This window comes from Vidua chalybeata, chromosome 17 (genome assembly GCF_026979565.1).
Source record: "Vidua chalybeata isolate OUT-0048 chromosome 17, bVidCha1 merged haplotype, whole genome shotgun sequence".
In the NCBI taxonomy this organism is placed as follows: domain Eukaryota; kingdom Metazoa; phylum Chordata; class Aves; order Passeriformes; family Viduidae; genus Vidua; species Vidua chalybeata.
This window is the reverse complement of record NC_071546.1, coordinates 7777054-7843200: the sequence shown is the minus strand read 5'-3', so window position 1 is coordinate 7843200 and position 66147 is coordinate 7777054. Positions and strand designations below refer to the sequence as shown.

The 66147-nt window shown below is 60.9% G+C and overlaps 7 protein-coding genes across 13 annotated transcripts; 6 read left to right on the top strand and 1 right to left on the bottom strand.

The window, feature by feature from the left end:
- The first annotated feature begins 10498 nt into the window (after positions 1–10498).
- RSPO4 (R-spondin 4) lies at positions 10499–19736 on the top strand. 3 transcript variants are annotated; one of them, XM_053958902.1, is made up of 6 exons: positions 10499–10821; positions 11327–11662; positions 14512–14700; positions 14972–15115; positions 15206–15391; positions 18360–19736. In XM_053958902.1, the coding sequence occupies exons 2-6, from the start codon at positions 11584–11586 to the stop codon at positions 18431–18433; spliced, it is 672 nt and encodes a 223-aa protein (XP_053814877.1). In that variant the 5' UTR covers positions 10499–10821; positions 11327–11583; the 3' UTR covers positions 18434–19736. The 3 variants fall into 3 exon arrangements, with proteins under 3 accessions (XP_053814877.1, XP_053814876.1, XP_053814875.1); XM_053958901.1 differs by having other exon boundaries at positions 11294–11662; XM_053958900.1 differs by having other exon boundaries at positions 11270–11662.
- Positions 19737–20739: 1003 nt separating this feature from the next.
- On the top strand, positions 20740–29833 carry ANGPT4 (angiopoietin 4). 2 transcript variants are annotated; one of them, XM_053958924.1, is made up of 10 exons: positions 20740–21232; positions 25484–25639; positions 25860–25981; positions 26275–26507; positions 26998–27113; positions 27534–27635; positions 27717–27883; positions 28645–28775; positions 28862–29055; positions 29157–29833. In XM_053958924.1, the coding sequence occupies exons 1-9, from the start codon at positions 20915–20917 to the stop codon at positions 29020–29022; spliced, it is 1506 nt and encodes a 501-aa protein (XP_053814899.1). In that variant the 5' UTR covers positions 20740–20914; the 3' UTR covers positions 29023–29055; positions 29157–29833. The 2 variants fall into 2 exon arrangements, with proteins under 2 accessions (XP_053814899.1, XP_053814898.1); XM_053958923.1 differs by having other exon boundaries at positions 28862–29833.
- Positions 29834–31797: 1964 nt separating this feature from the next.
- FAM110A (family with sequence similarity 110 member A) lies at positions 31798–35870 on the bottom strand. The gene is made up of 2 exons (XM_053958513.1): positions 35850–35870; positions 31798–33586 (listed from the first exon to the last, which is right to left on the bottom strand). The coding sequence occupies exon 2, from the start codon at positions 33516–33518 to the stop codon at positions 32517–32519; it is 1002 nt and encodes a 333-aa protein (XP_053814488.1). The 5' UTR covers positions 33519–33586; positions 35850–35870; the 3' UTR covers positions 31798–32516.
- A 3607-nt stretch (positions 35871–39477) lies between these two features.
- On the top strand, positions 39478–42782 carry SLC52A3 (solute carrier family 52 member 3). 4 transcript variants are annotated; one of them, XM_053958265.1, is made up of 4 exons: positions 39478–39898; positions 40787–41857; positions 42112–42235; positions 42359–42782. In XM_053958265.1, the coding sequence occupies exons 2-4, from the start codon at positions 40830–40832 to the stop codon at positions 42569–42571; spliced, it is 1365 nt and encodes a 454-aa protein (XP_053814240.1). In that variant the 5' UTR covers positions 39478–39898; positions 40787–40829; the 3' UTR covers positions 42572–42782. The 4 variants fall into 4 exon arrangements, with proteins under 4 accessions (XP_053814240.1, XP_053814239.1, XP_053814238.1 ...); XM_053958264.1 differs by having other exon boundaries at positions 39478–40042; XM_053958263.1 differs by lacking the exon at positions 39478–39898 and adding an exon at positions 40227–40398.
- Positions 42783–46256: 3474 nt separating this feature from the next.
- SCRT2 (scratch family transcriptional repressor 2) lies at positions 46257–51404 on the top strand. The gene is made up of 2 exons (XM_053958266.1): positions 46257–46505; positions 48658–51404. The coding sequence occupies exons 1-2, from the start codon at positions 46382–46384 to the stop codon at positions 49362–49364; spliced, it is 831 nt and encodes a 276-aa protein (XP_053814241.1). The 5' UTR covers positions 46257–46381; the 3' UTR covers positions 49365–51404.
- A 1160-nt stretch (positions 51405–52564) lies between these two features.
- On the top strand, positions 52565–54146 carry SRXN1 (sulfiredoxin 1). Its single transcript, XM_053958267.1, has 2 exons — positions 52565–53052; positions 53222–54146. Exons 1-2 carry the CDS (start codon positions 52639–52641, stop codon positions 53423–53425), a joined length of 618 nt encoding a protein of 205 aa, XP_053814242.1. The 5' UTR covers positions 52565–52638; the 3' UTR covers positions 53426–54146.
- A 2871-nt stretch (positions 54147–57017) lies between these two features.
- TCF15 (transcription factor 15) lies at positions 57018–62684 on the top strand. The gene is made up of 2 exons (XM_053958268.1): positions 57018–60424; positions 62248–62684. The coding sequence occupies exons 1-2, from the start codon at positions 59948–59950 to the stop codon at positions 62320–62322; spliced, it is 552 nt and encodes a 183-aa protein (XP_053814243.1). The 5' UTR covers positions 57018–59947; the 3' UTR covers positions 62323–62684.
- Positions 62685–66147: the final 3463 nt, after the last annotated feature.

Genomic DNA, 66147 nt, shown 5'->3' with positions numbered 1-66147 from the left:
TACAGCTGGACAAGGAACATCTGGGAAGGATATACTTTTTGGGGGTGGATGGTGTTGGGTGTGTGTGTGGGATGGGGGTGTGAGGATGGGGGTGCAGTAACCACCCATGTCCCCTCACCACCAAGCCCCCGGGATGCTGAGTGGCCATGGGGAAGCCATGCTGTGGGCATTGCTGTGAGGCAGGAGGTTCCCAGCTCACCCTGTGGGACCCTGGCAGAGCTGATTCAGATCCTTTGAAGTTTTCCCCATTAACTGCCACAAACTGGTCAGGATCCAGGCTGATGAAGCAGGACATGCTGTCAGCATTGCCACCAGAGCTGGAGCTGCTGGGACACAAGAAATACATGCTCAGACAGGGCTCATAATGTGAAGTTTGGGGCAGCAAAACCCCCCCGGCTCCTTCAAGCTGCCCCCAGGAGTGCAGGGACTCCCAGCAGTGTTGGGGGGGGGGCAGAGCTGTGCCCCCCAGACCCACATGCCACCCACCTCCGCCAAGTGCCTGCACACAGGCTGGCATTTGCACTTCCATATGTGACACATTAGGATTTGTTTAGAAGCCCTTTATTGTCATATTTTGTTCTTTATTTCCTACAAATTCAATTTGCTGAGGGATGTGTGCAGATTGTGAAATTATTTTGAGAATAGTTCCTCTGGGTTTTTTAATTTCCTTTGTATTAAATTTTACAGTGTTTAAAAGGCTATGAAAAATTTTATGTTGAAAAAAAAACCAAACAAACAAACAAAAAAAGAAAAGAAAAAAAAAAAAAAAAAAAAAAAAAAAAAAAAAAAAACAGGAGGGCAAAATTCCAGGGAGGAAAGGAAAGGAGAAGAGTCCAAGAAGGGGTTGAGCTATGGGTTTGGTGCTGGGACCAGCCACTGCCACCTCTGTCATGGCAGGCGCCGGGGATAGTCTGGCACTGATGCCCCCTCCTGCTCCCACTTAATCCTGGCTGGAAAAGCAGACTGGGAGAGATGTGGCCAGTGCCTCAAAACGGGTGCTAGAGTGGGACCTGCCATTTGCTGAGGAGGCCTGGATGATTGTGGTTTTTCCCACCACTCAGCCTTTCCCTTTCCTTTGCTCTCCATATGGGAGCAGGACACGGATGCTTTGCACAAGGCCGTGGGGCTCCGCTGAGCCCCCGCCTGCCTTTCCAACGCCTCGTAGTCATTCGGTGCAGACATAAAAGCCCACAGCCACTCCCGTCAAGAAATTCCCGACAAGAAAATCTTTGAATTATTCCCAAGCTGTGACTGTGGAAAGCCAGGCTGCCTCCCATGAAGGGCTCCACAGCTTGGAGGCATTAGGGACCCCTTTCGCTGCCGGGGCAATGGCCAGTCAGGAGCCACCCTCCCGCCCTCTGTCCCCTATGCTGGATGTTTCCAGCTTCTTCAAATCACAGACACATTTTTCATCTCTTTATTTCTACCATTGTCATTGTCATTGTTCTAGCTGGTGCAAATTGGGAACTGGCCGTGCACTGACACTGCTGCTCCCTTCGCCCGCAGCCGCTCTTGTCCCCAGAACCAGCAGGAGGGCCCATCCCAGGGATGGAGATGGTCCTGCATCCTGCTGCCAGTCCCCCAGGGGCTTTTGCACCTTAGTCCATGTCCCTGTCTGGCACAGGACACCTGGCATGCTGCATCCTGCCCCTCTCCAATGTAATTTCCCCTTTGCAGCCTGCCCGAGGGGTGCTTGGAGGAGGGTGCAGGGGCTGTGCCGGTGTCTGGTGAAGGTCTGGCTGAGACCCCACAGTGTTTTGAAGGCTCCTGGGGCTTCAGCAGCGCTGAGGAGGGGGCTGGAGGCTTTGGGAATGATAGAATCATCCCGCTCAAACTCTCTTGCCATGGGCAGGAACACCTTTCACCAGACCATTCTACCTGGCCTCAAACACATCCAGGGACTGAGAAACTCAAACCCAGCAGCATCTCCAGCCTCAAGGGACCAGGGACAAGGACTCCCCTTTGCAGCGCCACGGTGCCCAACCCTTACCACAGCTATGCAGGGATCTGGAGGGTGGTTGGTGCCTCTCAGCACCGGGGAAGAGAGATGATGTGGAAAATAATTATGCAATAGGATTTATCCGTTATTAATATGGAAATGGAAGAATTCAGTGAATGCATAACTTCGATCGAGAGCAAGATGCCAGGGCTGCGGAGTTGTCCAGTGCAGTAGGATGTGCCAAACAACCAGCAGCACCAACCATCTGGGAAGAATGACAGGATGTTTGAATAAGCTGAAAACAGAACAGCCTTCCAGGGCTATGGGGAGGCAGGGATGCAGAGATATGAGAATAGAGGATGTATGGATGCAGGAATGTGGGGATTTGGGGGAAGGAGACATGCAGGGACCCAGAGATGAAGGGATGCAGAGATTCAGGGTTGTGGGGATGCAGGGATGCGAGTCCCGACCTGATGGTCCCTCTGCCCATCCCATCCCTCTGCCCATGCAGATCCTCTCCCTAAGCTCAGCGTGCCGAGGCCTTCTCAGATCAGCCTCACTCTGCTCCTCTGACCCCTCCAGGCAACTTGGCAAATTGATGGAGGAGGATTGCTGAGCAGATCCCAGCTTTTGATCTGGGAAAAGAGAGGCCACACCAAGCACTTTCTGAAATTCCTTCCTGAAGCCTTGGCTGGGCGCCGCTGCTGCTTTGCTGAGACATTCAGACCCTGGCAGCAGTGGAGCTTGAGCCTGGCCTGGCCACGCCATCCTGCCTCTTCCCAGCACCCGGGTTTAGGGAGCTGCAGCCTTGGCAAGAGCTCCCTGCTCTGGCCTATGTGCCCCTGTGCAGGTGTCTGGGTGTGTCTCCATGCCAGCCACCTCTTGGCTGCTCTGTGCCCCTAGAGTCATGGGGTGGTGACTTCTCCAGGCCACCAGCATTTCTTTCCCCGCCACATGCTGGCAAATTCCTTTCACACGAACAGGAAATATGAATTCTCCTCTTCTCTTTGTTTTTTAAAGGAAAAAAATGTTAAAAAAAAAGTAATCTAATCAAATGCTGTTTGTTTGTGGTCTCAGTGATCTCCAGTTGCTTGGTTGAGGCTCAATGAGATGCCATTGGGATGGCCAAGGACAGGGATACTCCAAACCTGCTGCAAACCTAGGTGCTCCCAGCCCTGCCATTGTCAGCAGAGCTGGGGCTCATCCCCATGGGGGGATAGACAGACGTCCCCATCCCAGTGGCTCTACTGGAACTGGGAGCACTGGAGGCAGACCTGGTTTGGCTGATGGAACCATTGCTGGCCTTGCTTGTCAGGCTGGCTGAGAGAGTGTAGGAGCACAGGGATTGTTGTGTGGTCTTCCAGGAGGGCTCAAATTAACAAACCAGCATTGTTAAACAGTTCAAAACATCAGTGGCCTTTGATTATCCCCTTTTCCTGAGGGAGGAGGCATTTTGCACCTGGGGAGGCCATGCCACACATCGCTCCTTCATGTCTGTAAGCAGCCCTGCTCCAGGCCCACAGTGGGAAAGCACTGCTATGCCAGGACCCTGGAAATCCCCATCCATGGGAAGCACCACTGTGATCCTCACAGGACCTCTGTTCCTGGGTATGCCCAGCATAGAAATATCTCTTCTCCAGCAGAGAACTGATGCAGATTTATTCCCTGTCTCCGGGGGAACTCTGAGCAGCATCAGTTCCCTTGGGACTGGAATCACTCTTTACACCCCAGAGCACCCTAGGCCAGGGCTGAGACCTCAGCAGGAGGGACCGTCTGCCTGCAGGAGGGCGCTGGAACTTCCCTACTGCAATGGATGGCCGGGTTGGTTCTGTTGGGAGCCTCCCAGACAGCCAGGGAAGAATGAGGATGGATGGAAAGAGATGAGGGCAACAGGTCATAATGTCTCTCCATGTTGTGGTTGCCTCAGAGCCGAGACAGAGCTCTCCTCTCTGGTGGGGAGCCATGACCCCCCAAAATGCTGTGGGAAGGAGAGGTGGCAGCTGAGAGGGCCTGGAGTGCGTGCAGGGTGCGGAGGAGGCTGGGGATATTTGGAAATGTTCTTTTTCTGCTTTCATAGTGTGACATGCATTTTTTACTTCATTTAATCTTTTTTTGCTCAAATTCCCAAGTGAAGAATTCTTTCCATGAGCCAGAGCCTCCTGCCACGTCTTTGTGCCTGGCCATGGCACTGGGGACCAGTTTGAGACCATGCCCCTGTATCCCTCCTCCAACTGCAGCAGCACGAATGCTCAGAAGTGGGCATGAGGCTCAGGGCACCCAACTGGCACCCTCTCCATCACTACTTCAGCTCTGCTGTCCCACTCCAACCCCCTTTTCTCTCCACTCCTGCAATTTGGTCCTTTTTGGGGTGATGAACCTTCTCTGTGTGCTTTGAGAGTGAGCTGCCCACAACCCATTTTAAACAGCTCAGGCTTTGTCTTCATTCCAGCTCCTGAAAATTGAATTTGTTAGTGGCATAAACAGGATATAAAAGACTGAAAAAAATAAAAAGGAGAGGGGAACATTTTTCTCCATGTCTTTTCCTTCAACCTCTGAGGACCATATCTGCTGACACTCCTGAGTGTTAGTCAAACTCCTGATGACAAACAGGCCCTGGGGACCTGCTCTGTCCAGCATCCCAGGATACTCCTGATCCTGGATTTTTTAATACAAAGGTCACCATTTCTGCTCTTTTCCTTTTTTTTCCCCTGGTGTTCTCCAAACTAACGGTGGTTTATGGTGCTCTTTGACGTCAGCCACAAATGGGGCTGCCAGGTGGTAATAATTTTCCTGAATGTTGGCTAAATACAATTATCACTCCATTTTCACTTCAGAAATATTAAAGTTTGTATTCCTCCTGTTATTAATTTTGAAAAAAGCCTTTATAAGTCACCGTGGCACACGGCCGCCAGCCCTGGGGTGCTGGCAGCCACAGCAGGGCTGGTGACCAAAGTCCGGGCTGGCCCTGCTGTGCCACGTTCCTGGATTGTTCTGGAGTGGAGGGATGGGAGGCAGTGCCCTAGAGACCCAGAGACAGAGCCAGGAGTTGGGATGTCAGCAGGACTAAGGATGGATCCTGAGGCTGGGAGGGTGAGGAGAGACCCATGTCCCTGTGAAGACCCAAATTCCAGTTCCTGTGGACCATGAACTTCAATCGGGTGTTTCCCAACCCCGTGCCAGCACAGCAGGGTCCATCAAAGGACAAGCTCCTAGACACGCCATTTCCTCCTGGCTTGGTGTCCAAAGCATGAGCACATCCCTGCAGCTTTGGCCAGGGCAGGCGGGAGCTGAGGAGCCGCTGGCTTTTGTCACGGAATGATCACATCCTGCTGCCAAGAAGGGTCCGTGAGGGTTGGGATGCTGCAAAAGTCCACGTTCAGCTACAACCAGAGGACCCAGGGCAGTTCCCAGAGCTGAGACACTGGGGGGTGGATTATCAGCAAAATGGCTTAAAAGTAAACTTTGAGACAGACACCATCACAGCCTTTGGTGGCCGAGTCCCAGCTAAGTGATGCCAGCACCAGCATCAGGCTCTCAGCCCTGGCACAAGCTGAGGTGAAGGTACAGCCACATATCCCAGGTTCTGCTTCCCTGAGGGCACACAGATAGGCACCTTTCTTGCCTTCCACTGCCTAGAGTCACCTCAGCCTTTCACCACGTCCCCTGACTGGGAGCACATCCACTGGGAGCTGCAGCTGTGGCATGGCATGGGCAGGGCAGGTCATGGGCAGGGTTGGCCATGGGCACCAGAGCCACAACTGCAGCAGCTGCTTCCCGAGCCCTCCCTGGGCTCTGTGGCTGCGGGGGGGGAATTTCCCCATCCCCAACCAGCAGCCTGCTCAAAGCCTTTGTCTTCTGCTGAATTCCAGCCAGTGAGAGTCATCCACCAGAGTCAGAGGATTTACCCTCCTGGGGAATGATGTGCAAGAGGGAACCATGTAGTCACATTAAAATTATTTGAAAAAGAATGGGACTTCTGAGTGCTGTCTCACGTGGAGCCAGGAACATCCATCTGACTGATGCTTCCATCTGTCTTTCTCAATACTTTCCTTAAATAGTCCAAATATTAAAAAAAAAAAAAATCTATTGGAATTTGGCATATATGGTTCTTAGGAGAATAGAAGAGGGCCAGATACTAAAATACCGCTGCCTCACTCCCCTCCAGTAACAAACACATGATTTTCATTGCAGGGAAGGCAGAGGCACATCTGGCCCAGAGGATGCTTCATGGTCACCGATGCTTTGGCTTTGCTGGGAGAACAGGCTTTGCCCAGGCTGAGGGGTCCTGTTGAGCCCAGTAGCAGCACCCAACTCATCTGGGGAATTCCAGCTCCCTACAGCAAAGGAATGTGCAGTCCAGCTGCCTCAAACCCCAGTCTCCCTGTCCTACACTGCAAGTCCCATCTCCTGCTTTTCCTTGGAGAAACCTTCCCTGAGCCCTCACTGTGCACAGCCAGGGGGAGTGGCTGCAATGACGGGAAGAGATTCTGGAGCACTTTTCACACCATGTCTCAGTTCCTCAAAGTCCTTGCTGCTGTTCTCTTACTGTCACCTCCTGCCAGCTTTTCCTTGGAACCCTGCGGTGCCCACAAATGGGAATTGGTTTATGGCCTGGTTCAATGTTGGTGACTCCTGACCACCGTGTTTGCTTGTTTCATCCATTCAGCTCTGCTCACAGAGCAATGACAGATTTTCAGTGACAGAGTTTCAGTGTCTCATGTGGGATGGAGATTGATGTCGGCTTCAAGGATGGTGCTTGATGCAAGTGCTTTCCCACAGGGATGCTGGGGCTGGGGGCCTTTCCCTGCCCCAATGTCACCTACTGCTGGGGCAGAGTTGGATAAAACCTTCAACAACCCCCAGCCCTCACGTTCACCTCCTCCTTTCACCTTCTCCAGTGAATACCGAGGTCCCAGTTCAACAGTTTATGCAGCGAGCAAGCACGCCCTCCACCCTCCCAAGCGTCTCCACATTCCACCATCCTCATCTCCTGGCTACCTGCGAGCACTGCCCCAACACCGCGTCCCCTTGGGAAATCCCAGCTCAGCCGTGACCACCAGCCGGGCAGAGCAGAGGATCCCAGCGTGGGGACGCCGTCCTTCCCCGCGCCCGTCGGTGCTGGCCGGCACTGAGCCCACCCCGCGCCAGCCGCCGGGTGTTCTCCCCGCTCTGACAGCTGTACGGAAATTGGAAAGCGACGCTGACATGTGTCAACAATAACCAGCGAACAAGCGCCAGCGGCGGCAGCGGCTGTCCCCAGCACCTCGAGGAGGCTGGCCACTCTTGGCTGAAATCACAGCACGTTGCGGCTGGAAGCAGGAGTATTGTTTCAATTATTTCCATTATATAAAGTCAGGCCATTTAATATATTCTGCCTCAAAGGGGCTCAACTAAAGAGATAAAATAAACACTGGAAATCTGCTGTGCTGACATGGACCAGGAATTCAGTTTCGACACCAAGCCTTCCCTCCCATCTCAGTGCTCATCTTCCCTTTCCTCCTGCCTCTCTCTCCTACTCTTCCTGCCCCTTGGCCTTCAGTGCCACTTGATGCCAGTTCCCTCTTTGGGCTTTGCTCCTGTTTTGGCAGCTGCAGCAATTGAAGGCTGTGCAGCCACGCTGGCGTCCAGGACTGGAGCAAGCCAGAGGAGCCAAGAAGAGAGATGGAGCTCCAGAGCTCACTCTGGGATGAAGGATGTGATTTATGGCAAATATTAAGCCTCTTGGGATGCCACATTCCCTGAGAACAGCAGGAATGGCAGATGGCACAAACCCAGGAATGGCTGGAGTGTGGCATGAGGAGGAGGAAGAGAAGAAGGAAAAGGAGGAAGAAGAGGAAGAGGAGGAGGAGGGGAGAGCAAATGTGCCATGAGCATGCTGTGGACTGCACTTGGCTATATCAGCACTAAAATCAGCCACCTTCACACCTTCCTTCTCATCTGGGAGAGCTGACGGCACCCCAGCACTGAGAGACCTCACTGGCTCTGTGCTGGTATGGGAGGTGGTGAGTTGGGCTGCCAAGAGGCTGGCGTTGCTCCCATCAGCTCTGACCAGACAGGAGCTGCTTCCCATTAATGCTTCCCACGGCATCATTCTCCCCACAGCACTCCTCCTTTGCAGGGCTGTGCTAGTCCAGGTATTCCCAACATGTTGGCATGTGGGAAGGAGCACCAGCCATGCCAGCAGTAAATCTGGTACTTGGTCTTTCCCAGCACATTTCCCTGCCCCAAGCTCTGCCTCTCCTGGAGCAGGGTCATGGGCAGTGCCACCCCCAGGGGCCCGGGTGATGGAGGGAGCCGTGTCACGGGATGCCAGTGAGGGCTGTGGTGCAGCGTGAGGTGGAGCTGGCTTTTCTTAAGAGCAGTGAAAGGGCCTCTGCTGAACTGGCGCGAGAGCAGCTGTGACTTTCCATTCCTGTGGGAAGTGGGCTGCCACCGTCCAAGCATCTGGGCTTGTTATGATGGGAGAGGAATGCCAAGTATTTTTCTTCCTTATCCACTACCATCCGCTCAAACCCTCCCCTGATCAAACCCACATTCATCGCCCGGGATGCACTGGGGAAGATCCCTCCCAGCCCTCGTAGCTGCTGGGACTTCATGGCACCTGTGGAGAAAACCCCGCCCTCATCCAGGGGTTCCCTCCATCCCCCTGCCCCTTCCTGTCTCCTGCTGCTAGCCAGCTCCAGACATTTAATTTTCACTTTACTACCTTTCCTAAGAACATCCCTGTGCCTGCATCCCTGTGCCACCACCTCTGTGACTGCATCCCTGCTGACCTGTGGGCCCGGCGGGACCACACTGTCCCCTCCAGAGCCCTGAGCATCCCGAAAGCAGCCACTGGGATGGTGCCACGGGCGTGTGCCCTGGGGCGCCTGCCGTGCCGGGAAGCAGGCGGTGCAGCTTTGGAAGGTCACCAAGATTTTTCCGAAGATGAAAGTGTGCTCAAGTGTCAAACAAACTTTCCAAATTATCTTTCTGGACACTTTCACCCTTCTGCTTTGGAAGACGGAGGAGGAACATTTCATTCCCTCTGTGCTGGCGTGGAGCGGGGTTGCGTGAGGAGCCGGGAGCTGCCAGCGGCACCCGCGGCTCAGCCTCGCTTCTCCCCGACATCATCCCTGAGTCACCGCGGGTGCTGCCATCATCAGCTGGGCTTCCCCCTCCCCGCAGCCCCCCAAACCCCTCCCAGCACAACAGAGGGCTGCCAAGTGCCCAGTTAAACAGCAGACACCACCTCTCCTCCCACCGACAGTAGGATTTGTCATAAATAGACAAATTAAGGGAAACGTGGGATTTTTCTGCTCTCTCAGGGATACCTGACACACAGCAGCAGGGGCAGGGGGACAGCGGCCATGCCGCCCTTGGCAAATCTCCCGTTATCCCAAACAGCTGGGGATGGGCTGAGCAATGGCCACGTGGTGCCCCCAGGATCCAGCATTAACGAGAGTTGTCTAATTAGCGCGTCCTCCTGTGACAGGTCACCCTGGCAAGGCTTGCTCCGACATCCGCTCACCCATGCCAGCAGCCAGAGAGCGTGACCTGGAATGAGGTGTTCCCCTGGCCCTTGCCCGGTGTTTGCCTTCCAGATCTGGACAAGGAAATTCCCTATGGGCCCTAGGGCAGCTGTGCTGGCACCCAACAGGACTTGTGGAAGCTCCTTGCCCTGCAGCACCCATATCTCATCCTGGTCATTGCCATCCACACCAATGCAGCTGCCTGCAGCCAGGGTTTGGAGACACTCAGAGATCCCCAATGCCATTGCCATATCCCTATTCTTCTGTGCTGGGATGGCAGCAGCATCCCTGTGTCCACACGGGCCCCAGCCCTTGTAAACTCTGATGGTGATGCCATGCTGCAGGTTTGGTTGTTAATGGAAATTTCATCTGAGCCAGATGCTGCAATTTATGCATTTTATGTGTAATTTTTCAATTTATTTCATAATTAAAAAAAAAAAAAAACCTAAAGTGATCCCAACCATTATTACTCCTGGTTTCTTCAGTTATTACTCCTGGTTTCCTACAGTGAGGCCAAAGGGGTCTGAAATAGCTCCTTTGTTGTCTGATCATTAACCCTTCAGGAATGAAATGCAGCAGTGCCGGATGGGAGAGGTGGGGAGAGAGGCTCGGGGGGCTGGGGGAGAGAAGAGAAACAGGAGGGAGAAATTTGAGGGGTAGAGAGAAGATTAACCCCAATGTACTGTCCCTGGGCATGGCTGGACACCCCAGGACACAGATGGACACGTCCACTGCAGCCCCATGGGTGGTTCACTCTGGTGCAATGAGTTTGGTGATTCTCAGCACCCCCAGTCCATTCATCCCTCCCAGGCAATGCAGACCCAGAACATCCCAGGTGGAAAGGAGCCCTGCAGCTCGTTGGCGTGTGGGATGAGCAGGTGGGTGATGATCTCCCCCAGGGTGCTCAGAGGGGTCCTGTGAGCCCAGAAAGTCTCTCTGTGCCCCCTCTGGGGGGAGGAGAGGGGCACCATGTGCTGGTTTGCACGTGGTGATGACAGGAGTGAATGCGCTCTCACTGGCGCTGTCGCTGGTGGCCAGTGGCCTTGGAGCCCTGGCTGGGAGGTCACCAGGCTGTCCAGGGTACGGCTCCTGGCACAGGGTTGGGACAACGGGACGAGCACGTGGGGGCCCCAGGATGGGGACCTGTGCCTGTAGGTCACCTCGGCTCACCTGGCTAGTGAGGTGTCCCCCTCCTGTCCTGCACCCCACTTCAAACACAGCCCCTAAGGTGGGTTTTGGGGAGCACAGCATGGGACAAGGGGTGTGGACAGCCGCATAGGAGCCCAGAACAGCGCAGTGAGCTCGTCTTGGCTTGGAACAGCTTGGCACAGCTCAGCTCGGCTCAGCTTCGCTCCCGCAGCTCGGAGGGAGGTGAGTTAAGAAGCGCTCGGAAAATCAGAGTCAGCTGCAATCCTGGGGACAGCCGGGGCAGACCGCAGCCGCCGCCGGAGCTGCCGGAGATCCACGATGGCTCCCGGCGACCGGGGGATTCAGCCCTGCCCGGGGGGCTCAGCCCTGCCCGGGGGCTGTCACTGGCCCCCCTGGCCCTGCGGGGACTCGGAGCGGGGGGCTGAGCCGGGGGGGGCTGAGCCGGGGGGGCCGGCGCAGGCAGCGTCACCCTCCTGGCTCCACCCCCCCAAAATCGCAGGGGGCTTCGCTGTGACCCCGGCGCTGGGATGGCAGCGGGACAGTCGGACCGCGGCGGGACGGCGGGACGGTTCCCAGCCGAGGTGGTGGCTGGAGTGCTCCGGGGGGATCCAGCCAGGGCGTTTGCCAGTCGCTTTGTTGCTGCTGGGGGATTTTTTTTTTTTTTTTTTAGGATTATTATTATTTTGAAAGGGAGGGTGAGGACAGGGGGCTGACACTGACTATAAAGGCAGAGCTCCCTGGAGCAGCCAGCACTTCCCCGCCACCATGAGCACTCCCCGGGCCTGACAGCCCCAGCCTGCCCCGCTGTCGCCGTCTCAAGCTGCCCTGAAGTGTGGCTGTGTGTCCGAAGCTCGTGTTGGGATGGTGTGAGCCCGGAGCCGCTCGTCGCCCTCCCAGCACCCCTCACCAGCTCTGGCAGGAGCAGAGCCCGCCAGCCGCTTGGATGATTTGATTTCTTCCCTGTCCGACATCACTCCTGCCCAGATGCAGTGGATAATATTCATGTTGCTGTTATTCATCAGCTCCATGGAAATGCTCACGCAGAACCGGTGGAAGAAGCAAGGTACAGTGTGCACAGTGGGCTTGTCCCGCTCGGGTCTCGCAGGGTGGCTTTGGGACACCAGGCTGCCTGTCCTGCCTGCACGGAGCAGGAAGGAGTTGTGAACCAGGGCTGGAGGTGCCAGGAACCAGCATAACCTCAACCCCTCGCCTTGAGCCCCCTTGGGGACCGTTTGTGTTCCCCTCTGGGCGTGTGGCTTGGGGCTGGCTTGGCGGTGCAGGAAGATGCAGAGTGCAGCCCCATAGCACCTCCTGCCCGGTGCCAGCCCTGCCTTTGGGGCTGGCAGGAGACAAGAGACACTGGCTGGCACTGGGACCAGCTCTGCAAACCCCAGCAGAGCCAGACACACTGGGGATAGCACTAAATGGGCTGATTTTCTGATATTTCCTTTCTCTGCATAGCACACTAACTGCCTTAGGAGTAAAACCTCCTGGAAGGATGCTCAGAGCCACGGCAGGCACTGCCTGTCCTCTGCCCCATCCTTTCCCCAGGAAGAGGCATCAGCTGAGCCACTGCTCAGTGCCTGGGCAAGGACAGGGTGTGCTTGGACTGTGCTGAGGCACATGCCCTCTCTGTTGGGCACTGGCTCATGTGCCCTCACTGGGCAGTGCCAGGCACTGCCAGCTGGCTGCGTGGAGTGGGTCCAGGGCTGGTTCTCGGCTCTGTGCCAGGAATGCCTTGGTTTTGGGGCCAACATGTGCCAGGGTAGGGGCAGGACGTCCCAGGACCAGGGCTCTCAGGGCTGGAGCCCGGAGAGCTTCCCTTGAAGTTGTTCCATGTTAAAGGCATGCAGAGGCAGTAGGTGTGTGTGATGATGTGGGTGGCCAGGCTGGTGGCCAAAACACCCCTGATGGGAAACAGCCAAGCACCAAGAGGGGCTCCAGCTACCACTGCTTGATGCTGGGTAGCACAATGTTCCAAAGGCCTCAGGTCTTGGCAGCCTGGGGATCTGGCTATGGCTTTCCACCCCATGGACATGTTATATACCCTGGGATAACCTGCACAGAAAAGCCAGCACGGGGTCCAGGAGCCACAAAAGATGCTGCATCACCCTACAGCCTCCCTACTGACCCTGGGAGCTCTGGTCTGGGCAGTCCAGTGCCCCAGGGACTCACGGTTCCCTGCAGGACTGGGCGTAGGGTGGGCAGAGATGGGGGATGTCACACCCATGTCCGGCAACTCAGGTGCCCACTGTTCCTCATGCCCCGTGCCCATCCCAGCTCAGCCCTACCCTCTGCCATCATCACTGGACAGGAGGAGATTAACCCATCTCTTGTTCCTAACCCCCAAGCCCATGGTTTCAGAGTGAGCCACATTCTGTTGTTCTCTGTGGTGGCTCCCAGTGTCACTCTTGGTGGCAGAGATGTGTGTGCCATGTCAGCAGCACTGTGGATGGAGGAGGATGACCCCACTTCTCCCAGCTCCATACCATGGAATTACTTCCAAAGCCAGTGAAAGGAAGGAGGCCCCAGAGCCCATCCAGGGCTCCCCACCTTCTTTGGTCTGGCTGGAAGTGGAAGGAGACCAGCAAAAAAAAAAAAAACCCTAAATATCAAAAAGAATTAGGGAAGGGAAAGAGGCTCGTAAATCCACGGGTCTCCAGGGAAGCCATTCCAGCTGCAGCCAGGAACACAAATGTTGTCAGCATTTGGTAAATATGTAACGGAGACCATAACAACTTAATGGATCCAAGGTGCTTCCTTAGCGCTCCCAGCAGACGCAGCTCTAATGAGGGCTCCTGGCAGTGCTGCTGTCCCAGACAGTGTGCCCCAGAGAAGGGACTGGGATGAGCCAGCTTGGGGACAACTGCATGGCACCACAGCACTGTGGACTGGTTTGTGCCAGGGACCAGCACACGGGGCTGTGAGGCATCGTCTGCCATGATCGTCTGACAGAATCCTCTGCCAGCATTCCCCCGGCTTCCCAGCACCTCTGCACCAGCCCCACAGCCGTGGGACCCTTCTGATGCAGCTTCTGGGGTCAGAGGGACCAGTGCCAGGCATTCCCCCCGGACCCACCAGCTGGCTCGGGCTTGTAGCAACCTTGTGTAGTGGAAGGTGTCCCTGCCCATGGCAGGGGGTTTGGGATGATCTTGAAGATCTCTTCCAACCCAAACCATTCTGTGATTCTGTGGTTCTATAGAGCCCAGGTCCTAAGCATGCTGTACCAGGGCTTCTGGCATGGTCACTTCTACTCAGGCTGTGGTGCCAGAGCCAAACAAACAGCTCCCAACAAAGGGGCATGGTGAAAGTATTGGATGCCTGCAGGCAGGAGTTCAGTGGCCACTTTTGTGGCTTTTCTGTGGGCTCAGAGAGCAGGAGCAGTTTGCCTAGTGGATGTTGGCACCCTGTCCTTGTCCCTGGGAACAGAGGTCACCCACCTCAGGGTCAGTCACCCTCCCACAGTCTGAGAGTACAGCACAGGCAGCCAGGCAGGCAGCAGAGGCTCTTGAGCAGAGAGATTATTTTCCCAGCTCCTCTTGAGTGCATCCAAAATGCCCTTTGTCCTCTGACACTTAAGAGGCATCAGGTCAGATCATATTTCTACCACTGACCCAGTGGTTGTTCCACTTCCCACGGGATGGGCAAGGCTGGCTTGGGGTGTGGCTCAGACTGTCACCCGTGGGCAGTGCTGGGCATAGGGCAAACCCTCAGTCTAGATCTTGGAGTGATGCAGGCCATCAATGCAGCGTGGGCAGAGGTGGGGATTTGAGGAGCAGAGAGAGGTGAGGTGGTGTTTGCAGGGAGACAGGACAGCGTTGTCACCCTGGTGTGTCAGAGAGGGGCTGCCACGGGGCTGGGATCCCTCTCAGCACCTGTGCCACAGCCCCTCTCCTCCATTTGTCCCCGCAGCGAGTGCTGGCCTGCTGGAAAACTGCACGGGCTGCGTCCTGTGCTCTGAGGACAACGGCTGCATCACCTGCCACCACCGGCTCTTCCTGCTTATCTGGAGGGACGGCATCCGCCAGTACGGGATGTGCGTCCACACTTGTCCCCCAGGCTACTTTGGTGTGCGGGGTCTGGAGGTCAACAGATGCACAAGTACGTCCCGCGCCAGCCGGGGTCCCCCTGCTCCTACTAGTGCCCCCTGCTCTCCTCGCCACCCTGCGGGTCCCAGTGCTGCGGGAAGGGCGATGGCTTCATTTCCCGCAGCATCCCTGGTGGCACTGGATCCAGGGGCGGCCGGGTTGGGAGGACTTCGTCCCCTTTTCCCTTGACAAGAGCCGCAGCCTAGACCCCGCAGGTTTTGGGTCCCCAGTGGGTGCCGGGGGTGTCCCGGGCTGTCCCGCTGACCAGCCGTCCCTCCCGGCAGAGTGCAGGTCGCCCAGCTGCGAGAGCTGCTTCAGCAGAGACTTCTGCATGAAGTGCAAGGACAAGTTTTACTTGTACAAGGGCCAGTGCTTTCGGCAGTGTCCCCCCGGCACTGCGGCACAGCCCGGCACCCGCGAGTGCCAAGGTAAGCAGCGCCCACACCCCGTGCCCGCCGTCCCTGGGGACGTGCCTGGCTCCGAGGAGTCACCAATCCGTTCTGTCCCTGTCCCTGCAGAGACGTGCGAGCCGGGCCCGTGGAGCGAGTGGAGCGCCTGTACCCACGAGAGTCGGACCTGCGGCTGCAAGTGGGGTGTGGAGACGCGGGTGCGGGAGGTGCCGGAGGCTGCCCGAGAGGAGGGGACTGCCTGCCCCGCGCTGCTGGAGACCAGGAGGTGCCGCATGAAGAAGCACTGCCCGGGAGGTAAGCGCTGCGCCACCGGGGCTGAGGACAGCTTCGCGTCCCTCCAAAGTGAGCCCGAGGGGCTCTGCAGGAGGATGATGGCAGCAGGGGTCTGGCAGTGGCCGGCGAACCATGCTGTCATCTCCCAAGCATTTTGAAATTCTGGGTAAAGCCGTCATCTCAGGCACATGTGCTGAGCAGCCCTAGGGCTGGCTGCTCCCACCTGGCAGTTCCCGAGACTGCCTGGGATGAGCCAGTGTCCCCTTCCATGCTGGACTGGGCTGGGCTGGGCACTGGCAAGAACCGCCGTGGTGGGATGAGGCTGCCGAGCTCCAGCTCCCATTCTGCCACGACGCAAAGGGAGGCTTTCTGTACTCCAGCTGTGGGTAAAGAGGGTTGAGACATACAGGGGAGGTTCCTGCAAAAACCTCTGAGCTCCCTAAAAACTGAAACGCTCGTGGAGCAGGAGGACGTCACCCAGGGGATTTCTGATGGCCAAAGTTTTGGGAGACACCCCAGGGCACAGTGCCCCTCCATGGCTTATCTGGCCAGATGTTCACTCATGCTCCTGCACTTCCCCCCACTTCATTCCCAGGCTGGGGGCTCCCTGGCTGAGGGATCTCCCCACCTTTCACACACCAGACCCGCTGCAGGGTCTGTCCGGGCGGTGCGTGCACGGGTGCAGGGCTGGCGACAGGAACCAGGACGTGGCTGATGTCATTTTTGGATGCAGGCGTCTGGACTGAAGCTACCCTAATAAATCTCCACTTAATAACTGGCAGCAAGGGGGATGCATGAGATACCGATCTGAAGTGCCTGGCAGCAGATCTGAGCCACCGAGGGTTGCGGTTCGGAGCTGCGGGGTCACTGCGCCGTGGGATGAGCTGTCCGGCACCGCCAGCGTGGCGGGGATCAGGGAGGACAGGACTGTGAGGGTGGAGAGAAAAAGGATGAAGAAGGGGGGCAGCAGCAGAGGACGTGCGTGCTGGGCGAGGGCCACAGAGCCAGGAGAGAGGTTTCATCCCAGCAACATCAATCATAAGTAATATTTTCCTGCTGACAGTGCAAAGGAGCTGATTCCCTTCCCCACCCAGATCTCAACTCACGTCTTTGGGGTGCCAGGTGGCTTCGATTTTGAGGATGTTCTCCTCCCTGCTGGTGTGTGGCAGCTCCAGACCCGCAGAGCTGGTGACAGTTTGATGCAAGAAATTTAATGTGGGAGGACAGGCTGCTCTGGAGCACTGTGTTCTGGAGCACTGTGCCCATGCCCTGTCCTGCCTGGCACACAGCAGGTCCCACTGGCAGGGACTGCTGTGCCAGTGTTTCAGGGGTATCTCATCTTGTGAAGTTACTGAGAAGGCACTGGCACCCCAGAAAAGTGCTTGGCCTCCTGTCTCTGCCTGTGCTCCTGCAAGCTGGAAGCTGTGGGGCTACGGTGGTGGGCTTAGGGACTGGCAGGACTCTACTCTTGAGGCTCCTATCTGGGATCAGCTTTAGAGACAGGCCTGTCCCCTGCCCAGCAGAAGGAATCCATGAATGCCCCCCAAGTAACCCACTCAGGAGAGAGCAGCCCTTCCATGTCTCCCACTCCTGGGCAGGCTGTTCAGAGTCCCTGCCACAGCAGAGCTTGTGTCTGCCCTCACTCCCAGGCTTCTGCCCGCCTGGCCAAGTGCTGGGTTATAGGATCCAGATGCTGGAGGAGGACGAGGAGTTCACTTGATGCATCTGAGACACCCCCAGCCCAGGCGAGCCAGAGCAGGCAGCCGAACCCGACCGTGTGATGAGAGATTTGTGCCACCACTTCTGAGCCATCCAGGCGGCTGGAAGGGAAAAGCTGCCACGCTTGGCCGTGGCACAAACCCCTCGCACTGCTGTAAATCTGCCTTGGGTGTCTGTCCCGCTCTCCAGACTCTTGGCGTGCGTGCCGTGCCCTCTCCTTTGTGGGTGGCAACTGTCTGGAGATCAGAGCTGAGAAAAAGGGTTTCAGAGCCAGGCAGGACAAGAACTGGAGCCTTCAGAAGGGACTGGGGACAACAGTGCTGGCGCACGCAGCACCAGGGACAGTCATGGTCCCTTGTGCCCCTCACATCACTAAACCCCCCCACACAAGTGACTCTAACTGGAGCGGGCTCAGGGGGGCAAGGACCGACAAAGCTGCCCAGTTTTTGGGGCAACCATTCTGATCTGTAGCATGGACTCCCCCTCCCAGTGGAGCCCATAGCACAGCAGGGTTTATCTTGAATCCCTGTTTCTTTGGTGTCTCAGCACCAACACTTTGGCCAGCTGGAGGGTCTGTGGCAGCTTCTCGGGGTGAGCAAAGGTTTGGGTCCCAACAGCCTGACCCTGGAAAGCTGGCAGTGGGTTGACCTGGGTTGCAGCCAGGCTCCACCAGCACGTTGTTTGTGCCACTGGGATGGGGATCATCCACACGTGGAGGGCATCCACAGGGAGAGAGAATTAGCACCTATGCAAGGATGCGCTCCAAAGTCACCTTGCTGCCCACCACGCCCAAATCCTCCCAGGGGCTGTCTGGGTCCCCTGGTGGTAGACAGGTTCCCACATCATGGCAGAGCTGAGCACAGCTGTGCCATGGCTTTGGGGTGTTGGTGCAGCCACTGCCCCTCTCCAACACCCACAGTCCTTGCTCAGAGAGGATCTGGGGTTTCTCCAGGCAGCTTCTGCTTCAGTTGAGCTGTCCCACCCCATTCCTAGGGATTTTGGGGTACCAGGACTGAGAGTCCAGCCATGGGAGATGTGGGGACAACACGCCAGTGTCCCTCTGCCCGTGCCATCAGCACACCCAACCCCCCCACAGACCCACACTGCTGTTTCATGACCGGGAGAGGGGTCTGGGGTCCCCAAAATCAGAAACTGGGTCGAGCACTAACACACTGAGGATATGGGATCAGCGTCCCATGGATGGGGCTCAGGTCAGATCATGTTGCCTGGCCAATGGGCGAGCACTCATTTTCTTCTTTTTCTGTTGCAGAGAAAACCGAACCCAAAAATAAAGGCAAAAAGCGACAGAAGAAGCCGAAGACAGAAAGGCACACGGGCACCTAGCGGGCACCAGCATGGGAGCTGGGGCACCATGGCAGGAATGGCAAAAGTTCCCAGCCAACTCCTGCCACGATGCTCCAGCCACATCACCCCTGGTTTTCCATAAAAAAAAAAAAAAAAAAAAAAAAAAAAAAAAAAAAAAAAAAAAAAAAAAAAAAAATTGCACAATTTTCTCTGCCCCCCCCATCCCCCTTTCCTTTTGAGACAATTTATGGCCTGTAAAACATTTCCTTTTCAGAAAATCTAATTTGCAATGTCCAAAGCAAAGCCCTAGGGCTTGGGGAGGGGGTGGCTCCTTTATTCCTCTGGTCTTCCCTCTCCCCTAGCCTGCTCCATCCCTTCCTCCAGACGGGTGGGATGGGGTTAGACTGGGGTTGGACCCTGCTAATGAAGCTGATGCCTGCCTGAATAGTGTTCCCCAGGGCTGGGAGGTGCCCTGGCTCCACAGGGTCCTGGTTTTATGGGAGTGCTGAGGGGCACAGTGCACCACTGAGCTGCTCCAGGTGCTGGATAGTGTCCCCCATCCTCAGCCACAGGCACAGGAAGCAGCAGGACTCCCGGGGTGACCCCACTGGGGACCGTGCCATTGCCCACAGCAGGCTAGCCGGGTGCTCAGCATCCCCAATAGCACAGCCAAGGGCCAAATCCTGCTCTCCTGGGGCTCGGAGGGCAGCTGGACCTCCAGGCTGATAACCCTTCTTGGGATCATGCCAGCCCAGCACACAGCACCCTCATGGGCCACATCGTGTCTTCCTCAGGCTCACAGAGAGGCTCACAGAGCTTCTCTCCCAGCTGGATGTGGGCTTTGGAATTTGGGGTGACTGTCTGTCTAGGACAGGGACATGCACAATGCAAATGCAAACCCAGGCAGGGGATGCTGCTGCATCCTGCGTCCCCAAACTGGGATGTGTTGGAAGCAGCTCTGCAACCCCTCCCAGCCATCACCAGGGCGTGACCGTGGGGTGCTGAGCCCAGGCGTGCCAGTCTATCCCTCCCTGCCGCGCTGCGTGCCCCAGGAGCAGAGGGTTCCATCGGGATATATACCACGTGTGTGCTTAAATCGCTGTCCAGCCGCAGGCAGCTCTGCGTTTGGGGATTGCCGAGGTGTGAACTCCCCGTCCCCGCCCTGAGCGTGAGCAGGGGGAGGCCGGGGCTGGCCGCGGGGTGTCGAGGCCGCGGGGGCTGCACAGACCCTTCAGGACGGGAGCGCTGGGTGTCAGCACCGAGCCAGCCCCAGAGCTGGCACAAAGCTGCCGGAGCATCTCCTCCGATCGCTTCATGACAAATAAATGGATTAAACCCCCGGCATCGCTCCTGCTTCCCTGTTTTCCCCATTCCCACGAGTTGCTGCCAGAGGGCGTCTGGGATGCTGGCCGTGGCCACGGTGCAATCCCGTATTCCACAGCTCTGCAGCTTGGGTCCCCGCGGGGGGACACCCTGCCCTGGCCCCCCAGAATTGGGTTACTGGGGAAAGATTTTATTTCAAGTTTTTGCTTAAAGTACCACCAGCATCGCTCGTTGTCTGAGCCAGCACTGGGACAAACGGCCAGTGTGACACTGGGACTGCCATTCCACAGGATTGGGAACCACCAGGGTTTTTTTTTTCCGGGCGTTGGAGAAAATCCCCTTCTGCTAAGATGCTTGGACATCCCCTTGGCAGCCTGTTCCCACCACCGGGATTGTCTCCTCCTAGGGGACACAGCCCAGATCCTGTCCCAGTCCATGGGCTGCCAGACATGGTGACCCCCAGTTCTGGTCAGAGCCATCAGCCCTTGACAAGCCCTCGGCCTGGGCTCTGGGCACGCACAGTCTGGCTGCGTCCTGCCAAACTGCCTGGGACAGAGCCCTCCCTCCTCCTGGTCCCCACGGGCTCATCCCATGGCCAGAGCAGCGAAATCCAGGCCTGGCTCCCGCTGGCATTATAAATAGCCGGGACATGGGGAGGGAGCTGTGCTGCCTGGGATGGGGGTGCCTGGGTGTGGTGCATCCCAGCGGGTGCTGATCGGGGGGACTCGCGGGGTGTAGGGCTGGGGCGTGGGAGGGCTCGGTGCTGCCGTGGCGCTGTCCACGCCCGGGGGAGGGACGGGGCTGCGTGTGCGCCTGTGAGTGTGTGAGTGAGTGTGAGTGTGTGTGTGTGTGTGTGTGTGTGTGACAGAGAGAGACATTTATAGATCACGTGTGAAACTTGATCTCCCCGCAGTGGACTCAGAGGAAAGAAAAAAGATAGAAGTATTGTTTTTAAACAGATTTTTTCCTTTGTTTTTCTTTGTTTTTTTTTTTTTTTTTTTTTTTTTTTCTCCCCTCTCCCCCTGCGAGGGCTGGTGATAAAAGGCCGGGGCGGCCAGCGCCGGCTCAGAGGGAGGAAATGCCGAAATCGCCGCGGTCGGACGCGGCGGCGAGCGCCCACTGACCCATCCCGGCACGGAGCAAGCTGCCGGCGCATCCCCCGCCGTGGCACCCCGGCCCCGCGGGGACCCCCGCGCCATGCGGGCGCTCAGCCTCGGCCTCGTGGCCCTGACCTGTGCCACGACGGCTCTGTGCGCTGCTGGAGCCCAGCGCCGGGCTCTGGAGGGCGGCGGCCGCCGGCGCTACCACCGCGTGCAGCACGGCCACTGCAGCTACACCTTCGTGCTGCCCGAGGCCGACCCTCTGCCCTGCCCAGCCGCCCCCGGCCCCGTCCCCGGCCCGGCCAACGTGCTGCTCCAGCGGGACTCGCCGGCCGGCACCGCCGGGCACGGGGCTGCACAGCGCCTGCGGCACCTCGAGAGGATCCTGGAGAACAGCACCCAGTGGCTGCTCAAGGTAGGGTGTAGGATGTGGAGGTGTGGGGCGCGACCAGCAGCGGGGTGGTGTGGGCAGGGATCTGTGTCCAACACTCACTCATGCAGCATCCCTGTGGCACAGCTGTGGCCACTGGGGCCTGTGCCCACCTGAGCATCCAGGTCAGCTTTTCTCTGCAGGTGTGCAGCTGGAATCAAGCACTGTCTGCATGGAGAGCATGCGTGCTGCAGGTTCTGCGGGTGCTGCAGCTCATGGGTGCTGCAGATCACTCACCCAGAGCACTTCCCATTGAGGCTGTATTCCCTGTCCATCCTTGCCATAGGGTTCCTCATGGTCCTTGCTGGGTTAGCCATGCCAAGCATCCCTTGGGGATCAGCATTCCAAGTTCTGGGCGAGGAGACTGGGAAGGGGTTTGGCCAGTGGTAGGGAGAGGGTCCCAAGGGCAGGGGCCACTGAAATCTCTCCAGCTTAATAATTTTCCCTCCTATAGGCTTTACAAAAGCTCCCAGAACTTGATGAGACTTTGTGTGGGACCCAATGGCTCCTGGGTGGCCTGTGGGTGGTGCATGGTGGGAGCAGTAGGATGCCACACCAGAGGGGTTGTGTACCCACAGATTTGCCACCCCCAGCTCCCACTGGCTCGCCCTGTCCCCAATGCCTGAGGCAGGAAGCAGCATTTCCTTCCTGGAGCCCCCAGCAGCTGAGTGCGACTGCCTGCGTCAGACCCAGGAATAGCTCATCCCAAGGGACACGTCCCAGGGGGGCCCTGAACCCACAGCCCGTGCCAGGAACACTGGGTACCTGCACTGATAGGAGGGGAAGAGGCTTGTCCCCAGCTGTCACTGACCCAGCAGAGCCACATGTGTGTCCTGTGGTGTCCCACCAGGCTGTAATGGGACCCGTGTGCCTCTGCAGTCCCATTTCCTGGGTGATGTCCCCGTGCCGAGCCCCTGCAGCACTCAGGGATCAGGATGGGGCCAACACACTGAGTGGGGGTCCCGGGGATGGTCTGTGCCAGCCATGCTGCTTGGGTAGCCACCCTGGCTGTGGGGGACAGTGCAGGCAGCAGGGACGTGCAGGACGTTGTTCCTTGTCCCCTCAGCCATCTTTAGAGAACAAATTCCTCAAGAGCTGGGAAAACGCTGAACCGTGGCTCTGCAGGAAGCCAGCCCAGAGTGTTGCAGAGGGGTCAGCAGGGCCAGTGACAACCTGGCTGGTGGCACCAAATCTCTGTCACTGTGGAACCTGCTGGGTCTGCTGGGTGCACAGAAGTCCTGGGGTCCCTGTGCCCTGGGGTCCCTGTGCCCTCAGCTCTCTGCCTTGGTGTCCCTGTGCTCTGGTGTCTTTGTGCCCTGTGTGCCCAGGCCAGCTCTTGGGATGAGGGCAGCCTTTGTATGGCCAAGCAAGGCAGGGGACCAGGGTCCCACCACAGGTGCACATGGCCCTGTCCAGAGCAGACAGCCACAGGCAAGGTGGGACTGCACATCTGGGCAGCAGTGGGCAGCAATGCCCCTCACCACAGCCCCAAGGAGCACAAGGCAGTGGAGCACTGGGCAGCCAGTGCCCCATTCCTTCCCCATCCCCATCCCCATCCCCATCCTGTTCTACCCATCCATCCCATCACAACAATCCCACCCCACCCTATCCCATCCAGCTCCATCCTGCAGCATGGCTCTCTCCTTTTAGAGGCAGCTTGCAGCTATGTTTTTTGCTGTTGTTCCTCAGCTTCCCAAATTTCAGCAGAGCTGCCCAAGAACGCTTGTTTTGGTCAGACTCCAGCCCTGAACAAACAAACGAGGGCTCAAAAGAGGCATTGGGTTCAGGGACAGATCGTAAACAGTGTTGCATCCCCATCTGCTCTGCCCTGGCCTGGGGAGCCCTGCAGGATGCTGAGAAATTGTGAGCTCTCCTGGCACCCAACAGGTTCTCCAGGTCCCCTCAGGCATCTCCAGAACTGGCCTCCCCCAGGACCCCCATCCATGGTACTGGGGGCTGGCCCACCCTCCCCACTCAGCACCCCTTGGTGGGGACATGGCCAGGACCCAGCACACAAGGACACATCGGCTGCTTCTGTCTCAGGAGGAATTAATTTTAGTTCAAACACAAACATTTGATGGTGCCGCTGGGTCTGGGGGGGAGCTTGGGGTGGGATGGGGTCTCCAGCAAGGCAGTGGCATTTTGGCAGCTCTGAGGTGCCTGAGGCACAGGGGCTGATGCTGCTCACCCTGGGATGTGTGCAGCGGTGTGGGGAGCAGGTGAAGGGTTTTCCACCCACCTGTGCCTCAAGGATTCCTGAGCCAGTGCTTGTGAAATGCATAGAAATGCCAGGGCAGGGTAAGAACTGGGGCACAGGGGAGGGATGTGGCTGCAAGAAGGCAGCACAGGATGATCCAGCTGTGGGCAATGGGATCCCAGCATGTGGCAATAGGATCCCAGCATGTCCAGCGAGTGGCTGAGTTTCTTCCTGCTCCACGGTGATGTTTTGGGGTGACCAAAACAGCACCACAGCTTTTACCGCAGCGGCTCTGCCCTTATGGTAGAGAAATGAGTCCCTGAGACCAGGAGAGCCCAGCTCACATCAGCACCCATGAGATGAAGGAGGGGGCATCCCGGATTCCCTGTCCTTGGCTCAGAGCCTGCCCCACTTATGTCCTCTATGCCAGACATGCCTGGGGACACTGTGCCCCACTCCAGCTCCCAGGGAACTGCTGGGGCCAGGATCCAGGGCTCCATCTCCAGAGCTCTCAGCCTTCCCCGTGCCAGCTTGACCTTTTCTGTGGGTATGTTCTGCCCTCAGCTCACAGATGTTTATTTAAAAAAAAAAAAAAAAAAAAAAAAAAAAAAAAAGCAGCAAGATTGAGAGGGAGAAAAGGCCTCCCCAAGCCCCGTGAAGCAACAAGATTAACGACGTGGTTAAAGGGAAACTCTCCAGCAATCCCTCAGCTCAGGGAAATGTTTTCCAGACGCGGCTTTCCGACCTTTCCCTGCTTCCTCCCTGAGAGCACGTTCCTGCGAGGGAAAATCCCCAGGGAAACGGGTGCAGGCAATGCTGGCTGGGATGGTCAGCCCTGGGACCTTCCTGCCCCGAGACCCTCCTGCCCCACATGGGCGCTCACAGTGGGGTGATGGTTTTGCCACTGCCTGGTGCAGAGGAGGAAGGAACAGTGAGATTTCGTCATGCCAAACAAGTGCAGAGCCCTGTGCCCTGGCCCACTGCCGGCCCCACTCCCACGCTGAGTATCCCAACACTGCTGCCTGCCATGCTGCTGAACATCCTGGTATTCCATGATGCCAAACATCCCAGCACTGCTGCCTGCCTGCCACCGTGCCAAGCATCCCAGCACCACTGCATTCCCACCATGGTGCAGAACATCCCGGCACCACTGCCTGCTTTCCACCCTGCCCAGAGAGCAGCATCCCAACCCTGCTGATTCTGGTCCACAACCCCACAAGATGCAGGGGGATGTGGGGCTCTGCCTGCACCACTGGGGAGCTCAGGACCTGGGCATTGCAGGGAAGCAGCATCTGTGGGATGCAGGGAGCTGGGCAGCCCCCGTCCCTGCTGCTCTCAGGGGCTGCTTTCCCAGCGTGGGCGGCAGCGCGGCCCCTTCCGCTCCCTGTGGCCCCCGCTGAGGGACCGTGCCCCCACCGAGGCCATCGCCCTGGGGAGGGGCTGAATGGGAACCTCATGGCGGGGCTGCCAGAAATAGCAAAGCCTTTGGGAAAGGCGGCTCCCCCGCGGGCTGGGAAAGCGGAAGCGTCATCTCAGCTGTGTCCGAGCTGTGTTCGCAGCCAGCTTCTTCCCAGCCCCGAGCACTTCCACGTGGTGGAGCAGCACCGGGTGCCGGACACCCACCTTCCCTGGCTGACGGTGTCCCCTCACCCTCCAAATCCCCGGTGGCTGGGGGCTGGCAGCTGATGCTGATGCCAGTGCCAGTCACTCCCTGCCTGGCTGCTTGGCACAGGCAACCCTGGCTGGGCATCAGCCCCAGCTCGCCAGCACACCTGGGCACACAGAAGCCCATGCCAGGCCCCAGCTGGTACCACAGCCCAGGAATCTTGGCAGACGATGCCTGAGGAGACTCCCCTGCAGCAGCTCAGCTCACTCTGTCCTCTGATAAGATTCTAAGGGCCCTGAGGTGGGTCAAGCCTTGTGTAGACACAAGGCTGTGCCTGGGGCTGTGCCCAGCGGTGCCAGGCTCAGCTGGGATGCTGAGACAGGACCTGAAGAGGTGCCCAGATGACCTCCTGCATCCTCACTTCCCTGCACAGCTGGAGAGCTACATCCAGAGCAGCGTGAAGCCAGAGATGGCGGAGCTGCAGCAGACGGCAGTGCAGAACCAGACCGCCACCATGCTGGAGATCGGCAGCTCCCTCCTCAACCGCAGCGCCGAGCAGAGCCGCAAGCTCACCGACGTGGAGGCCCAGGTACAGCACATGTGTCCCCATGTCCCCGCCACCCTGAGACTGTGGGGGGTGGCACGGTTTGTCTGCAGATAAACGCGATGCCCTGAGGTGACACGGGGTTTAATGCACCAGTGGTGGAGGTACCAGGGCTGTGTGCCAGAGACCCGCCAGCCCAGCGACACCACGGGTGTGGTGTGGCCCTGCCTGCTGATGCCAAGACTCCCCTCTGCTCCCGAGGCAGGTGCTGAATCAGACGTGGCGCATCGAGATGCAGCTCCAGGAGAATTCCCTGTCCACCATCAAGCTGGAGAAGCAGCTGCTGCTGCAGACCAATGAGATCCACAAGCTGCAGAACAGAAACAAGTAGGGGCTGGGGTGGCTCAGGGACCCCCACAGCCCTTGGACCAGCCCAGGGAGGCTGGTCCCTCCCACCTCACACTGCACATTGAGGGGGCTTGAACCCCTGCAGGTGCTGGCTGTGGTCCCTAGGGGGTTGCACAGCCCCAGCACGGCCGCTGGGCTTTGGGCTCCCCTGGCTGGGCACATCCCAGAGGGTACAATTCAGGGGGTGTAGCAGGGGATGGGGACAGCAATGGGTCCCTGCAGACACGCTGGGACCGCTCTGCCACCCCATCACCGCTGCATCCCACTCCCAGCATCCTGGAGGTGCGGGTGCTGGAGATGGAAACGAAGCAGCAGGCGGAGCTGGCGGGGGCCCACTTAGAGAAGGAGAAGCTGCAGCGGCTGCTGAGCCGGCAGAGCGGCACCATCGAGGAGATGGAAAAGACGCTGCTGGCTGCCAGTGCCAACACCAGCCTGCTCCAGCGCCAGCAGCTCCAGCTCCTCCAGTCTGTCCAGAGCCTGATGCGCCTCGTCTCCCAGGGCAGAGGTGAGCGGGGTGTGCGGGCAGAGTGGAGGCAGTGGGAAAGCTCCTTGTCCTCCCAGGAGCGTGCCAGGGTGCCCCCTGTGGTCTGCTCAGCTTGAGTGACCTCACCTCAAAAATCATAGAATCATTCAATCGTAGAATGGTTTGGGTTGGAAGGGATCTTAAAGCTCATCTCATTCCAACACCCTGCCATGGGCAGGAACACCTTCCACTAGAAAATTATCCACTCATTGCAACCAAGGAGCAGCTTGGAGCTCCAAGGGGTGGGTGCATAGCCTGATGCCATTCCCAGCCATGGCAAACCCCCAGGGGTTAGGCTGGCAGCAGGCCTGGTGGCACAGCTGCCTTGCTCAGCCCTCAGGAGATGGCACAGAAGATAAAAAAAATAATCCGTGAGCACAAAGGCATCCAAAGAGAGAGAGAAGAGCAGCAAAACAGGCAGGGCTGCAGGGCCATTACAGTTTCTGCCTTCTCACTGTCCCCTCTGCCACAGCCATGTCACCTGGGCAGGAGCAGCAATTCCAGGACTGTGCCGAGGTGCGCCGGGCGGGCATCCATGCCAGTGGCATCTACACCCTGCACATTGCCAACCTCAGCGAGCCCAAAAAGGTGAGCACAGTCCAGAGAGGGCTTCCTTGCTGCACCCTGGAGTGTTGCCCACCCAGTGCACACCAGTCCCACACCAGATCCCTGTTGCTTGGCACATCCCAGGGCAGTTTCCCCACCCCATCCAGCCTTGGGTGAAGGCAGCCTCCACGGGATGAAAGCAGGGCTGACACAGCCTTCCAAGTGGGGGCATAAAAGTGATTTTAGGCACCCTGGCCTATAAGCACCAGACCCCAGGCCCTGTCCACAGCCATGGAGGGAGGAGAGACTCCTCAGCCAGGCACTGGGCACAGCACACCCTCGTCAGCCCCTCAGGCAGCTCTAGCACACACAGAGCACCCACGCCGAGCTGCCCAGCTTGGCAGGGATGCACCTGGCTGCCCCCTCCAAGCCACCCCCAGCCTGTCCCTCACTTCCTTGCAGGCATACTGTGACATGGAGACGGATCGAGGGGGCTGGACCATCATCCAGCTTCGTGCCAACGGCAGCCTCAGCTTCCAGAGGAGCTGGAGGGAGTACAAGCAGGTGTGTGCCTGACCGGGGAGGGGAACAACACCCTGGGGGCCCCCCAGGCACCCTGAACTCACCCACCCTGCTGCTCCACAGGGCTTCGGGGATGCGTCGGGGGAGTACTGGCTGGGGAATGAGGCCGTGCACCTGCTGACCAGCCGGGTGCCCTACGCCCTGCGGGTCGAGCTGCAGGACTGGGAGGGTGGCCAGGTGTATGCCCACTACGGGAAATTCCAGCTGGGGAGTGAGCGGCAGTTTTACAGGTAGGGGAGAGGCACTGTGGGAAGAGCCACGCAGCACTTCCCATCTCTGACTGCCCCCAAGCCCTGTGGGCAGCAGTGGCCAGGGGGAAGGGCTGGGTGTGGTGCCCCAGGGAGGTGCAGGATCACCTGGGGCTTCACTGGGTTGTCCTGGTGTAGTTATGGTGCCAGGTGCCAGGCACATTGCTGTGACAGTTTCATCTCTCCCTGGGCTTCTGAGAAGTACATTTTTAATGCATAAAATTGCATCAGGGCAGTGGGATTTGCCATCCCAGTGGGAGCAACTTGCACTGAGGCTCTTTTTTTTGGGCAAGGGAGGTGACAGAGGTGTGGACACCAGGCATTCCCAGGGGTGTTGGGCATCCCCAGGCTGTCCATGTCCACAAAGGGATGCTGTGCTCCTAATGCTCAGCTTGCCATGATCATGTGCTCCTGGCCATGGGCAGGAGGGTGAAAAGCAGCTGGGGGCCTTCACTGCTGGGCTGGAGGTGGAACCAGACCCCAGACATCCCCTGCACCATCCATCCCATGCATGCACCAAGCTGACCCCCAGCAAGAGGACTGGAGGAGACTTGGGGGTCCTCTCTGCCCCAGAGTACCACAACCCTCACTCTTGGAGGTCAAGGATGGGAGGCCAAGCTGGAACTGCAGGATCTCTGCCCACATCCCTCTGTGCTGTGTTCAGCTCATGGCAGCCCCTGAGCAGTGCTGGGGGCTCTGTGACGCCCCGGCAGTGACAGTGGCTGTGTTCCTGCTGGGCACAGGCTGTCGCTGCAGGACTACAGTGGCACTGCTGGGCAGCAGAGTGGCCTGGCCCTGCAGGGCACCCAATTCAGCACCCGTGACGCCGACAATGACAACTGCCTTTGCAAGTGTGCCCAGATGCTCTCAGGAGGTGAGTGGAGCAGGGGGACAGCCCCATGTGGCACCCGTGGGTGCCAGCCTGCGATGCCACCTTCCCACCCTTCTCCCTTCCCACAGGATGGTGGTTCGATGCCTGTGGCCTCTCCAACCTGAATGGCATCTACTACCCGGCCCGGAACAACATCCGCAAGCTCAACGGCATCCGCTGGCACCACTTCCAGGGGCCCAGCTACTCCCTGAAGGGCACCCGCATGATGATCCGGCCCACCAGCTTCTAACGTGCCTGCGGCAGTGCCAGCACTGAGAGACAAGTCCGGGACAAGGGATGGTTGGGGGCGGCTAAGATGCCCCACCTGCTGCGGGAATCTTTACCATGAGTATATTTTTTATTCTCGTTTATCCCATTTTTCAGAAGTCTGCAATGTCACCACGGCCATGCTGGAGGAGCCATGGGCAGGGCTAAAGGGCGCTGAGGAGCTGGAGTTGCAGGAGCTGGAGTGGGACAAAGCCAGACCTGCCAAAGTGGACTCCAGCATATGGAAACCCTCTGACCTCACCTCAGCTTCTCTCCCCAGATTTCTGCTGGGCCTCAGGGTTTTGTCTTGGGGACAGGGCTCCAAGACCCCCCTCAGTGATGGGGCTCTGAGAACCCCTGGGACCACGTGCAGTCAGAGGGACCCCAGACATGATGGGGACTTTGCCTTTTCACTGGTTTTGGATATTGTAAATCCCCCACCGTCCCACTTTCCTGCAGGATTAGAGGAGCTGGATGGGACAGGAATCCTGATAAGCATGGGGGCTGGTGGTGTCCCTCCTTCACCTTTTGTTCAGACACAGCCATGCAGAGGGCCACCGGCTGTCCCCTTCTAAGCATGGCCCGATCCACTGTCCCCATGTATGGCCGGACAGGCACTGCTCCTCACGGAATGGAGCTGGGTTTCTCCAGGACAGGAAGAGCAGAGGGTATCCTTGGGGACCTTTTTTGGGACCAGTCCTGGGATGGCCAGTGGCCCAGTTCTGGAAGGAGCTTGCTGGGAGCAGACACTGCAGTGGCAGGGGCTGGCAGGGCCCCAGGATTAGCAGGAAGGGGCTGGGGGGTCATGGGTGGGGAGGGGGCTGTGGGTTAAAGGGGCTGGGAGGCGGGAGGTGCTGGGTGCTGGCACCGACACCGGCTGTGCACGCAGCAGCGGGGGGGCTCCTGCTGCCTGCCCTCATCACTGTCCTGAGGCACCCGCTAATTAACGCTGATTAAAGCACGTGACGTTGTTGGCGCTTCCAGAAGATGCTCATCAGTGGGGAATAATTAAAAAATGGAAAACACGGGGGGCGGTGCTGCCGGTTTTCCTTCTGTCCTGGCTGCCTGCCTGCACCTCCTGCCTGCACATGGGGCACCCATGGGGGATCTCAGCACAGAGGGTGAGCGTGATGGACATTTCCCCGGCTGTCCCTCCTCCCTGGAAATAACTGATGGCCTCAGCTGCGCTCCCCACGAAACCGGAGCCACTGGGAAGCAGCTGCCAGGGAAAGCGATAGGGAGTGTGGGGCTGTCCTGCTGTCCCCAGCAGGGACATGCAGCGGGGGGGCATTCTGGGGTGTCTGAACGTGTCTGTGCCAGGGTTTCATGCTGGCAGTCCCATGGGTGGGGGTCAGATGGAGACTCCTGGTTCGGGAACAAGGCTTCTGTGTGTGCACATCGAAATACTGCTCACAAACACGTGTGCACATGGACACACAGACACACAGACATCCTTCATGCATAGGATCATGCACACATGAGCACACAGGGCTTTGGATGGCCATGTCAGGTCCCATTCATGCAGGGCATGGGACACCAGAGCCACACCAAGGACTGGCAGCACCTGAGGGAGATGTGGCTGCTCAGCCCTTGCCTGGATGGGGACTGGTGCCCCCCCGCTTCTCCTTAGCAATAGCAACAAATTTAGACCAAGCCCTGGGACACACCACGCTGAGGAATCCAGCAGCACAGCCGGTCCCAGCCACCAGCGAGGATCTGGTTCCCTCAGAGATTTCCCCAAGGGCAAAGCCTGTCCCCAGGCGAGTGCCCGGGGTCCCTGTCCTGTCACCCTCTGGTTTCCGGGGTGTCTTCCTTGGGGCGGCACCCAGTGCCCCATGTGCCATCATTAAGGATCCCCTGGGTGTGCGTGTCCTCTCCAGAGCACTTCATCAGCCTGACTCACAGCCAGATGCCATCCCCGTGTCCTGTCACCATGTCCTGACACCACATCCTGCCCTCCACATTCCTGGCAGCTGGACCTGACAATAACCCAGCAGGAGTCACGTGGATCCTGCACCCTAAGCAGGGGATCTGTGTGGACACACAACAAGGCAGAAATCAAGCTGGGATGGTAAATTCTTCTTTATGACAGCTTTTCTGGGGACCCCAGGTGCTGGATGGAAGCCCCAGTCAAGGGGCCCATGGTGCTGCCTTGGCCAGCAGCTGCTGGGGGGTTGCCACTGAAGGGAGGCAGCGGCAGACCCAGGTTCAGGTGGGATCCCTGGGTGCAGCTTGCTGGTGGCTTTGATGTCACCTTCCCCAGCAGACACCTGCCTGCATGGGACACATCAGGAGCATGGAGATCACAGGGCACAAGTGGCACCTGAGGTGCCGGGAGAGCTGTGGTGCCATGTGAGGCTGCCCTGGGAGAACACACGGGCACTTTTCATCTTCAAAGCACTCCCTGCGCCAGCTTTTATCCCAGCCCACCTGGGAGGTCTCTGCTATTGCCGCCCCCATCTCCCGGTTCTTGGAGAGCTGGGACCTGGCCAAGCTTTGCAGGAGGGAGGGAAGGAGGCAGGGGAGGGTGCATGGCACAGAGGGGAATCCCAACAGCTGGGGCTCTGCCGGGACCTGCCTGACCCAACCGCCGCCCGGCTGTGCCTGCCGGGCCCCGCGCTGGCACGCTGCAGCATGGAACCCATGATTCCCTTCCAGCACCCATCCACTCAGCACCCACAGCCCTGCAGAGCTACCGGCACCCCAAGAGTCCCTGTCCCATCCCAACCTCCACCGCCCCAAGAGACAACACACAGCCTCCAAAACACAGGCATTTAATAAAACTGGTTGCATTATAATTATTATTATTTACAGATCAAACATAAGGAAAACAGTAGAAAAGAGGAACTGTTGTCTTCATAAATACCAGGCCCAGCATGCTGGGGGCTTCTTGCCCACTGGCAGCCGGGAAGGGGAACACAGGCACCCGCAGACAGACAGACACACAGCCCTGGGCAGCTTGAAGCAGGGGGTCAGGTTTCCCCCTCATGCCTCAAAGCACCAGGCTTTTCTTCAGCAATAAGATGGGACCACCAGGATGTGGCCACCACCCCAGGCAGTGGGACCCTTTCTGTGGAGGCTGCAAGGAGGCAGCTCCTTCACTGGTGCAGTGTCCCTGCTCCATGCAGGGGGAACCAGCCCCTTGCACCCCACCCAGGGTGCTGGTGAAGAGCAGGACAGGCAGGGGCTGCCAGCAGTGCAGGCAGGGCAGCCACACATGAGGCCCTGTGGGTGTTGAGGACCAGCCACACACCCAGGGACACATGTCTTCTGCCTTCCCACAGGCTTGCAGGAACCTGACACAGGGGTCTGACAATGGATCCCTGGCCACATCAGGCCAGTGATGCTGCAGCACAGCAGGGCTGAGTTCAAGGGTCCTGTCACCACCAAGAGGTCCCAGGGCACAGCCAGTGCTTTGTCCCCATCCAGCGTTGCCCACTTATGAGCGGCCCATCCCCAGCGCCCACCACGGCACTGCTACACATCGGAGACCTGCTGGGGCTCCCTGGCCTGGCGCAGCCCGTAGAGCCACTTGATGACACGGGCGTTGCGCTCGATGATGGAGATGCCGTAGGGCACGCGCTCCGCCGGCCGTCCCTCCGGCGTGGCGGCGCTGGGTGGCGAGTGGCCGCCCTCCGAGCTGGCCGTGCTCACGCTGTGGAACTTGAGGGACACGATGTCAGAGCTGGCGCGGGCGAAGCGCTCAGCCGCCATGTCCTGCATCTCCTCGGGGTCAAGGCCACAGTAGTTGAAGAAGCGCTCCAGGTCGGCGGTGGCCCGCGAGAGCCGATCGCTCAGGTCCGACTTGGAGCGGTGCAGCAGCGGCTGCCGGCGGGCGCTCTCCGGGCGGGCGGGTGAGCTGCGGGACGGGGTCACAGGCAGCCCACCTGGGATGGGGGATGCAGGCAGAGGTGTCACTGGGCTGCGCGGAGCTCCACAGGGACGGACGTCCACCCTCCGCACGGCCACACTGCCAGGGGGTTTGGTGGTGGCCGGGCTCTCCGCTGGCTTGACAGCCCCTTCCACCTCTGGCGTTTCCGCTCGCCACCTGCACTCCCTGCCCAGCGGGCTCTCCGCCTTAGGGAAGGGGCTGTCACAGAGGTTGATGAGGTTGTTGAGGATCTCCAGGTCAAGGGAGGTCTTCGGGCTGGCAGCATCGGCGCGGCGCGGCCCCGGGGGTGCCCTGCGGCTGGGGGTGAGCACAGCCCGGCGCACTCCAGGGGTGAAGAGGGGCTGCTTGAGCACCAGTGGCTTCACAGGCTCCTGCTTGGTGCTGGCGACCTTCTGGCTCTTCACGTACTTGGCCTTGTCGGCCTCCAGCCTCTCCACTGCGCTGGGCTTCCCGGCCCCCGGCTCGGCGTGCCGGCGGAAATACGCGGGCCCTTTGCGGAGAATACGGACCGGCATGGCCGAGGTGAAAGGCGCCGTCACCGCCACCCCCTTCATGGTGTCACCGGCTTGCAGCGCCTCGACGGGCATCCTCCGTGCCGGCACCGGGACACGGGTGAGCGGCCGCCACGGGCAGCGAGGGGCTCAGGTGCCGTCGGCTGCGGAGAGGAGCCGGAGTGAGAGCGGGGCCGGAGTGAGAGCGGCGGCGATGCTGCCCCTGCCCGCGCCCCGGCCCCACGGCAGACAAAGACAGCCCAGGCTGTGCGGTACCGCACTCGCTGCGCCCCCGGCTCCGGGCTGCCTATTTGAAGGCGGTCACCACGCCTCCGCCGCTGCCGAGCCTCCCCGACAAGTCCCCCGGCCAATCCGCGCCGCACGCCTGCTTCAAACCGCACCGGGGCCAATGGCGCCGGCGGGGAGGGCGCCCCGGTGCCGGCGAGGGGCGCCCTGGAGAGAGAGTGGGGGCGGAGAGAGCCAAGCGCCCCTCACTGATGCTCTGCCCAAGTCGCAGGTGCCGGGGGTGCATCGCCCACAACAAGGGGTGCGTTGCGTGTGCCCATCGCCCATGCTCAGGGGTGCACTGCTCACATCCAGAGGGGCAGGTCCTTCTCCCAGGCGTGCATCACCCACTCCCAGGGGAGCACTGATTGCTCCCAGGGGTGCCTTATCTACATCCTTGCATCACCCATGCCCAGGGGTGCATTGCCTGCTCCCAGGCGTGCATCCCCCATGCCCAGGGTTCCATCACCCACCACCCTGCCGGGCTGGTGGATTCGGTGCTCCACTCCCTCTGCTGTTCCCTCAGCTCTCGCAAGCTCCGGGGCTGTTCCCAGGCTCCCTGCTCTCATCCTGGAGCTCCTTGGAAAGTAAGTGGAGTACACGGGGGTTTCCACTCGTGCTTCCCCGGCCGCGGTGTGCTCGGGGCAGCGTGAGGCCCTGTGCACCCCGTGTCCTTGGGTCCCTGCCAACCCCAACGAGCGCAGCCGCCACAACGGTCGCGCAGAGGCACCAGCCCGCCCACAGCGAAAAGGGGGGGGAGAGCACCCAAACCAGCCCTACACCCTTCTGCAGCCCCCTGACCAGAGGTGGACACACCAAGAGTAGCCCCAATACCCAGAGGGGCTCAGCAGTGGCAGGGCACACAGGACCATATGTGGGTCAGACCCCCTCCCCCAACCCCTTTCCCAAGCTGCTCTGAGATTCCTCCTGAGGGTCCCGATTTGGGGCACCGATGAGCCCGAGGATGTGACAGCAAGCCCCAGCACTCACCAGGTGCAGTGGTGGGCAGGGCGGAGCCGGTGTGCTGTGGCCTCACTCTCTCCCGTGGCAGCCGAGCAGGCAGCTGCCACCGTCACCCGCTCACCTGCGTGCACAAACTTCCTGGGAGCAGCCCAGCGCCTGTCCCAGCGGCACCCACAGCCCCGCCGAGCCGTGGCTGAGCCACAGCTGAGCCATGTCTGCACCCCCTACCAGGCCACGGATGCCAGATTCCCCAGAATCAGCACCCCAGCAAGATCTGTGCACAGCACACATCCCCGTGACACGCTGTGACAGACGAGTGGCCATGGGGGAGGCTGGCTGCCCCTCTCCCCATTCTCGTCCCCTGCCTGGGGGGACATGCTGCCTCCTGACCTGGAAAATGTCTGCAGGGGGGCGGCCAGGCGTGCGACAGCTGGGAACGGTCCCAGCACCGGCACAGATCCTCCTGCCTCCTCCCCGGGGCAGCTTTCTGCACCCCTCTGCCCGACCCCTCAGGTCCAGTGCTGCCCCACCCCTGTGCCAATGGCCAGCTTCACTGCCCTTGTACCTGTGCCCAGCACAGGGAGGGCTCCTCGGTTCAGCACAGGGGTGCAAAAGTGTCCCCCAGGCAAAGCAAAGAGGGAAAGTGTCCCTACATCAGGCACTGGAGCTCAGCCTTGCACCAGACACTCAGCCAAGCCACAGAGGAGACGGCTGCGAAGTGCAGGGACAAGGACACGGGAGCCCCAGCACAGCCACCAGTGGCCAGCGTGGGGACCCCTCCCCAGCACGGACAGCCCGGCCGGGCACAACCTGCTGCTCCACATTCCTGTGGTGCTGAGCCACTGCGCTGGCACGGCCACACCGAGCTGGGCTGCACCGAGCCAAGCTGAGCTGAGCGGAGCCGCCCTCCAAACAGCCCCAGAAACTCGACAACAAAATCCCATGCCCCAAACCCAGCTGGAGTTCAGGGATCTGAGCTCTGGGCATTGCCCAGTGTGGCCCCAGCTCCTCTCCCTCCTGGGGTGGGCAGTCCAGCCAGGCTCACATGGCACGCCAGGTCACCTCCTGCCTGAAAGAGCTGCTCCAGAGGTACACGGTTGTGACCCCTTCACCAGCTCACCCAGCCCCACTCTGCTGGCACTGGACCAGCACGGGACCAGCACCACCTCTGCCACCCACCTGGATTGGCCCTGCAGCGTGGGAGCCTCGTTGGCACAGATCAGCTGCCACACTTCTTCTCCCTGATTTCTTTCCGAGGATGTCCTGATGGTGTCCTGATGTCCCCACCCTCCTGCTCCCCAGCCACGTCCTCCCCGTCTCCCTGTGTGATGGCGGCTGCAGGGTGCTGGAGCGGTTCTGCATGCAGCGGCTGCCGCTGAGTCAGCGCCGGGCGAGGACGCCCTCCGAGGCAACTCAGCGCTCATATGGGATGGAAACCACAGGGCATTCCTCCATGCCAGGCTGCGCCACGCAGCGTGCCGGAGCCCGGTGACGCCCCGGGTGCCGGTTCAGCCCGCGGTGCTGGTTGGGCAGCCTGGATGCACATACAGCCTGAGGTGCTCACAGTGACAAATCCAAAACGCTTCTGGATGTCACTGCTCGCTGTGGGCAGAGGGTCCTTGTGCTGGGTTAGGGCTTCAGGGACACAGGGGAAAATCCCAGCCTTCCTATGGGCACCTAGATTCCCTCATATCACTGGTATGGTCAGTTGGCAGGGCCTGCTCTGATTTGGAAATCTCATTTTGTTTCCCCACTCACCTAGCAGCAATGAACTCCAAAACATAGGAAAATAAACTGGATAGCAGGAACAGAGGTCACAGATTGGAACAGGGTCACCAAGCCTGCAGCCACCTGGACCTGCTGGCCTGAACCCAGCCCCAGGGTGGCTCCTGCACCACGGTACAGGCATCTCCGTTCAGCTCTGCACAGAGGGATCAAGCTTTTGGCTCGTGCTATGGAGCTCAGTTACAGCCCTGCATTGTTCAAATGGTTCCTGGAGCAAGACAAGGAGCTGGTGGAGGGAGAAGGGCCAAGGGAAGCACAGAGTCTGCCCTGAGCCCAGATTCACACAACGGGCTCAGCTAGAAAATCCCAGTTGGTAGGCAAGGGCAGAGCCTGCAGGCTGCGTCCCCCCACAGGTGCTGAGGCTGTGCGGGTGCAGGCAGGAGGCTGCAGGAGCTGCTCGGGCACGTCTGGCCCGTTGGAGTGGGGCGTTGGATCCAGGCAGCGCCCCAAGCCTCGCCCTCCCCGGGAGCATCCCGGGACATGCCCCGGGAAGACAGCGTCCTGCAGGAATGCTCCTCCAGCACCCAGTGCAGCATCCCCACTACTGCTCCAGGAACACGTGGACAGTGTTTGTGAACAGAGGGACAATGAGGCACTGGCAGTGCCTTTGCTCTCACCTTCTACAGACACCCTCGTGCCACTGCCGGGACCTCTTGGATGATAAATTAAGCTGCCAACGAGCAGAAAACACAGTCAGCAGCCAATTCCCCCCTGGAAGTGCTGGGTGGAGGCAGCTACGGGTGCCTGGCAACACCTGCCAAGCCGCAGGGTTGGGGCTCAGCAGTGTGGGCACCCCCATGTAGAGGCATCCCCAGAGCTGAGAGGTCCCCAACCCCTTCATCTTGGATGTTAACTCCCAAGTGTTTTATTGCAGCCCATTGCCATGCCCTGACCCAGGATAAGCCACCACTTGCTCTTACCTCAGTTTCCCCAGCAAGAGCTCTACAGAACTGCTCCAGAAGGAACATGGAGACAGAATGGGGAGGCACCCACTGCACCCAGCATCACCCCATTCCCTGTGGGCAGAGGGAATGATGCTGCCTGCACCCGGATGTTCACACTCCGTCTCTGCTCAGGGATCCGGGAGCCAGGGAGGTGACAGATGGGGACATGCTGGGCACGAGGCCTTTGTCTGGCCGGTGGTGGCGGCGGCACAGACCCGCAGATGGCGGCTGCCGTGGGGCCGTGGCCGCAGCCCATGGCCAGGCAAGCACTGGGCCCTGGGGATCCGGCCCTTTTGTTGGGGTCTCACCTCCGGCAGCGGCCCCTTCCCTGCTGCCCCCACCAGCCTTTCCACTTTCAACTTGACCTGCTCCTTTCACATGGAAATGGAATGCAAATAGGGCTGAGGCTGCCAGCGTCCAGGCTGAGACTTGCCAGCAGATCCCCAAGTCTGGGGGGTCATACCCTCTCAAATAGGGTGGCCAGTAGTCCCTGGAGTGAGGGGGTCCCCTTGTCCCCCAGTGGAGTAGCAGCCACCCTCTGCCCAGGCAGACCATCCCCACTGCTCACACATGGAAGAAGATATTAGGGGATGGGTCTCACTAGGGCTGAGCTCAAGGACAGACCTCTGCTTTTCTGGGCTGCCAATCTTCCCATGCCCTCCTGCCACCCTGTTACCCCCATGGCAAGGGCAGTGTGCCCACCCTGGGGATCCCCTCTGCACCCCCTGGCATGCGCTGGCTTGCAGTTGGGATGGGCTCCCCAGCCCTGGCTGGATGAGGAGGGGGCTTCCTGGAGGAATGGTCATCACAGACCAGCAAAGTCCCGCAGGCAGGGACCACTCGGCTACCAAATGTTGCCATCTGCTCCGGGGCCTTCGCTCGCATCTGCCGGGGGTGCGGAGGGGCGAGGGGCCGGGGGGCCGGGAGTTCAGCTGCGGGGCGGGCAGGGGGCGGAGAAGGCACAGGCAGGGCAGGCAGCACGCGTCGCGTGGATTTGGGTGAGTAGCGTGAAGGGGCAACACGGAGGTCCCACACCCAGCACCCCGTCGAACTGCCCCTGCCCTGTAGCCATTCGCCCTCGGGAAGGGTCTCACTGCCGGCTGAGCCGTCTCTTTGTGCCGACAAATTAAACACAGGACAATTGCCGTCCCCTCCCTGTCCCCATGCCCATGGACACACCGTGGCCTCAGCTGTCCTGCACCCACCCCAAGCTCCCTGCGCCTGGTTTCCCCAGCACCTTGCACCTGTTCCCCACCTTCCAGGTCCCCTGGGGTTCTGTACTGGTTTAACTGGGATAGAGTCATTTTGCCCATAGGAGCCAGTGTGGGACTGTTTTGGAGTTGTGCTGAAAGCAGTGCTGATAACCCAGCAGTGTCTGATCTTGGCTGAGCGATGCCCACAGAGCCCCAAGGACTTCTCTGCTCCTCCCACTGCCCCACCAGTGAGTGAGAGCGCTGGGGCTGCATAGAAACTGGGAGGGGACGTGGATGGAACAGTTCTGCCACTCCCCCTCCCCCCCCTGCCCTGGGATACCTTGGACTTACAGGACATCCTTGCTTTTCCTATTAAGCTGACCGTCAGTTTAATCTATTTTACCATTTTATCTTTCCCCATTTTGTACCCCATCCCACCGGGGGGATGTGTGTGAGCGAGCAGCTGAGGGGGTCTAACCTGCCTGCTGGGATTAAAGCACAGCAGTACCTCAAACTGTGACCATCCCCCTCCACTGTCACCCAGGATCCCTGCAGCCCCGGGGACAAGACTTGTCCCCACTACACCCAACGGCTGCCATGGGTGCTCCCACAGGCACAGGGCAGGGTGGAGGAGCAAACTGTAGTCCCCCGGAGGGACAGGGACAGGTACGGGCACTGCAGATAGGTGGGGCAGGGAAGCAGGCAGGGAAGCAGACGGGAGAAGGCAGCCCCAGGTTTTGCAGGGCTGCAGCCCGCTCTCCCAGCGACACCCGGTGGGTGCTGGGGGAAGAGCCGCCATGAGGCAATCCTGGGGCGGTGGGTCCTGGGTTGGGAGAGGGGGGATGGCTGCTGGGGGTGACCAGGGGTCTGTCTCCTCACCCGCGTCACCTCCCGGTCGGTGCAAGTGGCTCATCCGCTGGCTCGCGGCTTGGTCCCCGCAGTGTCCCGAGGTGGGAAAACTGCCACATTCTGAGGTTCCCCCAGAGCCCCACGCCAACCCGTGACCCCCGCAGAGATCCTGATGGGGACAGGAACCGTCATCGGGTGACACTTGCACCTGCAAGAAGAGTCTGTGATAGGTGGGACGCAGTTCAGGCGGGGACAAGGACAAAGTCCAGGACACCGCCAAGAATAATAACCCCCCTGAGCTGAGGACTCTGCCAGCTGGGACCAAGACGAAGAGCAGAGCAGGGCCAGGCTGTCACCGGTCCGCATCCGGAGGTGGTGACGCGCCCGCCTCACGTCACTGCTCCGGCAGCCAGGACTGGCTCCCGCCCGCGTGGTGCTGCCGGTTCCCTAAAGCGCAGTGAGTTACCCTTGGGAGATTGCCGAGGGACCGGTCAGACCGGAGCCCGTTTCCTTCCTGGCTCCTGCTCCAAGCCCGGTGCCTCCCCGCGGGGCCGGGGCCATGGCTGGGTCGTTGCGCCCGCCGGGCTCAGCCCCGTGAGACGTGAGTTTCCTCTGGCGGCCTCAGCGCGCCGGGGAAGGGCTGGAAACGGCTCTGCGGGACCGGGGCGGGCACGGAACGTGGGGACATGGGACGTGAGAGTTCCTCCCAGGAGCGGGATGGGAGTGGGCAAGGGATGTGTCCGGAGCCCGTCTGACTCAGCTGATTGGTGCGAGCAGAGGCTGGGCTGCAGGTTGGGCTGCTGGGGCCTGTCGCCCGCGGTCACCGGAGCGTGCCGGGATCGCGCGGATCCTGACTGGAAGGGGACGGGCGCTGCGTCGTCCTGCCCTGCAGATGCAGTGGGAGGTACGAGGCGTCCATTCCCAGCAGAGCAGCTGCCCAGGCCACTCAGCCCCCAGGTGAGAGCCCTCTTCCCCCTGCACCCGGCTGTGCCGAGCCCTTCCAGGCTTCACGGAACTGCAACGTGAGCTGGCACAGGTTCAATGCCCTCCTGGGTACCGCACCTGGTGCTGCCAAGCCCCAGCTCTCCGGGATGAGACCAGGCAAAGCTCATCAGGATCCACACCCAGGGCAGGAGGGCACCATATCATCACTTGAAGGGGGCAGAGGGGTCCACAGGGCCTGCAGAGGGCAAAGTGGGGCTGGGCTGGGCTGTGCGTCCCACACCCTCGTGGCATGTAGGAGGGAAGCTGTTCTGCCAACACAGGCAGTGGTCATGGGAGGACAGGGCCAGGATCTGGAAGGGTCAGATCTCATCTCACCATTCATCAAAGTTTCTCCCCCCAGCACAGCAGCATCACTCGCAGGCCCAGACACCCAGCCTCGAGCCATGGCACTGCTCACCCACCTTCTGGCCTCTGCCTTCGGCATGGGCTCCTGGGTGGCCATCAACGGGCTGTGGGTGGAGCTGCCACTGCTGGTGACAGTGCTGCCAGAGCAGTGGTACCTCCCCTCCTACATCACCATCATCATCCAGATGGCCAACGTGGGACCACTCTTTGTCACCCTCTTGAATCGCTTTCGGCCTGGTTTGCTGAAGGAGACGGCTGTTATCTATGCAATTGTGTCCATGGGTGTCATTGCCTGCTTGCTCCTGGCTTTCCTCTGGAGCCACACGTCCCTCATTGCCGGAACATCCCACAGCATCCCTTTCCTAATCCTTACCTTCTTCCTGGCCCTGGTGGACTGCACCTCCTCTGTCACTTTCCTGCCCTTCATGATGCAGCTGCAGCCCCAGTACACAAACACCTTCTTCATAGGCGAAGGGCTAAGTGGGCTGATCCCTTCTCTCATTGCCCTGGGCCAGGGCTCTGGTATCTCCAGCTGCACCAACGTAAGCTACAAGGTCAACATCACCACCAGCAATGAGACCGTGGAGAGCACCATCTTCCATCTGGAGACCCGCTACCTCCCACCCAACTTCTCCACCCTCATCTTTTTCCTGCTCATGACTGCAATGATGCTGACCTGTTTGCTGGCCTTCTTCTTCCTCACCCGGCAGCCCAAGGTGTGGGAGCTCTCTCAGCAGCACCTCTTTCCCAGCAGCATTGTGCTGAACTCATTTGACCAGATCCTTGATGAGGGAGCTGACTCGCACCTGAGCAGAGGCTGCTCATGCCCAAAGGATCCCAAGGAACCTGGGGACATCGTGCCACAGAAGATCTCCTACTCCCTAACCCAGCTCACCCTCATCTACCTCCTCATCGCCTGGGTGAGCGCCCTAACAAACGGGGTCCTGCCATCGGTGCAGTCCTACTCCTGCCTGCCCTACGGACACACCACGTACCACCTGGCAGCCACGCTCAGCTCCATGTCCAATCCCCTGGCCTGCATCATGGCCATGTTCCTGCCCAGCAGGTGAGTTGCAGGGCCCTGGGGGTGGCAGCGGGGTGCACACCAGAGGCTTCTGCCCCAAGAGCGGCCCCTACTTTGCAAGGGTTGGGGTTGTGGGCAGCGGGTGGGAGAGGGCCTGTGGGGTGTCCATGTCCTGGCAGCACAGACACCCCAGGAAAGGAGGATGGAGCCAGCAAGGAGCTGGAATGTGCTGCATGTCTGTGCTGCTCACCAGGGAATGTTAGTGTTCTCCAGTGACGCTCACATGTCCCTTGCAGGTCCCTGACCCTGATGGTCATCCTCACAATGGCAGGGACAGGCTTTGGTGCCTACAACATGGCCATTGCAGTGATGAGTCCCTGCCCACTCCTCCAGCAGTCCCAGTGGGGCGATGTCATCATTGTAAGTCACGGTGTCCCTCTCACTCAGGGAGGTCTTTGATGCCACACCTGGACCTGACCTCACCACAATGTCCCCACAGTAGGGAAACCCTGGCCCTGACCACTTTTCCACCTGTGCCAGCAGGTCCTCTCCTGGGTGCTGTTCACCGGGACGCTCTCCTACATGAAGGTGATGGCCGGGGTGATCCTGCGGAGCCGCAGCCGCAGCGCGCTGGTGTGGTACGGGGCGCTGGAGCAGCTGGGCTCCCTCCTCGGGGCACTGATCATGTTCCCCCTTGTCAACGTCTATGGCCTTTTCAAATCTGCTGACTACTGCAGCCTGCAGTGCCCAGCATGAGTGGGGTGGATGCCCCAAAACCGCTGCTCTTGCCAGCATGAACTCCCAAAATCAGTGAGGCTGGCTGGCTGGGAAGCAGCGCTGGGACCAGGACGGCTGCAGACACGGCTCCCTGATGGGCTCTGCCAGGGCGCAGCATCTCCAGGGCTTTGTCCCCAGCTTGGGCACGGGATGTTCCATCCTGTGAAAGTAATAGAAGGTGTTTTACTCAGCCCTCTGCCTCCCTGCTGCCTGCACCCCCCATGTTGAGGGGGCTGTCTGTGCCAGTGCCCCCCACCTGGGTACCTCTCAACTGGGCCATGCCCAGTCCCTTCCCCTGGGGGATCCGGCACAGTTTGGCATCGTGCCCTAAAGCCCCCCTGGACTCTGTGGGTGGGCACAGCCCCAGCTGCGCCCGGCAGCACCGGTGGCGTTCCTGGCCCTGTGCTATGGCAGCTGCCCCCAGACAGGGGGTTTGCAGCCGGCTGTGGGAAGTGGGGACAAAGGCGGCCGTGGGGAGGGGGGTGGTGGGGGAACACGGAACATTCACAAGGCCCCCAATAGCAGCTGGGGAAACTGAGGCACAGTGGGACTGGAGTGACATGTGTGATGTTTGCCACCCTCTGCTGTGGTCCCATCCATGCTTTCTGCTCCCTCCCCATAGCCCTGTGCCCCCCTGCACCCCATTTCAGCCCCGCTGCACCTTGAGGTGGGCAGAGCTGAATGGGGGGGGCCGCAGCAGAGCTTCGCACCAGAGCAGTGCAGGCAGAGGGCCCGTGGCAGCGGTGGCACAGCGCCAGTGCCAGGGTTGGCCCACCTGGTACCTAACTGTGCCCCAGCCATGCCAGCCAGGGCAGGGGCTGAATGGACACTGGGACATGGCAGGCACGGGAGGTCAGGGCAGTAGCAGCCCCGGGATGGGACAGCACAGGTGCCCTGCACGCGCCTGCGCCCCTTCCCTGGGGCACGAGGCAGCCGGGCCTTTGTCCCCGGCCCTTTGTCTGGCATCTGCTCCCTGCGCCGGCGGCAGCACCAGACCACGGATTGGAGCCACTTCGGGGCTCCGGCTGCGACCCGGACGCCTCTGGGAAGAACGAGATTGGAATACCTAATGGCCAGCAGCCCCCCAAGCTGGCAGTGGTGGGGGTCCTGCAGCTGAGGCAGCAGAGAGGGAAGGAGTGGGGGCTCTGCCTCCTGGCACTAGTGGGCATCCTCTGGCAGATCCTGGCTGACCCCACAGCCCTTGTCCAGGATCCATGGAGGATGAGGGAGCTGAGGACTGGTGGGAGATGTGGGGGCACCGCCGGACAGTTTGTCTCATTCCAGTAGCAGGATATGTCCCTTGTGGGTAGACTGGGAGCTGGAGTAGGGATCTGACCTCTCTTCTCCTGCCCCCCAAGAGGATGATCCTGCCCTTGGGAGCCCCCAAAACCCCTCACCCACAGTACCCCTGCAGACCCCTCCCTCTTGTCGAGGAAACAATTGCCTCCGATGGGAATTATTTCCATACAGCTGCTCAGGAAGGCACAAACCCGGTGGAGGAAGGCTGAGCCTTTTTTCTGGCGCTGCTCCCCCTCCCCACAGTGGCGGGGGCAGGTTTGGGGGGGCCCAGGCGCTGCCGTCAGCGCTATCAGCTCGGCAGGGCTGGCTGCGGTTATTACCATACATTATCGCAGTCCCCTGCCTCCGAAAGGAGCCGGGGCTGCTCCCCCCTCCCATCCCTCCCTCCTCCTGCCTTTTACACTTAATTACCTCCCTTATTACACCGCAGCCTGGAGAGAGACAAAATCCCAGGGCAGCGGGCAGGCAGGCAGCAGGCAGCGGGCGGGCGGGCAGCGGGCAGCGGGCAGGCAGTGGCAGGCAGCGGGCAGGCAGGCCCAACTAGGGCGTAAGTAATCGCCCGTTCTGCCAGCGTGCCTTCCAGGAGAGAACAGGCACACGCACGGATAAATAAATCAGGGAGCGGAGGCCAGGAGCCCAGAGTGTGTGTGGGATGCCGCGAGCAGCCCGGCAGGCGATGTCCCCTCGGGGCCGCAGCCCTGCGGGAGAGGTGACCTTGAACTTGGCAGAGCCTTGACGTCAGGGCAGCGCTGCAGGGACAGATGGGACTCGTGGTGCTGCCGGCAATCCCTGGCCAAGCGCTGCGGGAGCAAGTGGAGAGACCCCAGCCCACATGGGGAGCAGCCCTGGGATCCTGTAGGATGTGGAGTGCTGTGGATATGGGATGCTCTGGGATGGGGGATGCTGTGAGCTATGGGATGCACTTAGCTGTGGAATGCTGTGAGATGCTGTGGGATACTGTGGGATATCAGATGCTGTGAGATGCTGTGGGATGCTGTGGAATGATGTGGGCTGTGAGATGCCCTGGGTTATAGGATACTGTGGGATGCCATGGGATGCCCTGGGCTGTGGAGTACCACACAAAGCAGTGAGCAGGGGCACTGCGATGCAGAGCTGGCTCCAGATGTGGCTCTGGGCATGACTGAAGTAGCAGACATGGCTGCAAGCAGGCAGGCCCATGGTGCTGCCTGTGGGAATGCTGCTTTTGGTTCCCAGACCCAGTGCCACATCCCTGGCCAAAGGGACTGGTGTGCCCAGGGCTGCCCCGTGCCAGCACTCTGCCTGTGGTGACAGCAGAGGGACCGTCCTTATTAAGTGCTGCAACACTCTGGGCATTGCACAAGGCTCAGGGAAAGCACGGCCAGCTGCCAGTCAGGTCCCCGTGTCACCCAGTGGCCCTCAGATGGCACAACTCCGGCCTTCAGATGGCACAACTGCAGGGAAAGGCAGCCCCGGACCAGCAGCTGCCTGCAGCGGAGCGCAGAGAGGAGGGGGGGAGTGGGAGTGGGGGCTCCAGTGAGAGGAGGGGGGAGTAAGAGTGGGGGCTCTGGCCGGGAACAATGAGCTGCCACGAGCCTGGCTATTGTTGTGGCTCCGAAGGTCACAGTGCTTCCTGGGGACTGAAAGTGGGACAGGGACATGGGAAGGGGAGAGAAGGTGGGAAAAGAGGGATGGGATCAGTGAGCAGGGATGGGGACAAGAGAGAGGTGGGACAGAGATGAGAGCAGGGAAGAGGGGAAAGGGTTGAGGACAGAGAAAAAGGTACAGCGGAAGGGAGAAGGGAAAGAGTCAGTGGAAAGGGTCTGTGGACAGAGATGAGAGCAGGGAAGATGGATGGGAATGAGAACTGGGAACAGGGATAGGAACAAGGACAAGGAAAGGAGAAAGGGACAAGAAGCAGGAACAGGACAGGGATGGAGACAGGGACAGGGGACAGGAATGGGGCAGGGGACATGGATGGGGACAGGGATGGGGATGAGGACTCCCGCCCGGCAGACCCGTCCTTCCCTGGCCCTGGGGACTGGCGGCAGGGAGACAAAGGCGGTGGGAGGCAGAGGCATGTGCCCCCCCTCCCGTCTCCCCCCCGTCCCCCTGTGTCCCCATTGTCCGTGGCCGGGGTGGGGGGAGGAACCAGGGGGAGGGACCAGGGACCCCACAGTGTCGTGATGCCCGGGGCACCCCGCGCTACCGGCGGCTCGGGGGGCTCTGGGGGGGCTCCGGGCGCGGCCGGGCGAAGCAGCCCCCTCCCCCCCCGACCGCCTGCCTTCCTCCTCCTCCCCCTCTTCCCCACCTCCTTCTCTTCCTCCTCCTCCTCCTCCTCCTCGCCGCCCTGCCGCCTCCCCGCCCCTCGCACTCGCCTCCCCGCGCCTCTCCGTGCGCACCGCCGGGGCCGAGCGCCGGGGCCGGGGAGGGGGGGGCCGGGGCCGGTGTGGGGGCCGGGGCCGGTGGCGGTGCCGGTACCGGAGGTGTCCAGCGCTGCCCGGCCCCGCCATGCCCCGCTCCTTCCTGGTGAAGAAGCTGAAAGCGGAGGCGTTCCCGGCCGCCGGGGCCCCTGCGCCCCCCTACGCCCCCCTGGAGCCCCCCTACACGCTGCCCGGCCCCGCCGCTGGCGATGGTGAGTGCGGGGCCGGGGGTCCGGAGGGGCCCCCCCGCCTCTATTGTCTGTGCGCCCGGCGGGGCACTGGGAAGGAGACACGGGGGGACGCAGGGCAGGACGGGGAGGGGGTCCCCGCGTTGTGTCCCGCAGCGGGCGAGGGGTGCGGGGTGGGGTGTGTCATCCCTCGGCGCCGTCTTGTCCCCGGCTCCGGGGCCAGCGGCCGCTGCCAAAGTTGGTCCTTGGGGAAACATCCCCTGCGTGACAGCGTCAGCCCCGTGGGCAGCCCCGAGTCCCCCCCGCCCATGGGACACCGAGGTGGGCTCCTTCCCACGACAAGTTGGGGGGATAAGAAGCAACCGGTCTGCCGGGGCGGCGGGGGGCGGCGGGGGGCGGCAGCCTCGCCGTGCCGGAGGGTTTCATTGTTCGCAGCGGTGCCCCGAGCCCCCCTGGGAGCGCGGCGGGGGCTGGCGCCGTCCGGGGCACGGGGAGCGGGGAGGGAGACCAGGGGGTACCCCCGGCAGCGGGAGAGGTGCAAAAGGCTGGACTGGGGGTGGCCGTGGTCCTTGGAATCCCGTCCTGCGTGGGAACACTGGGGCGGGCTCGGAGTTCCCCGGGCTTGGCATAGCCCTACAACGGGGCAGCCCAGGCACCTGCACAGAAAGAGAAGCTGGCCGTGGGTCGGGGGGTCTGTTGCATAGGCTGGGGAGTCTTAGCTGCTCGTGGATTGGGAAACGGAGCTGGATGCGGGAATGGGCCTGATCCATGCACAAGCTAACATCGCACAGCCGCTGCGGCGCTTGTCCCCCCGGTTCTAGCGCTCCCCAGCCCTTGGTGGGCTTTCCCTGCCAGGGGCCGGGGTGCGAAGCCTGTCCGGTCTGGGGGTCCTCTGCTCCCCGCTATCAACCAGGAGCCGGTGGGGGAGGGATGTGCTGCAGCTGGGCAGAAGCTGCCGACGCTGCTCTCCTGGAAATAACCTTGCTGCATGCTCGGAGGCAGCGTGAGAAATTGCTGAGCAGAGCGCTTTCTGCACAGCCCGCGCTGTCAGCACGGCGCGGGGGACGGGGGGGGCCCGGCTCTGCCCCTGCCCCACAGCCCCCTCCCCACACTAGGCATCCCTGGCCGCCACGGGACAAACGGCAGCAGTTGCTTGCCAAGGGGTCCCGTGGGTGCTGCCAGAGGCTGTGTGGATTTAGGGGATGCTCAGCTGCAGCTGTGGTGGGATGTCCCTGCTGCCCCACGGTGTGCATGGGTCAGCCCAGCTGTGCACTGACCCCAAGCCCCTGATAGCCCCTCTGTCACTATCAGTGGGGATGCGGCCTCTGAAGCAGCTTGCAAGGACCAGTGTGCACAAGGCAGGGGATTGCTGGGACCACTTTGGGGGTGTTGGGGTGTCAGTACATCCCCAGGATTGCTGGTCTCATGGGAAGGGGGCTGCACTGCTGCTCCTGCTGTCACCTTTGTGTGACAGCACAGAGGGACTGGGATGCCAACGCAGCGCCCACTCTGACACAGGTTGGGAGACCCACATACGAAGCAGTGTCATGAGCAGACTTGCACCAATGTCACATGTGTGTGACACCAGTGGACTGGTACCCGAGTCTAGCTCCACACCTGGGGGGCTGTGCATCGCTCAGTTTGGCAGGAGGCCAGGGACCTGGTGCTGCTGCCCTCCTGGTGCTGTCCCATCTCCAGGGAATAGGCCCTGCGGGGACAGCAGAGAGGTGGGGGGCTCTCCCAGCCCCTTTGCTGAGGAAGAAGAACCTGGAGCAGCCTTATCCCCCCCATCCGGGCTGCCCATGGAGCGTAGCTCATTACCGGCAAGGCCCCGGTGAACAATGAGCTCCCGGCACCGACAGCTGTCTGGCAGCTAATAGCCCCTGGGGGCTGCCCGCAGCCGGGGCAGGCGCAGCTGGACGTTCCGCAGCTCCATCCCCAGTTCCCATCCCAGGCAGCCCTGCGGGATGGGACCCATCCTGCTGACAGATGCAGACAGGAGCCAGGGCAGGACAATGCCGCTCTGGTGCTCAGTGGCTCCACAGGGACAGGAACCAGTTTGGGGGGGACAACTCTGGTTCTGCACCTTCCATGGGAAATTTTAGCTTGTGGCTTTTTCCTGTCCCTGGTGAAGCTGCTCTGGAGGGACAATGACCCCACTGTGTTGTCCCCACAGGGTACCTCCAGCACTGCCTGGCGCCAGCTGGCTACGACACTGACAAGAAGCAAGGCCTGCCACCACCGCCACCAGACCCAGCCTACGCACCCGGCCACGAGGAGTACAGCGATCCCGAGAGCCCCCAGTCCAGCTTTTCCGCCCGCTACTTCAATGGGGAGGCAGCAGTGACAGACAGCTATTCCATGGATGCCTTCTTCATCACGGACGGGCGGTCGCGCCGGCGCAGCGAGAGCCAGCGCCGTGGCAGCCACCGTCACTCCTGCCCCGAGTGCGGCAAGACCTACGCCACCTCCTCCAACCTCAGCCGGCACAAGCAGACCCACCGCAGCCTGGACAGCAAGATGGCGAGGAAATGCCCCACCTGCGGGAAGGCGTACGTCTCCATGCCCGCCCTGGCCATGCACGTCCTCACCCACAACCTCAAGCACAAGTGCGACGTGTGCGGCAAAGCCTTCAGCCGGCCCTGGCTGCTGCAGGGCCACATGCGGTCCCACACCGGGGAGAAGCCGTTCGGCTGCTCCCACTGCGGGAAAGCCTTCGCCGACCGCTCCAACCTGCGCGCCCACATGCAGACCCACTCCGCCTTCAAGCACTACAAGTGCAAGCAGTGCGAGAAGACCTTCGCCCTCAAGTCGTACCTCAACAAGCACTACGAGTCCGCCTGCTTCAAGGGCTCCGAACACAGCTGTGCAATAGGGAACTAGCCCCCCAAACCCTGTGGCACATCCTCATTCCCAACCTCATCCTTCTATCCAATCCCCGTCCCTGTCCCCATCTCATCCCATGCCCATCCCTATTCCCCTATACATCCCATCCTGTCCCCATCCCCATCCCATCTTGGTCCCAGTCCCTGTGCCAGCACTCCTGCAGCTGCAGCCAGCTGGTTTGTTGCTGTGCTGAGACTGGAGGACACATCCCCACAGACTCACTCCCCATCTGCTCCCTGGGAAGGGGGTCCCCCACAGTGGGATCCAGCTCCTTTCCCCTGGGTCCCAGAGCCCCCCCCGCAGCCAGGCAGGTCTCTCTGCGGGGGACTCACCTGGGGACCTCTTCCTGACCCAGGAGAGACTTTCCTCCCCTAGCTTGTGACTTTCACTTCTATTTATTTAATTTATTACTATTATTTATTTAGAGCTGCTGCCTCTCTTCCCGGGGGATCCCGGGGGAGAAAAGACACTTTTCTGCTCCCCGCTAGGAGCAAACCCTCCCCTTGACCCTAATCTTGATGAGACCACGTGCTGGTGTTACTGCCAGCTCGGCAGGACTGATGGCCACTGAGGTTGACAGAGGGCAGGGCTGCCAGTCACCCTTGGAGCCTCGGGTCCCTGCAGCCCACCACACAGGGCACCCGGCTGCCCCTCTGCCCCGTGGCACAATGTTCACCCTGGCACTGCAGATCTGCAGCCCTGGAGTCAGGGGAAGAGCCAAGGGAAGAGCCAAGGGAGGAGCCAGGGGCTTCCAGCAGAGATCACAGGACACAACTTCCATTGGCTCCCAGCTCCTGGCTTGGCCAGGCACAACTGGCCCCTGCCACGGTGATGGGGAATAGCCCCCCCAGGCAGGTGCAGCCCCCCTCACCGTGCAAAGGGCTGGGCTGGCAGCTGGGCTGGAGACCCAGCCCTGGGGCAGGTAGTACCCGAACCCCCAACCACCCCCCCATGTATCCTCAGCCCCTTCTCCAGCCACCTCCCGGCTCCCTCGCCATTGCCCCTCACCTGCACTCAGGAGGAGGGGGGTCAGAGTAGCTGTAAAGTTTGGGTGAGTCTATTTAAATGTTCTTATTTATATTATTTATAACTTATGCTTTTCACTATTTATTTGTCAAGACTGGCCGGGCCATGCCAGCGCTGGCTCGCAGGAGGTGGCAGAGCTGCAGCAGAAGTGCCGTGCCCAGGACACAGCCACGGTGACACGGACGGGGACAGGACCCCGAGAGCGGACTGTGTGGCGGGCACGGAGGCAGGAGGGCACGAGCTGTCCCGGCAACCCAGGCTCCATGTCCTGCAAGCCTCCCACAAAGGCAAAGCCCTTCTCATTTGTCTTCCTTGCTTCCACGAGCTCCTGCTTTGCTCCGTGCCCCACGCCAGCCCAGTGGGGACAAACCAGCCACTCTATGCAACCTCCCGGCGGAGCGCCCCCGCACCGGCCCCGGAGCAAGCGCCGCGCACGGCATTCCGGAGCGGGGCCCGACCCACGCCTCCGCTTCCTACCTCGGGCCGCGAGTTGCCACAGCCCCATCACCCTGTGCCGGCCCCCAACACTTCGGGACTCAGCCCGGCACCCCGCGGGGCCGCACTCGCGCACCCCCACACCGTCTTCCTGCGCCGTCTTCCTCCCTCCACCGTCTTCCCCCCGCTGCCTCGGTGCCTGTGTTGGTCACGGGTTGAGTGGGGATGTCCCTGTCATGGTCCTCGCTGCCATGGCACGGTGACCACATGTCCGCACCCCACAGAGGGGATGAGCATGGCCCTGGCCACGCAGGCACCCCACCGGGTTTCCCCCGCGATGCCGGCGCCGTTCCGCAGAGCACGGTGTCCTGAGGCCGGCAGGCTTGGAGCACTGCGCCGCTGCCCCTCTCTCCTGTAAATAGCAGATACTACAGCAATAATTTTCCGTGCATGATAGATTTTTTCTGCCAGGTTTTGTACTCGCCAGCCCCAGTATGACAAGTCTACTGAGATCCGGCCACCCGCAGTATTACTTGTAATGCAATTCAGGGATATAAAAGGGATTTCTGCCACTAACCATGTGTCTTGGGGGATTTGTGTCAGCGGTAGTGGGTGGCGGCACGTGAGCTGCCACCCTGCCCATCCCACGGTGCCCTGTGCCCACGCCCACTCCTGGGCTGGAGCATCCTGGAAAGAACTGCCCCAAACAGAGCGATGATGTCCTGGCAACCCGTTGGAAACGGGTGGCTGAGACGCCCTGAGCATTCCACGCTGCCCACGTGTCCCTGCCAGCCCTTCAGCAGCCAGGCAACCCCTGCTGTGACAAGGAGAGGTTACGATGCCACCCTGCTCGTGAGAGCGCCGGGGGCTGTGAGCACGGCAGAGCGCTGACCTGGAAGTAAAGCAGCGTGTGAAATCCCGGCAGCGGGCGCAGAGCCCGGGAAGGGCACTGGTAATGCTCACACACCCCCGGGGCGCCGCTGCGTGGGATGGGGAGGATTCTGTGAGCAAATTTTATTTGAACTCGCCAGTGATGACAACCCAGTAGAGCCCCTGCTCCCAGGGGCAGACAGGCATTCCTGCTTCCCACCCCTCTTTCCTCATCCTTTCCCAGATGTGGGTGCTAATGGAGGAAGGCAAATTATTTTTAGCATCCAGCTTGTCAGCAAAGACCTAGCTGAGCCCTGGGCTCCCAGTGACATCAGTGCAATCTTTCACGCACAAAGTCATTACCAGATTCACTTTGCAAGAAAGTAATTCCAGAGCCTCACAAAACCATCCCTGACCATCATCTGCATGCTTCCAAGTTAGCTCTGGGGCTGAGGGTCCTCCATGACACCAGGGAGCCACGGTGAGGGTGCTGGAAGCAGCCATCCCCTGACATCGTGTCCCTGCTGTGTATATAGGGTGTCCCGGTTGCAGCAGCCAGAGGGGTGGGAGACCCACTTCCTCCCAGAAGCCTCTCCCCGTTTGGAACACTGGTCTGAAGAAATGACCTAGAAAGACTCAGGGCTGAAGTTCTTTGATGCCTGCCCAGCTGTGGAGCATCCCAGCATCACTGCTCAGCTCTGCAGTTGTTTCATGCCTCATCTTCCTTGCTGTGGACCCCATAGGCGTCAGCGCAGCAGGGAGGGGGCTCTGGGTTGGGGACGTGATCCTGGTACAGCCAGGCAGGCGGGGGGCATATCCCAAATCTCAGCTGCAGGATGATCCTTAGTGGCCCAGCACGGCCAGGCGGGACCCGAGACCCCCAGGGGGCAGGACAGGGACCCCCAGCGCACATGGTGGGGGGCTCAGCTGCCGCGTGCCCATGGGTGTCCCATGGGAAGGAGGAGCCGAGGGCAGCCCTGACCGCAGGCTCTCCGGAGCAGGCAGCGGGCCAGCCGGCTCTGGCACCCGGCCCGGAAGTCCGTCCTGCCCCTTCACTGTGACTCTGCAAAACGGTGGGGCGGAGGCCCTGACGATGACGATGGTTGGGCAAGGAGGAAGTAGAGGGGTACGACTGGGCGCTGCACTGCTCGGGGCAGAGCGGAGGGCTTGGCTGAGCAGGACAGAGGAAAGCCAAGGCCGGCCGGCAGCCACAGCCATGGCTGAGGCCGAAGATAGGAGCATCCATACCCAGCACATCTCGGCCGTGCACAACGTGCCCATGCGGGTCCTCATCCGGCCCATCCCGGCAGAGCTGGAGCCGGGAAAGGTGCAGAGCCTGATGGAGACCCTGCAGGTGAGCACAGCCCCCGGCATGCAGAGGCAGCCCCTCCTGCACCCGTTCAGAGGGCACTGCTGGGGAAGCTGCCAGCACTCAAGCCCTGGCACAGTCCGGTCGGGGGGGTGTCAGGGAAGGTTGGGAGTGGCGGGCTGTGTTGCTCTTGCATGTCTCTTCCCCTTCCCAGGAGGATCCCGAGCGGGTGCCCCCCATCGACGTGCTCTGGATCAAAGGCAGTGAGGGCGGCGATTACTTCTACTCCTTCGGGGGCTGCCACCGCTATGCTGCCCACCAGGCACTCCGCCGGGAGACCATCCCCGCCAAGATCATCCCCTCCACCCTCAGCGACCTCCGTACCTACCTCGGCTCCTCCACGCCTCACCTGCGCTAGCCCAGCACCCCGAGGATGCCCATCAGCCCCTTCTGTCCCTGTTGGTTCCGACCCGTGAGCCCTTGATGAGGATGTGGTGGGCGTCCCCAGCCCTGGGGAGTCCCCATGGTCCCTCCAGCCGGGAGAGGTCAGGGTCCCTAGACTTGGAGGATCCCCGGGGTCCCGGCGGCCGGGATGGGTCCGGCTCTCACCGGTACCGGGAGGAGCCCGGCGGGGCCGGCAGGTGGCGCTATTGTGCCGCGCTGCGCCGCCCGGAGCGACCGGGACGGGACGGGATGGACCGGGACGGGATGGACCGGGACGGGATGGACCGGTTGGGGTGGGATGAACAGGAGCACAGCGCAATCGGGAGTAGCTGAACTGTGATGGAACAGGCGAAACCGGGGCGCGGCTCAACCGGGAATAGCTGAACCGGGATGGAATGGGCTTAACCGGGGCATGGCTCAAGCGGGAATGGCTGAACCGGAGCACACTGGAACTGGGACAAGTCACAGCTCACTCGGGGCACAGCTGAACCGGGAAGGGGTACAGGCGAACTGGGACACAACAGAATCAGGACACAGGGAAGAGACACAGCCGACCTGGCATGGGCAGTCCCCAGCCCTCCCTCAGTGACTCTGGGCTCACCAGTGGTCCCAGTCTCCATAGGGGACATGTCCAAAACCCTGTGGTGGGGACAGCCGCTGCTGCTCCTGGAATAAAGATGATCAAAACCCCTGCAGCTCCTTGGTGTGGTGCTAGCGGGTGCTGAGGTTGGGAGCAGGGATGCAGTGGTCCAACATGGCACAGCATGGCACAACATGGTGTCCTGGCACCAGCAAGAGCAGTGGCTGTGGGCACACAGAACAGGGACAGAGGCTTTGCAAGGAGATAGATGTTCTGTAAGGGAATGGATGCTGTGACAGGACAATGTTCTGCCAGCCCACCCTGCCATGGAGCTGAATTCAGAGTCAGCTCCGGTGCAGCTGTGGGGACACATGTGGTCCTGCCATGCTGGGATGCTGTAATTTCTGCAAGCACCACATCATCACCCCACGTGCAGCCTGGAAAAAACGCCTCGAGCATCCCCTGGGCATCCCAGCATCCCTCTAAGTCAAAGAGCCTCTATCCAGGGAGGGGAAAGGCCACTGACTCACCCACCATGCCGTGAGTCAGCAGGACTGGGACGGGAACTGCGGCCGGACACTTCTGCCCCATCAGCCATGCTCCTCCCTGAAGGGATCCTGTTCCCCTAGGGCAGAAACGGGCTGGGAGAGGAGGGCACGGCCGGCTCGTTTGCATGGCAGGAGCTGGCAGTGCTGGCATCGCACAGGGCACAATTTACCACTGCCTCCACGTTTCCGCAGGATCCACTGGGGAGGAAGAGCAGGGTGGGCTGGGGGTGCTGGATGAGGGGAAGGGACCGCAGGGAGACTCCGGAGCGGCAGAGCTGCATGTGCCGCATGAAAGCAGCTGTGTGCCGAGAGGAAGCCCTGCAAGCACTCACGGAGAGCAGCCCTGGTCCACGGCTCCCTGATGGGCCATAAATTTCTCCTAAGAATTGTGGCGTGCTAAAAAGTTTCCTCTTGTTAGAGAGCAGGGGGTGAAAGGAGGAGGTAGCAGCTCCTGCAGCAGCTCCTGGGGCATTGTGGACATTTCCAGAGTGCTCCCAAACGGGTGTCCCATGGCAGGGACTGTCTGCCCATATCCTGTGTGCCCCCACTGCTGGGCATCTCACATGAACTCTGTTTGCCCCACTCTTCCGGGCTTGTGCCCCTTATCCCTTGGAAAAGAGGCAGCTCAGCAGAGCTGGGAATTCCACTAAGTGGGAATGAACTGAGACTGCCCAGATCCTGCGACTCCTGCAAGCCATGGAGGCTTCTTCCACTGGGAAGCCTGCTGCAGGATCTGCTTTTTCTGCATCTGCAAACAGCGCCAAAGGTCCGTGCCAGTCCCAGGGTGTCCTGACATCACTCCCAGGGCTCCCTGGCACTGGAGCTGTGTCCAAGGTGCTGCGTGAGCATCTCCAGGCCTGACTGGTGCATCCATGGGGCTGGCATAGTGTGGCAGTGGGAGCTGGTTCCCAGCAGGGGCTGCTGGTGCCACAGCCCCCCAGCTGGCACAGGAATGGGTCTCTCCAGAGCCCTGCATTGCCTCCATCTATCCGTCCTCCACCTGTCCCCCTTCCCTCTGCCTGACCCGCGGGGTCTCTGGTGTCGCCGGCTGACAGCCGATCCGGCTGCCTCCAATCCATTCGTTCCAGGGCAGGAACAAAGGAGCTTTGTGGGCTCCCCCCAGCCCGGGGCCGGGTGGGGGGGGTCCCAGCTCCGGAACTGGGACAGACTTCCCTGCGCGACAGGCGTGTAATGCCTTCCAGACCAGCAGCCCCAGCCCTCAGGTACAGCCCGGGGAGCAGGAGGGGGCTGGTGCTTCCCACACTGCCTGAGGACCCACCAGGTCACCCTGATACAGCCCTGATCCAGGAAAATGGGAAAACTCTCCTGTTCCCCCAAATGTTTCACAGTGCCCAATCCCCATGGCACTCACTGCTCCTCCCCACCCAGGGGGCTCCGGGGGCTCTGGGGGCTCCCAGATTTGCCATCTCTGGTCTGCCAGTGTTGGGGAGCAGGGATAGACTCCCCTGGGATGAGAGCCCTGCCTCACTGGGCTCAGCTGGACTCGGACACTGTGTGTGCCCAGCTGGACAGGACTGTGCATTTGGGATGGGGCAGCTCCCAGGCCCGTGGCCTCACTGGCCTGAGCACCGTGAAACTGGGGAGCCACAGGCAGAGGGGCCAGTCCTGGACATCCCCCAGTGCCAAGGTCTGGTCAGGGGCTGTGGACTTGGGGCACTAAGTAGGACGGGATGGGGTAGGATGGCGTGGATGGGTTGTGATGGGACAGGATGGGACAGGATAGGACAGGGTGGGATGGAATGGGATGGGGTGGGGTGGAGTGGAGTTGAATGGATCAGTCCAGCATTGCTTCACCAGGGCTCAACAGGGTCAGGCCCAGTGTCCTGGTGGCCACATGTTCCAGCACTGCTGCGGGTCTGGAATCCATTTGCCTCACTGGCCGTGGTGTTTTCCCAGCAGGGCTGGAGCATTCCCGTGGGGCCGGGGGCAGCCCTGGCCCCTGCCCCATCTGCTCCCTGTTTATTTTCTTACACTTAAGTATCATCTCTAAGATAAACACTCCCTGGTGTGGGGGGCAGGGGGCATTTCCCTGGCAGCAGAGGCAGGACCCAGCCCTCAGGGTGCCCAGCACAGTGACCTCACAATGCCCGCCAAGCAGGAGATGCCTGCTTGGACTGGGGTCAGGGCTGCAACCCCATGCTCAGACCATGTCCCCTCCCTGTTGTATGTCCCATGCAGGGTCCCATGAATGCCTGAGCCACTGCCTGGTGCTGCCCACTGCCCGGGGGTCGGCTGGATCAGCTGGGAGAGCTGTGGTGGCAAACCACACCATGTCCTGGCACCCACCCAAGCTGGCAGGTTTGTGATGCCACAGCCTCAACTGTGCCTCGCACTGCCCAGCTGAGTCAGAGCCCAGGCCAGTGGGCCTGGGGGAGCTGGGGGGAGCTGGGGGAGCTGGGGGGGCCCAGGCACAGGGGCTCACGTCCTGTACCAGACGCCTGCCAGGCAGCACAGGAAAACCTGGCTGCTGCCACGCGTCCTCCTGCCCCACAGCCACAGCATCCGCGGGCAGCTGGACAGGCAGGGAGCCAGCAGCATTCCCTGCTTCCCATGGCTCCTGCTGCTCTCCCAGTCAGGGATGACAGCTCCTGTCCATCCATCCTTCTGTGTGCAGCATCTGGCGAGGCAGTGGTCACACATACACACGTCTGTGCCAACGTGGAGGTGTCACTGCAGCAGGAGGTGGTGGCACTCAGGGTTTACACAGCACCCACAGGCACACATCCACATCCACGTGCAACTGCACAAACACGTGCACACAGCCTCATACCTGTGCACACAAACATGGATATACACATCCATGCACGCTTGGATGTACAGATGTGTGCAGCTGCACACCCACACACTCGCTCATGTGTGCACACACGTGTGCTGTCCCCACCCCACACTGAGCCATCTCCTGTCTGCTGCTTCTTCCCTGCCTGTGCCCTGCCATGTTCCAGACCCCTCAGGCTACCAGCACCCCACACGTGGCCGTGCTACCCAGAAAAGCCCTGGGGCAGTTCGTCTGGGTGTGGGGACTGGGTGATCCCCCCAGCCTGTCCCTGTCAGCTGGTGGCCATGTGTGGGACGTGCAGCTGAGTACACAGCCCCAGCCATCCGTCTTACCACCTGTCAGGGACAGGAGCTGCTGTGGACCCCCAGCCATGGCTCAGCAAGACTCTGGGGTGAGAGCGGGGCAGAGTGGGGGTTCCCCTCACTGTACAGGCACCTGCCTGTTCCCTGCCTGTTCCCTGCCTGTCATGCCAAGGGCCTGCCCATCCCCAGCTTTGCCCTGGCACTGCTGGCACAAACCCTTTTGTGGGCTCTGCACTTGGGCAAATGCTACAGAAGAAGGACGGGTTCCCTCATGGGGACTGATGCATGGTGAGAGCTGCCAGTGCGGACACAGTGCAGACCTCTGCCCATTTTCATCCCCAGGAGGATCTCTGTCCTCTTGCTCAGCCCTGCATGTCCCCACTTCCTGGTGTGGCCCTGCATGTCCCTTGCCCCAGTGGGACCCCTGGCCCTGGGTGCAGCCCTACATGTCCCCAGCCCCAGCAAGACCACCAGCCCCCAGCCCATCTCTCTGCCCCCCACTGCGTGATTTACAGGCTCTGCACAAGCAGACAAATGGTGAAGGAAAACAGGGCAGGAGTTCCCGCCAGCCAGGAACTGCCTGTGCCCCGCGGGGGGCAGAGGGGCCGTTTGCTCACAGCCAGCAGGATGGGAGGCAGTGAAGTGGTGCCTGTGCCAGGCAGCACAGCTGCCCCTGTTATGGTCCAGCAGCCACAAGCCCTGGAAGCACTAGGAGAGCCCATGGGGGGACCCAGACCCCAGGAGCCATACCACAAGCTGCAGGCTTGCAACCATATGCTTTTGCCCATGGGGCACTGAGGAACGCGATGCCACCCTATTCCATGGCCCCAGGGCACTCCAGTGACCACCTCACTGGGGTTTGTGATATGCCAGCTGCATTCCATGGCCACTGTCTCAGCCCTGGCAAGCCTCCAAGATTTCCCCCAGCATCCCTCTCTGGCTGTGGAGCTTCTGGACAGTGGGGACTGCAGCTGGCACTGCCAAGTCTCCCAGCCACATCCCCAACAGCCCTGGGGCCGTCCACCAGGAGCCAGATCCTGCCCTCCACATGTTTTTGCCCCTTGACCTGCATCATGCCCGGAGCATCGTGGAGGAGGAGGAAGGGGAGGAAGGCAGGCAGGAAGCCTCTTGCCTGCTTGGTTCAGCTGGCTGCCCCCCTGCCTGCTCCTGAGAGCGTTGGGCTCAGGGTTGAAGGCAGAGTGGGACCCGCATTGACCTCTCTCGTGAGGAGGAGCAGGGCCATAGTCTGTGGTATTGAGTGCCAAGGAATGACAAGGAGCAACAGTCAGGCTGGGGAGCACCCCCAGCCCTTCCCAGGACACCAGTGATTCCCGCTGCTGCCAGCTCATAGCTCCCCTCTCAGGAAAAGACTCCGTGTTTCCACTGCCGGCACACACCTTCCTCCTGGGCAGGAGGAAATGCTCCTGGCAGTGCTGCCGGCAGTGCTGCCCGTGCCTCTCTATGTCTCCCTGTCACCTCCCGTGGTGGGCAGGCACCGGGAACAGAGGAGCAAGGAGTGCATCCCTGCGGGGCTGCCTGCCCTTTCTGCTCCCTGACTGCTCCGGGCATCCTCCTGGGCACAGACGCTGTCCCAGTGGGGCATAGCAGGATGTGGGCAGCAGCATGTCCCCCACTGATATTTCTCTGATAAACACCCCAGGCACCACACCAGTGCCACCCACTCATGGTTGCCTTCCCAATCCCAGCTCCTGTGCCCCAGGTTAATCTCCTGCCACCCTGTGCGGGACCCAGGGCTGGCAAGAGACAGCCAGGCAGGGACTGGGGACACGCTGCCTGTGCGCTGACTGTGTGTGACACTGCCCTGCAGGTGCCAGAGGCCATGGCACGGGGAACACTTGTCGGACAGTGGCCCTGGCACTGCCACGGTTCATTTAGCACCGTGGGCACGACCTGGGGTCAAAGTGCCTGCAGCCAGGCCAGCATGCCGGAGTGGGGCCAGGCCAGTGGCCAGAGCCAGCACTGGCTCTGAGGGCTGGGGTGAGGACGCTGGCCGCTGGCCGCTGGCCACTGGCCGCTGGCCGGAGCTCGGGGGGCCGGCTGGGGGTGGGCTCCGGAGCCAGCCCCTCCCCGGCCGTATAAATCCCGATTCCCCCTGCAGACAGTCGTCCCAGCCCTGCTCAGCTGCCGCAGCGGAGCAGCAGCGGGAAGGCGTCCGGAGCCGCCGTCGCGGCTGTGCCGGCGGGGGAAGGCTCCCCGCAGCCCGGGGGGTGCCCCCAGCAGGGCCGGGGGTGCGGGCGGGCACCCCGCCATGGCCTTCACCATGCTGCGCCCTGTGGCCGCCCGCGTGCTCTACCCCGACCTCAGCATGCTCTCGGAGGACGAGGAGAACCGGAGCGAGAGCGACACGTCGGACCAGTCGTTCGGCTGCTGCGAGGGCGCCGAGGCTCGCCGCAAGCTGCCGCGGAAGCCCGGGCCGATGGTGATGGTGAAGCAGAGGCAGGCGGCGAACGCACGGGAGCGGGACCGGACCCAGAGCGTCAACACGGCCTTCACCGCCCTGCGGACCCTCATCCCCACCGAGCCCGTGGATCGGAAGCTGTCCAAGATCGAGACCCTCCGCCTGGCCTCCAGCTACATCTCGCACCTGGCCAACGTGCTGCTGCTGGGCGAGGGCTGCGAGGACGGGCAGCCCTGTTTCAGTGCCATCTATGGTGCCAAGGGCGACCTGGACAGCAAACAGCCCCGCAGCATCTGCACCTTCTGTCTCAGCAACCAGCGGAAAGGGGTGAGCGGGGTTCTGGGATGGGTTAGGGTTCTTCCTCCCCTTACTGGCCTGAGTGGGGCAGGAGGCTCAGCATGTCCCCAAGGGATGGGGGGCAGCAGCCCCTGCCTGGGCTGCGTGGGGCAGGAGACTTGGCATAGCTCAGTGAGAACCACAGCTTCTGGCTCCAGCTCCCACTGGAAGTTTTGGCTGCTCCTGGCCAAATCCTGCTTGTAGCCACACGCCTACAGCTCCTGCTCACGTCAGAGGGCTGGGCTGCTCCCCCACATCCATCCGGGCTGGGAGGTCTCAGGGGTTAAACAGTCACCCCGGAGCTGGCAGCATTGGTTGTCCCAGGAGGGCTTAGAGTTCGCTGGCTGACCCCTTCTCCATCCCCATCCCCATCCCCATCCCCATCCCCATCCCCATCTCCATCCCCAACCCTGCCAGCCCACCAGCACTGCAGCAGGGCTACTCCAGCAGCTCTCTGATGTGATGAGGACAGGAAGAGCCCAGCAGACACCCCCCGAGAGGGCCCAGACAGAGTTCCCCATCCAGGGTTCCCATGCAAGGTCTGCTGGCAGCACTGGCACAGCTCCCACATGGCTGAGCTGGGCCGTGGCAGAGCACCCCTGCCCTGCCCACCCAGCTGATTCCCCCAGCACCCTGCAGCTCAAGGGACACCTTTCACCAGGGTGGTGAGCCACCCTGCTGCCCATGCCAGGGTGCGCTTGACCCAGGAATAGCTGTGCAGGATACGGGGCGCAGGGTGAGGGGCTGGAAGCTGCCCGACCTCTTGGACATCCCTTGGCAGGGCTGTGAGCAGGGGCTGCTGTACTAGCCACTGGCCCCACAGACCCTCAAGATGTCCCATGTGTGACCCCAAGCAATACAGCCATAGGTCACACTCCAGCCCTCAGAGCTTTTTCACATTTTGCTGCTCCATTTTTAGTTGCTCCCTTGCTCCTGCTACCCCCCTCAGCAGCCTCTCCAGCCCTCCTGGGGTCCTCCAGCCCTCGTCCCTAGCAGAGCTGGGATCCTCTGGGCTGCTTCCTAGGGCTGGAGCCAGGGGTCTGGCCCAGTGCTGGATCCCCCAGGGGACCCTGTGGAGGCACTGGGAAGCTCCTGCTGGAGGGCAGTGGGGGGAGCTGGGTTGGGATCCGATTCTGCATCCCAGCCCTGAGGCTGGAAAGGGGCTGCACAGGGCTGGAAATGGGCAGGGCTGGAAAGGGGTTGTACTGCGGTGGAAATGGTCTGGAAATGGGCTGTACTGGACCGTGCTTAGTTGTGCAAGGCTGGAAATAGGCTGGATTGGAAATGGGCTCTGTTGGGCTCTGCTGAGCTGCACGGAGTGCACTGGAATGTTCTGGGCTAAATCTGGACCACGCTGGTCTGTGCTGGGTTATACTGGGCAGTACTGGGCTGATGTTGCTCTCGTAAACTGCAAGGTAGGGCTGAGTCTCCCCATCCCAGTGTGGACTTTGCCTGTCTCTCCAGGGCTGTGGATCTGTCTAGGGTAATGTGTCTGTCCTGGGGTGCTACTGGCCCTTGCCACAGCTCTGAGCCTTGCGGTGCTGAGCAGCTATGGGGGCTATGTCCTGCAGGGTGACAAGGGGGACCCACCTTGGGGCTCTACCACAGCACCCACCACACACCCAACCACTTGTCAGGCATAGCCCCATCTGTCTGTCCACTCCAGGCAGCACAGAGCCACCCCAGGACTGAGCCACTGGCCATCTCACAGTGGGTCCCCATGGAGGAGTCAGTGAGGTGGACAGTGGGCAGGAGCAGGGTGCCCCCATCCAGACACCCCATGGTAGCTGCAGCTCTCCCTCCTCTCTCTGCAGGGCAGTCGGAGGGACCTCGGGGGCAACTGCCTGAAGGTGCGAGGGGTGACGCCCCTGCGAGTGTCACGGAGATGAGCCGGGGTCCGGCAGCACCCACCTGAGACAGCGGCAGAGGCAGACGGAGCCCGCACACGCCAGCCCAGAGACCGCAGCGGGGAGGGAGGGAGCTGCTCGCCTGAGGCGGCAGCGGCCGAGCCCAGGCTGGCACCACACCGACACTGGCCCTGGAGCCGGCAGTGGGGCGAGAGGACGCTCCCGTGGCCGAGGCTGCCCACGCGGGGCAGGGCCGGGGAGGGGGGTCCCCGCGCCCCGGGGCTGGACTGGAAGGGACCTGTGTGCGGCCGGCGTCGAGGCGCTCCGGGGGGACAGTGTCGTGGCCCTGGGGATGCTGGTTGTGCACGTGCAGCTGCTTGGAAAATAAAACCTTATTTTTCTGATGGGCCAGTGCCTCCCTGTCACCCCCATGTGGGGTGAGGTGGGGGTCCCCAAGATGGCTCTGGACCCCCAGCCCTGCACTGCTGCTCTGTGCCGCTGGAAACAGTGTGACCATCCCAGACCTACCCACAGTGGTACCATCCCAGCCTGTGCCACAGTGGGATTCACATGGGTAAGACCCCTGGGTGAGCTGTCCCTGTGTCCTCAGGCCCTGATGACAGCTTTAGCCCCAGAAAGGCTGCAGAAGTCCCAAGGGGGTCAGTGCCATGCCATGGGATGGGGATGGCACTGCCAGCCCCGTGCTGCAGCCACAGGTGCCCAAGTGATGGGTCAGGGTTGGTGTAACTGCTTTGGTGCCCTGCCCTCCACCTGGTACATCATGATTGGCGCGATGTCACTGCCACTGCAACTGCCACCATCGTCACCGCTGCCACCAACACTGTGACTGCCACCAGCACAATGACTGTCCCCACTGTGGCTGCCACTGCCACCACGATGACTATGCAGAACCTTGCATGGTGGGGCTGCAGGCAGCAGCACCTGCAAGGGGTCAGGTGGGGACATGGGGGGTTCCCAGGCCAGATCCCCACATGGGATTCTGCGTGGCTGGCTGGGCGGTGCAGATAGCTGAGCCTGGGAATGGTGCTGTGCCGGGGCTGGCGGCTCCCAGGGGCCGGCGTGTCCCACGGAGCAGAGGCAGCTGTGGATGGGGCAGCTGGGGGCTCCCCCCAAGGGCTGAAGAACTGGAGCTGCCCTATCTCCCTAGGGTCCTGGAGCCAACATGGAGCAGGGGGTGCACGCTGGGGGTCCTGCTGGAGCCCGCCCCGGGCAGGGGCTCTGTTGGGAGCCCACAGCACCTCTTGGCCCCCTGCTCACCGAGGTGAGCCTGCCCCGGGCTCCCTCCCCCAGGTTTGATTTATGGAGCTGACAGCGTGGTGCAGCTGTGAGAACTGGTCCCAAGCAGGGACCAGGGTGGGTGGGAGAAGTTTGTTCTCAGCGTGGCTAATGTGTCCCAGACCCCAATAAACAGCCGTGAGATTCTCCAAACAGCCCAGGACACAGAATCCCTGCCCCTGGGTTTATCGGGGGGCAGGGGCCGTGGGGGATGCTGTGCTCTGCAAACAACCCAACCTGCACATAAAAGGGGACCGTCCTCGTGAAGTAGCAGCTCTGGAGCCCCCAGGGGCTCAGCAAGGGCTGGTGGTCCCAGTGCTGGGGGCACAGCAGGTCCCAGCACTGAGTGTATAGGTCCCAGTATATCCCAGTGCCAGCAACTGGAGCCTCAACAAGCTCCAATATGAACACCATGAGCCCCAGTGAATCCCTGCACAGGAGCTGTGCATCAAGTATGTCCCAGTCCCAGAGACTGGGGCTCTAGAAAGCTCCAGTATAAAGGCCATGCATCCCAGTATGTCCCAGTGCTGAGGCTGTGGGATTCAGCGTTTCAAAGTGCTAGGGCCATGGATGTCAGCACACCCCAGTGCCAAGGATGGCACAGTGACCCCAGAGCAAGCTCCAGTGTAACAGCCCTGGGTCCCCACATATCCTAGTGCAGAAGTTGGGTGCCCAATAACATCCAGTGCTGGGGTTGTGGATTCCAGCACATCCCATTGCTGAGGCTATGGATCCCAGCATGTCCCAGCACTGGGGCCACGGGTCCCAGCATGTCCCAGTGACAAGCCTGTGGGTCCCAGTACATTCCAGCCCCTCCCAGCACCGTGAGAGGGAAACGGTGACTCAGAGCTGCCGGGCTGGTGGGAGCTGGGTGCCCCTTTGCCCCGTGTGGGGTGAGTGTTGTGGCCACTGATTGCTCATGGCCACCGCCGGCTCCCCGGCAGCCGCAGCCCTGCACTGAGCTCAGCCACGCTCCCCTCCCATCCTCTCCCCTTCCTGTGTGCGGACACCCTTGGAAAGGCTCTTGGCCGCTTTCTCTGAGACAGGAAGGTGTCCCCGAGTCTCAGGAAGGAAAAACACTCAGTGCTGAACCCACAAAGACCGTCTCTGAGGGGCCAGGGCTGGAGAGGCTCCAGGCCTGACATCACCTGGGAACTGGAACTAGAACGCAGCTGCACTCCGCGCCTGGTATTTTTTTTTTAACTTGTGTTTTTAAACTTTCTTTTTATAGATTTTTATTTTATTATTTTTTTTCCCCTTTCCCTTCTCCATTCCCCTCCCAAATATTTCAGCCTCCCCACAGGCTGGCCAGCCAGGCTGGAATGCAGCAGGGCTGCACCCGCGGGTGCCGGGAGCTGCCTTGCTGGTGGGACGGATGAGGCTGGGTCTGGCCAGGCAGGAGCTGCTGGAGCCATGGGCAGGGGCCAGGCTGGGGCTCACCCCCAGTGACAGGGGCCGGGACCTGATAGCCCCTGGTACTGCTGTGCACCAGGGCTGCTGGAAAGGGATCCATGGCCATGCAGGGACACAGGAGGGTCAGTCTGGCCACGGGGTGTGGGAGGACAGAGGGCAGAGGGGTCAGGCAGAGCCTGCAGCCCGTGGGCAGCGCTGCTTTCCTGACCCACCGCCCCCAGGATGGGGCTGTGGAGTCAAACCCTGTCTGAGTCTGAGTCAACAGAGCAAGAGGAGGCAGACAGGGATAGAGGACACAAAGACACATTTTGGGGCCAGGATCCGGCCCTACTCATTCCTTGTCCTCTGGCAACACCTCTGGGTGCTGCCTGACCTTCCCTGGGCTTCCCCCAGAGTGGAGGCTCATGATAAAGACCCCAGTGTATCCTGAAGCAAAGCTCAGTTGCTTGTTGCCTGGGGAATTCTCCCTGTGACGGTGACAGCCATCAACTGAGTGTCACAGGTCCCTTCGAGCCCTGTTGGACCTGGGGGTGAAGGATCGGGAAGGGACCCCCAAGGTCTGGATGGCACTGAGTGTGGACAGGGTGACAGATCTCTGCTGCCCAGGGCAGGGTGGAGAGAAGGATCAGGGAGGGATGGGATGGGATGGGATGGGATGGGATGGGATGGGATGGGATGGGATGGGATGGGATGGGATGGGATGGGATGGGATGGGATGACCAAGGGGCAGCACAGTGGTCCTCTAGGTGGGGGTGCTGGGCAGTCCCTACCTCCCTATGCCAGCAGACCCAGACTGTACTGAGCCTCCAGCATCCTGCCAGGGTCCCTGGGGAAGAAAACAGGCAAAGGGGCTGCCTGAGACCCCCAAGACACCTGCCAGATCCTCACCATCACAAGGGATGCACAGCAAGAATGCCCCAAGGTCCCACATATCCCAGGGGTGCAGTGGGCACTGCTGCAGGGCTGCCACCACCCCACCACGTCCCCACCATGCACTGGAGCCCTCAGAGCTGTTCGCCCTGCTGGGAGCTCGTGCCAGCTGCGGTCCCTGGGGACACGGGCCCCGCAGCAGGGACAGGGTGTGAGGCCGTGGCGCGGGGTGAACGCCAGGTTAATCTCCCGCTGGAGCTTCCCTCTGCAAACAATAAGACAATGCCC

Excerpts from the sequence above, each read along its gene's own strand:
- TCF15 (XM_053958268.1), top strand. The coding sequence starts at position 59,948 with ATGGCCTTCACCATGCTGCGCCCTGTGGCCGCCCGCGTGCTCTACCCC. Across the intron at positions 60,425-62,247 it reads TCAGCAACCAGCGGAAAGGG|GGCAGTCGGAGGGACCTCGG; the intron begins GTGAGCGGGGTT and ends CTCTCTCTGCAG.
- SRXN1 (XM_053958267.1), top strand. The coding sequence starts at position 52,639 with ATGGGTGTCCCATGGGAAGGAGGAGCCGAGGGCAGCCCTGACCGCAGG. Across the intron at positions 53,053-53,221 it reads GCCTGATGGAGACCCTGCAG|GAGGATCCCGAGCGGGTGCC; the intron begins GTGAGCACAGCC and ends TCCCCTTCCCAG.
- SLC52A3 (XM_053958262.1), top strand. The coding sequence starts at position 40,533 with ATGAGACCAGGCAAAGCTCATCAGGATCCACACCCAGGGCAGGAGGGC. Across the intron at positions 41,858-42,111 it reads GCCATGTTCCTGCCCAGCAG|GTCCCTGACCCTGATGGTCA; the intron begins GTGAGTTGCAGG and ends TGTCCCTTGCAG. Across the intron at positions 42,236-42,358 it reads AGTGGGGCGATGTCATCATT|GTCCTCTCCTGGGTGCTGTT; the intron begins GTAAGTCACGGT and ends CTGTGCCAGCAG.
- FAM110A (XM_053958513.1), bottom strand. The coding sequence starts at position 33,518 with ATGCCCGTCGAGGCGCTGCAAGCCGGTGACACCATGAAGGGGGTGGCG.
- ANGPT4 (XM_053958924.1), top strand. The coding sequence starts at position 20,915 with ATGCGGGCGCTCAGCCTCGGCCTCGTGGCCCTGACCTGTGCCACGACG. Across the intron at positions 27,636-27,716 it reads GCTGGAGGGAGTACAAGCAG|GGCTTCGGGGATGCGTCGGG; the intron begins GTGTGTGCCTGA and ends GCTGCTCCACAG. Across the intron at positions 28,776-28,861 it reads TGCCCAGATGCTCTCAGGAG|GATGGTGGTTCGATGCCTGT; the intron begins GTGAGTGGAGCA and ends CCCTTCCCACAG.
- SCRT2 (XM_053958266.1), top strand. The coding sequence starts at position 46,382 with ATGCCCCGCTCCTTCCTGGTGAAGAAGCTGAAAGCGGAGGCGTTCCCG. Across the intron at positions 46,506-48,657 it reads CGGCCCCGCCGCTGGCGATG|GGTACCTCCAGCACTGCCTG; the intron begins GTGAGTGCGGGG and ends TTGTCCCCACAG.
- RSPO4 (XM_053958902.1), top strand. The coding sequence starts at position 11,584 with ATGCAGTGGATAATATTCATGTTGCTGTTATTCATCAGCTCCATGGAA. Across the intron at positions 14,701-14,971 it reads GGAGGTCAACAGATGCACAA|AGTGCAGGTCGCCCAGCTGC; the intron begins GTACGTCCCGCG and ends CCCTCCCGGCAG. Across the intron at positions 15,392-18,359 it reads GAAGAAGCACTGCCCGGGAG|AGAAAACCGAACCCAAAAAT; the intron begins GTAAGCGCTGCG and ends TTTCTGTTGCAG.